The sequence below is a fragment of the Benincasa hispida genome, chromosome 9 (assembly GCF_009727055.1).
Source record: "Benincasa hispida cultivar B227 chromosome 9, ASM972705v1, whole genome shotgun sequence".
NCBI lineage: Eukaryota > Viridiplantae > Streptophyta > Magnoliopsida > Cucurbitales > Cucurbitaceae > Benincasa > Benincasa hispida.
In genome coordinates, this window is record NC_052357.1 from 88,453,167 (window position 1) to 88,525,255 (window position 72,089).

Sequence of the window (72,089 nt, forward strand, 5' to 3'; positions counted from 1 at the left end):
GATAAAGTTTCTTCATAGTCCGCTCCCTCAACCTGGGTATAACCCTTTGCACTAATCTAACCTTAAAGGTTTGTACCTTCCCATCTACACCTCTTTTCCTCTTGTATATCCATTTACAACCTATAGGTTTTATCTTATCAGGTTAATCTACAAAATCCTAGAAAAAATTGAAGTACATAGACTCCATTTCTTGATTCAAGGCTTTAATCCACTCATCTTTGTCAACATTGTTTATTGCTTGTTTATAGGATAATGGATCCTCTCTGTCATCATCTGGTATGATAACTTAGGCTTCAGTTAAACCCATGTAACGTGTAGGTTAGTTCACAACCCTCCCACTATGTCGAGGCACTCTCAACTCTTGAGAAGGATGTACCTGACCTGATGTGCCTTCATCAACAACTCTTGTTGATGTACTAGCAATGTCATCAAATCTTGTTGACTTTTCAGTAGAATCATTGAAAAATTCATTTAACACAAATTTGCTTCGTGGTTTATATTCTCTTATGTGGTCTTCCTCCAAGAAAGTAGCATTTGTTTATACAAATACTTTATTCTCAGTTGGATCATAGAAGATACCATCTTTTGTCATTTTGGGGTAACCTACAAATAGACATACTTTTGAACGAGCTTCTAACTTCTTTAGATTAGTACTCAGCATATATGTTGGACAACCCCAAATTCTGAAGTGTTGTAAACTAACTTTACAATCTTTCCAAATTTCAGAAGTCATTTTAGAAACACTTTTAGATGGAATTGCGTTCAAAATGTAAACTGTAGTTTGTACTGCATATCCCCAAAAAGAATCTAGCAATAGAGCATAGCTCAACATTGACCGAACTATGTTCAACAAGGTTTTGTTTCTCATTTCTGATACACTATTTTGTTGAGGTATACTAGGTGCTGAAAATTAGAATGTAATTCCATGTTCTATCAAATAGTCTTGGAATCTCAAATTCATATACTCTCCACCTCGACTTAATCGAAGTGTCTTTATTTTTTTACCATACAACAACTTCAGTCTTATACTCCTTGAACTTTTCTAGAGCTTCATACTTATGTTGCATTAGGTAAAGATAACCATACCTAGAATAATCATCTATGAAAGAGATTACATATTCAAATCCTCCCCTGGCTTTAACATTCATCAGATCACAAAGCTCTGAATGTATAAGCTCCAGGATTTCTTTGGCTCTATAACCTTTTCCAGTAAAAGGTATTTTAGTCATTTTCCTTCAAAGATGATTCACATACTGGCAAAGTATCAATTTCTAACTCACTTAGAATTCTGCTCTTTACAAATCTCTCAATCCTCTTGAGATTAATGTAACCTAAATGTAGATGCCAAAGGTAGGTATCATTTTCAGGAGAAACTCTTTGTCTTTTAATCAATGAAGTTGTTTTGAACAGTTCAGTATTCACAAGTGATTTATATGCTAACGGCTTTAATACATATAAGTTACTTTCTAAACTAGTTGAACATATCTCAAATCCATTTTTGCTTTATTACCAAGAAATGATACATTGAAAGAATGTTCAACCAGGCAAGACACTGAAATAAGATTCCTCTTAATCTTAGGAACCAAATAAATGTTATCCAATAACAAATAGCAATTCTTGCTAAATATAACCTTACACTTCTTATAACAATAGCTGAGACAACCTCCCCGTCCCTACTTTCATTATTATTTCTCCAGCCTCTAACTATTTTCAGGATCCAAATTTTTTAAATGAAGAACAAACATGGTTAGTGGCACCCGAATCAAATATCCATGTAGAATCATCATTCTCTAATAAGCGGGTTTCCAAAACAAGCAAATCAGATTTACCTATTTTGGACTTGTTCTTTTCAATCAAGGACTTTTCTATGACAATTTCATTCATTTAAAAAAGATAGATGTTCCCTTTTCCAATCTTGCATTATGAAGGAGCTTGAGCACCTCATGTGAAGACTCCATCATCTCGTGAGCAGTCTACAGAGACTCAAGCATCTTAGTCAAGTCATTTAGTATGCTTGCCAAGATATGGATTGGGGCTTGATGATTAGCTTTTATCCACTTGCCATAAGCTTTACAAACATTTCGTTCGGCATTTGGACCAGGGGTTTGAGGATACTTCTCATACAAGACGATTTCTAGATCATTTACCATTAATTTTGTATTAATTTTTTCAAGTCGTAAAATGATTAGCAGTTATTAATTCGGAAGTTGATAAGGAAATTGTTGATTTTGACATATTTTCTTAAACCAAATAGATTCATTTATATTAGAAAGCTTGTTTAACTCTTAAACAAATCCAATCAAGTTTTAGCTAAATTATAATGAACTTTAATCATTTATTTTACAATGATACTTTGGTGATTTAAAATAAAAGTTACCGTAGGGCAATCAGTTACTCCTTCACTGAATTGAGACATTCTTAACCAAATATTGCACCAGAATAACTCTTATTCCTATAATATTTGATTACCATTTATTTCGTCAAAATTTCATTAATGGCCTTAATGAATTTTTGTAAGTGTAAGCCATCATTTTGGTAATTATAATCTTTGCCCTAACAAGAATGTCGTAGGGAATATTGAGTAACAAAATCATAACCCTATCTTTTTCAAGAGTTAACCCTAATATCGACCCATGTAGACACCATCCGTAAAGGGACACATCAAGGTTCCTCGAGGCCAAGCATGAATCTCATGATATCAATAAATGATGGAGACTGCGAGATGTGTTGACACACGTCCCTCTCCCACCTACTATAAATATTTTCTCTAATTCACCTTGACATTGATCCATGCAAACACCATCTATAGGGGAACGCATCAAGGCGTCTCGAGGCCAAGCATGAATCTCACGACGTAAATTACCTGAGAACATAAGAGAATCAGACATATCACATATATCGTCATCTCCCACTAAGTATTTTAAAACCTAGGGTTTATTACTTAGGTAAGTCCGTCTAAACAATTTATCTAAGTTCATTGTTAAATTGGCCCAATATAACTCTTATATTGGATAGTTTAACAATATATGACTCTTGTTTATTAGACACTTTAATAAACCTAATCATGTATTGCATGTTTATAAAATATTTGTCTAATTCACCTTCCAAGTCAGTTCCCAGGTAGAGGTGTTCCGTTTCCGTTAGCTTAAATACTCCAACCTTAGACAAAGGTCCCTTATAGATAATTATTTTACAAATTTAATATTTTATTATTTTCAATTTAATCCTATTAAAACAGAAAATAAAAAATTAACCTATTTCTAATCATATTATAAATACTTTAACATATTTCTAGATGAATTAATTTTAAATCATTTAAAATTAACTAAAACCTATGTTTGCATGCAACTTTTGATTATAGATTTTAATCTAATTCACTAAACCTAAAACAATTATATTACTAAGTAATATCATGTTGAATGCAATTTTATTTTCATTATAATGTAAGACTTATATTAAACAATAATGAAAATAAGAGCTCATCATATATATATAACAATTATATTAAAGTCTAATGCATGAATATGCTTAACTATACATGCAATCATATAATATAACATTTATATTGAATATGATGCATGAGCATGCAACTATACAATATAACATTTATATTAAATATGATGCATGATAAATGTTTATCCTAAGGTGAGATTTTAAAAAACTATATGGCATACAATATGCAACATATAATTTAATCCTACATCAAATGTTAAATTAAATAAATAGCTAAGATAGACCAAATTTTGGCACCCCTAAAAATGAATTAAAATAATAAAATTACACCAAAAAACGAAAATACAACAAAAACGGCTCCAAAAACGGCCTTGAGGATCTAACCTATGATTTGAAAACCGCTGGCATGCACACATTTGATGCTTCGAGAATTGCAACGCTCTAACCAAGCATCACAATGCTGGTTTGGAGGTTGTCGCAGCGTCGCAACACTGTAGCCAAGCGTCGCAACATTAAGATTTTTGTGCTTTAACGTAAAGGATAGTGTTGCAACACTGTACCTTTATAATCCATATCTCTGCTTCGAACTTTGTCCATCTTGCTCCATTCTTGCTTTCCTTCTCCAGCAACTCGTGCCAAAGCTCCAAAACACGAACTTACAGACTCGATAGTGATTAAATGCCCAAAAAACAACTAGCTTTTACTACTTTAATAGAACTAAAATAGTAAATCTAGTTGCAAAATTTGAAACATCTATTCAGCAATTCCTAGTATTCAAAATGCAAAAAGTATCCACATATTCTCTCAATTTCACATCAAAATGAAAAATAAATTGTACGATTTGGCTTTGATACCAATTGAAGTAATTAAATTCTTCATGGAAACATGTGAACGTCGTACAATTTGAAATTCAATTTGAAATACGTGAAATACAGAGAAGGAAAAACAGTACAGTACAATTTAATAAGCATGTTGCAGAGATTTAGAAAAAACTTCATGAGAAACTTACTCTTGAAGACTCTTCTTCACGGTGATTCCTCTCCAAGTCTCGTACAATCTCGAACTTGATCTCACTCGAACAAACGAACCCAAACCTTCTCCTGGATCTCGAACTATCATGAACTATGAACACCACCAAGAAGTATACCTTGTTATTCCCAGGAAATAAGGAATATAGGAACTGTAGGCTCCAAAATGTTTTTGGCAAAGGGAATGAGTACTGAGAGAAATTGACGTTCTTACCTTGTTTTCCTTTCATGTTCTTACCAAAACCTCTCATCTTACTATATTCTCAATATAGATAGGAGTTACACTAAATTTCATCTACGTGAAGAATAACTCCCATGTAATGGAGATTTATTAATTTTGTAATAATATAATATAAAATTCTATTATGATAACAAACTATATAATATATTAATTAACTAACTTAATTAATCAATCATATTATATGCATTTTAATCATATTAAAATGCACATCTCTCACACAACCTATAGTTTTAATATGAATTATATTCACATTAAATTTGAACCTATAGTATTTATACAAATTTTATTTATATAAATAATGTTTGAATCTCATTCAAATATTTATCTATCGTATATAGTTTTAATTATAAATCATATTTACAATTAACTATATATTATAATGTATCAATATACAATATACATTATATTAATCATATTAATATACTTAATAACTTAAACATCTATAAATAATTAGTGAGCTAACAAGGGGAACTTATGGACCTACAAATTAGAAGCTCCAACGATACGAGATTAATTAATTAAACTCTTTAATTAGATTAATCAACTTTCATTAACTTTCTTTCACTCCAATAAAGACAGACAACTACATTTTTCACACTATAGATATATTTCTGTGTCCACGAATTTAACCAATTAATAGTAAATTGACCCTTCACGAATCGTTCATAACTACAACTATGTCAAATTACCATTTTACCCTTGTAGTTACATCTAAAATAGGAAGAACTCGAAGATTCCACCTCTGGAAAGCGCCTACTCCTTAAGTTATACTAATCTCTCTAATGAACTATTAATTACAGTCCAACTATAAAATAAACCTCTCTTTGGCCAGTGAGAGGGTGAAGTACCTCATCGTTCAAAACCTAGAATCAGTTTTTAAGGGAGTATTTACCTACCCTATGACCGAGAAGGAGTCAATTTCATATTGTGTAGCTATGTTTCCAAATCTCTACTCGAACGAATCCCCAAAATGATAGGCATATAGAGTTAGCGAATCAGGTCACTCTCACCCATACAAATCAAATGATTGCCCTCATAGACAGGAGTTCACAGCTCACTCAGGATTAAGGTCAAGTTACCTATGGTCATCCTAGTGAAATATAAGTCTTTTCAAGTAACGGCCTTATAAAGAAAGACTAATCATGTCGCGGTCCAATTTAATACAAAGTCTTTGTATAGGATATTCTCACTCACATATCTCCCTATGAACAAGTAGGATCAAATCGTTCGTAACACTTAACAACTATTTTAACTAATTACAAAGTGGGTTGTATATGTAGCGTCACCAAGATAAGGCACCCAACATTATCCATATACTATAAATCATTTAGATTATCACTTAAATATGATTCATTTGTATGTCAACCACATACATGTTTAAGTTACATTATATAACCTCGGATCTTATTTATTGGATTGAGTTACACAATTCTAAATGTCAAATAAAATAACTCCTTGTTTTAGTAAATAAATGAATATCGTCATTTATATGTTACAAATCACGAGATTTAGGGTAAAATGCCCAACACTCATTGCTCAAGAAAGAAAGTCTACAAAAGAGGAAAAAACAAGAGAATTGTGTATTAGCTCAATTGCAAAATGTATGGCTAGGATCTCTTAGTACACAAAACTAGTGGGCATGCGAGAGACTAACCTAGAAAGGGTTTGTACACAAAGCCAAACAGAAAACTCTTGATTTTGTATCCTATGGGACTAAAAGCAAGGTACAAAAAAAAAAAAGAAATGCCCTAAATATCATCATGAAGAGTGATGATGGGCAGAAATGCACGTCATGATAGGCCTTTTATTTAGAATTATGAGGGCTGTTAAGTAGAATATGCGGCAATTATGTTAAGAATTCATGAGAAAATGAGTTTGCGTCGATTGGCATTAAGAATCTTGGCTAACCCACTATTATGCGTTATTATGCGTTCAATTGTCTATCTTTGTAGCTAACGCAGAAAGCGGATGCATACGCGAAAGCCAGGCTATCACAAAGACGACCGCATGTGGGGAATCTCTTCATCGCAGAGGTGAACGCATATGTTCGATGCATGGATGTTGCGGTCATCACAAAGAAGTTGCGGCCGTCAAGTGAATACGGTCATCACAGAGAGATTGCGGCTACATAACGATAACCATAATAGAAGGGTGATTGCAAGGTTGGTGGAATGCAAGCATGAACGCATACATTGGGATTATCAAAAAGGTGATGTTGACATTCTACCTACCATGCCGTTAGCAGCAGAGATTCAGAAAAGAACCATCGTGCCACGAGTGTCAGATTCAAAGTAGGTCCATTAATGTTGTCGGTGATCCAGCTCTATAAATAGAAGTCGTTGAGCAGAATTTCAAATCATCTAAGGTTTTTCGCCTGAGGCTCCCTGCCTTAGGGTAGATCCTTGTGATCCAGACCAAAGTGTGAGAAGATAGCTTGAGCGTTCTTCATTTCCTTCATCCATTCTGAGTGACGGTCGGAGCCTTCACTGAAGTTAGAGCTCTAGAGAGTCTGCTCCACCGCCCATCCATGGCACCACCGGCAGCCTTGACACACATCTGCTAGAAGCAAGACATTGCTTCCAGCTGGTCCTTCCATTTCTCTTATTTCCTTGTATTGTATTACATTTTGGCTTAAGGAATTGATACATTTTGTGATCAATGTATTTCTATATTTCCTTCGATTCTATCTCCATCTTCATTTACTTAGTATCCTTTACTTTCATTGTATCACTGAGTAAGATTGCTAGAGTATCGCATACTTAATCATGTGGATTAGGGATATGAAGCATGTAACAAACCAACGGGAGGTGTGCATTGTGCGAGTGTTGTGAGAAAACCTTATTTGCTTAGTGTGAAGCTCTAGCAATGCTTGTCTATAAGAGGATGCAATACTTGTCTATGAGTGGAATCAGCAGCAACTAACTGCCCGGGAAAGTAAGTAGTTGATCGCATTAAGCAATGTAAGCAAGTATTCATTATGGATAGGAATAATCTTACGTCAGCCAGGTTTATGCGATTACCTTGTCTTATGAGCGCATCATTCATCATTTAGACATACTTGAGAGAGTAGTCTAAAAGCCAAATCTAAGTCTCGGGAGAGCGAATTGGATCGCATAAGCAAGAATGGGGAACTTAGAGATAAGTTTCGTTTGCTACTACACAGCGTATGCACCCTTTAAGTAGGATATAGTGGTATGCGGTCATATAGAGGCTTAGAAATAGGCTTCTCGACACTATCGCATATACATCGCATGCGTCTACGTCAAGTGTGTATAGCATAATCGCATAGCTTGCATTGGCTGGGGTTGCCCTTGCGGTCAACCTTAGTGTTGCAGTGAAGACATCCTCGCCTTTTCATTTATTTTTTTCCATGCTTTTTACTACGCATCAACAGTTGTCGTGTCTCTACCTCTCAGTCACACTTCACCGCTTAATCTGTTAGTTAGGAGTAGAAGTAGTGTATAACTTATCACCTTCATCATTATTTTATTTTATTTGCCACATACACATTACCGCATAACATTTAACTACAAGTCCTTGAGTTCGACCTCGGATCATCGGAGAAACTTGCGTCCTCATTGTACTTGCGAGAGCGCAAGAAAACTTTTGATAGGAATGCATGGTCATTTCATATAAGATTAACGCATATATTTTATTCCAACGCATGACCACCGACGCATGAGAACAAACGCATAACTTAAGAAATGCATCGCATATATTGCGTTCCCTTAATTTTAGTCATCAAGTTTTTGGCATCGTTGCCGGGGACTTGGCAGCTAATGGTTTATTGAGTTTTGTGTTTTTGCAGGCAACCTTTTTACCTTGGGAGTATTGTAGCTTGTGCGACCGATGTACCGAAAATAGTATTGGCCCCAAGATAGAAGAATAATCAGTCGCATAAGCTGAAGGTAATTCTAAGCACATGGTGGCCAACATGCGCCCAACAATTGCCGAAAGTTCCAATGGTTAGGGCGAGCCTCTTGACCTAAGCAGTTGAGAGCAATCTCCTACATGGAAAACTTCTTGCGGTGACATCACTTCAATTTCTCCAGGGACGTCTTCTACTCTATCTTTACCTTGCTTTCTTAGTTTAGTTTATTTTGATTGTTATTTTGGATATTCAGCTGCTTCCTTGGATTTGGTACGTTTGCTCCTTGTAGGTGCAACAATAATTCTCCTCGGTGCACAGTACAACGAAAGAATTCCCTCCATCCTTCAATGCAGTGCTTCGATCGCATGAAGTCTAAAGCATGGTCGCAAGTGTATTCTACTCAAGGTCCTTTTCTTGTTATCTTTTATGCATTATCCTTTTGAAATTCTCTTTGTCCGATTCCCTTCCTTTGCGATGCATCTATGATGGTATGTATAATTCACTACATCCGCTAATTAGCATCGCAATGCTCTCCTTACTTTTAATAGCTTCTTCAAAATTTGACAATCTAAGCTTTATTATGTGCAAACCTCTGTTCAAACATTTGTTACCACATTTCTGTTGAATTTGTATTTAGCTTTGCGGTGAGAGCACTGCCAACCTCTAAGTTTGGGGGTGGCAGCGGTCCCAAAAAAAGGCATTCACTACATTACGATTCTATAAAAATAAATGGTTGAGAATAACAAGCCAAAACGAAGAGCGTAACCTAGTTCAACGCCGCATTCTAATAAGAAATCACAAAGCTTTGAATTGTTTTGAACGAACGAATTCTTAAAAGCTAAACACAAAGTTGCGGGGAATGAGTAAAAAGTTTTTGAGTAGAGGCTTGCCGGATTTAAGCTTAGAAAAGATCTCTTTGAAGAATTAGTCAAAGTGGAGGAGAATGTTGCGGTCATGGTCAGAGGTATGAGTAAATTATATTCTGAGAGATTGGTCATCATAAAGGAAAGTCAAAAGGTGAATGTTGAATTTCTTGAGTATGAAGCATTCTTGAGGACAAGCATGATTCTAAGTTTGGGGGCGTGATGACGGACAGAAATGCATGCCATTATAGGCCTTTTATTTAGAATTATGAGGGCTGTTAAGTAGAATATGCGGCGATTATGTTAGGAATTCATGAGAAAACGAGTTTGCATCGATCGACATTAAGAATCTCAGCTAACCCACTATTATGTGTTATTATGCGTTCAATTATCTATCTTTGTAGCTAATGCAAGAAGCGGACGCATACGTGGAAGCCAGGCTATCGCAAAGATGACCGAATGCAAGGAATCTTTCCGTCGCAAAGGCGAACTTATACGTTCGACGCATGGATGTTGCAGCCATCAACCGCATGTGTCCACCGCATAGAAGTTGCGGCCGTCAAGCGAATGCGGTCATCGCAGAGAAATTGCAGCCATCAAGCGAATGCAGTCATCACAGAGAGATTGCGGCTACATAACGATAACCATAATAGAAGGGTGATCGCAAGGTTGGTGAAATGCAAGCATGAACGCATACATTGGGATTGTTAAAAGGTGATGTTGACATTCCACCTACCACACCATTAGCAGCAGAGATTCAGAAAAGGACCATCATGTCGTGAGTGTCAGATTCAGAGCAGATCTATTAATAACGTCGGTGATCTAACTCTATAAACAGAAACCATTGAGCATAATTTCAAATCATCCAAGGTTTTTCACCTGAGGCTTACCACCTTAGGGTGGATCCTTGTGATCCAAACCAAAGCGTGAGAAGATAGCTTGAGAGTTCTTCATCTTCTTCATCCATTCCGAGTGACGACCGAAGCCTTCGCCGGAGTTAGAGCTCAAGAGAGTCTACTCCACCGCCTATCCATGGCACCACCGGCAGCCTTGACACACATCTGCTGGAAGCAAGACATTGCTTCCAACTGGTCCTTCCATTTCTCTTATTTCCTTGTATTGTATTACATTCTGGCTTAATACATTTTGTGATCAATGCATTTCTATATTTCCTTCGATTCCATCTCCATCATCATTTACTTAGTATCCTTTACTTTCATTGCATCACTGAGTAAGATTGCTAGAGTATCGCATACTTAATCATGTGGATTAGGGATATGAAGTATGTAGCAAACCACCGGGAGGTGTGCATTGCGCGAGTGTTGTGAGAAAACATTATTTGTTTAGTGTGAAGTTGTAGCAACGCTTGTCTATAAGCGGACACAATGCTTGTCTATGAGTAGAATTAACAGCAACTAACTACCCAGGAGGGTAAGTAGTTGATCGCATTAAGCAATGTAAGCAAGTGTTCACTAGGGATAGGAATAATCTTACGTCAGCCAGGTTTATGCGATTACCTTGTCTTATGAGTGCATCATTCATCATTTAGGCATACTTAGGAGAGTAGTCTAAAAACCAAATCTAAGTCTCAAGAGAACGGATTGGATCGCATAAGCAAGAATGGGGAACTTAGAGTTAAGCTTCTTTTGCTACTACACAGCGTATGCACCCCTTAAGTAGGATATGATGGTATGCGGTCATATAGAGGCTTAGAAATAGGCTTCTCGACACTATCGCATATACATCACATGCGTCTACGTCAAGTGTGTATAGCATAATCGCATAGCTTGCATTGGCTGGGGTTGCCTTTGCAATTAAGCTTAGTGTTGCAGTGAAGACATCCTCGCCTTTTCGTCTATTTTTTTTCCATGCTTTTTACTACACGTCAATAGTTATCATGTCTCTACCTCTCAGTAACACTAACAAAAACAACTCCTAACATAAAAGAAAATAATCCTAACTGTTGGATTTAGTATCTTGAATCTCGTGGATCTTGTAGTTTGTAATTTGCAAATACAAATTATTTGTTTAATAAAATAAGATGTATTTTATTTGACATTTAGATAGCATTAACTCAATCCAATAAACTAAGATCTGCGGTTATTTAAATGTAACTTGAACAGTATGTGGCAGACATATAAGTGGATCATGTTCAAGTAATAACCTAAAAAGTCTGCAGTATATGGATAAGGTTAGGTGCTTTATTCTGGTAACACTGTGGATACAGCCCATTTTGCAACTATTACATGAGTTGTAAGTGTTACAAACAATATGATCCATATTGTTCATGTGGAGACATATGAGTGGGGATATCATATATAAAGAGTTTATATAAGACCAGACTGTGAAATGATTGGTCTCTCTGTATCACACCGTTGTTTGTAGAGACGAACATTTCACTAGGTTACCATAGGTGACTTAACCTTAATTCTCAGTGAGTTGTGAACTCCTGTTTAGGAGGACAATGTTTTGATCTGTATGGGTGAGAGTGGTTTGGTTCGCTAACTCAGTATTCCTACTATTTTGGTGATTTGTCCGAGTAGGGAGCTGGGAACACAGCTATACAAGATGAAATTCACTCATTCCCCTAGATAGGGAAAATGGATAAATTGCAACCTTAATATTTGATTTCGGGTCTTATACAATGAGGTTTCACCCTCTCATTGGCCTAAGAAGGGTTAGTTTATAGTTGGACTATGGGTTAGTGTTTCATTAGAGGAATCAGTGGTATTTAAGGAATTAGATGTAACTACAAAGGTAAAATGGTAATTTGACACAACTATATTTGTGAGCAATTTGTGAAGGGCCAATTACTGTTAATTGGTTATATCTTTGGATATAGAAATATATCTATAGTGCGAAGAGAGCAGATGTGGGTCTTTAGTGGAGTGCAACAGTTAATGAATGTTGATTAATCTAATTAAAGAGTTTAGTTGATTAATCTCGTATTATTGGAGATTCTAATCTGTAGGTCCATAAGATCCCCTTTGTAGCTCACTAAGAATTAAAACAAAGAATAATTATTTTTGGAATAATTTGAATTGTTCAAATTATTTATGAGAATTGAAGTTATTAATTATATGATTAATATAATGTAAGATATATATTTATACATTATAATATATAGTTAATTATAAATATGATTTATAATTAAAACTATACAATATATAAGAGATAAATATCTGAATGGATTCAAATATTATTTATACAAATATGATTTGTATAAAAACTATAGATTAAAATTTAATGTGAATATGATTCATATTAAAACTATACGTTATAAAAGATAGTTACATTATAATATGATTATAATGCATATTATATGGTTTTTCAATCCGTTAATGTTGCCAGTTAGATTGATGCGATGAAATGCCTTACGACATGCTCTTCAATATGAATATTTCTTAATCTAGATGCATTGTTTTCTCTAATGAAATCCAAGTATAAATCTAACTAGAGTATGCCTCGTTGTGATCTGAGTGTCAAACTCAGGGACATGTGATTAAAATGTGCGATAAGATTTTGCTCGATCTTGATGCAGTGTTTTGATTATAAAGTAGGTGATGAAAATGTATTTATCTAACTATCCTATTTAATCTAGGCGATGGGATGGATGGATAGATGCGATGATAATTATAATTCAAAATAAAGCAGTGTGCGACAAGAATGGATGAGATAACAATAGATGAACCGGATTGAGAAAGATTCATCAACATTTTCTAGATTCATCAACATTTTCTAAGCAATGCATGAGTTATGCGTTCATGCCAGAAACTCAAATTAACGAACTTCACCTCTCGGGTTTTTATGCCAAACTATCCTATCTCTAGGATGCATGCGATGAGTTTTGATTGGGAATGAATATCTTTATGTCTAAAGTTACCTTTTTCCTTGTTAAATTGGTTTCACAATCGCTTTCTTTTCTCAAGACATTGACTGTTCTATACTTAGACCAATCCCTCGATTTATTCTTAGCAATTCAATAAGCACATGTTAGAACAAAATGAACACCTACTTATGCATGATTTAGTAAAAAAAATGTTAGCTACTCTCCCTCAACCCATGGATAATTTAGCTACACGTGCTTATGGAAGAAGATAGATATGGGTGAAATATGGAAGGAATTGTATTCATATTAAGAATAGTATTTTTCAATCACTATACTTAATACAAATATAAAGGAACAAAAGATGCAATAAATCAAAGAGAAGTGAAGAAATCAAGTCGTACATGACAATCTCTTGCTCCCTAAGGCTCTTAGTGGTGGCTACTTTATGCTGACTGTAATGATCTAGAGGAGATCCCTCTTCTTTTTCAGACAATTATCGAGCCCTCACTCAAAATGCTCACAAGAAAATCTTGGAGGAACGGTGGTTATGGAGGGTTAGGACGGAGTTCTAACAAAGCTTCCTCTGTCTTGATGAATGAAGTTGTCTTCAACTTCTTTGATGGGTTATTTATAAGCGTAAAACAGTGAAGGTCATCGCCTCTTTCTAATGATGCATTGTTGTGGCGCTTGCTACGCATAAAAGATCCACTGGCTATGCAATGAACATATCATATCGGCCACCAACTTGCTTTGTTGACTTGATTTCCATCGCTCACGCATTTGTCATTTTCTGCTTGTCATGTTTTGCTTCATCGCGTGGTATTATGTGTTGCAAAGTTGGTGTCCAACTTATGCATTTTTTTACTGCGGCTTGTTTTGCTTTCTTTTTCATTCATCCTGCGTCCAAAAATGATATATTTCATATTCTTTCAAGGATTTTTAATTTTGTAATCTCATGATCGTAAAGTATAATTATTCATGTGGATTCTTTGTCAAGCTTACACATTTTCCTTTGATTTTTCTTAATTATTTTCAATAAAAAAATTAGAATAACTTATATTTCTATAAGTTATCAATTAACTAACCATATAATATAAATATTATATTATTAATATTTTAATAATATAATTATAACTGCCCTGTCAAGGGAGTTACTCCACATAACGTGAGAAGAAGTTATTGTAAATCTCAAATCTCCCTCCCTCATTCTTCTTCTTGATCTTCCTTTCGAAAAACATAGTAGAAGAGAAACACACTTGAAAAAGTAAAATATCCCTAAAAAATTTCCAAGAACTCTCTCCTGTAAAAATTTCCTATACCAAAAGTTTTTTAGCCCACACATCCAATTCCTTGTTTCCAGAGAATAACAAGGTGATTGAGTGGTTGTTCTCAAAATTGGATTGTTGCCTATTTTGTTCAAGTACAAAAGCATTGGGGTTCGTGATCATGAGAGAGGAATTTCGTGAAGAGGTTTTCCGTCAAGGGTAAGTTCTCTTTTCCTCAAATTCTCAATTGAAAGCATGTTTAGTTCTTAAACGTTTATCCTAACAAGTTTACTTCTCTTTATTTCACTGTTTATCAAATTGAATTTCGAATTGTACAACGTTCACAAGCTTCTACCAGGAATTCAAAGATTTCTTCACTTACATTCTAGAAAGAACTAAAAACCAAACAAAATAAATTGAGTTCTGAGTCATAAAGGGAAGAGCGATAGAAGGAACATGATATTCCCTTACAGAGCTGGAGTATCATCATCAACTTCAGGGCCTCATTCTTCATCGACAAGATCTTGAAAGATGTAATCGAGGAAAGGAGGGACTGCCAGATAATACTCGGGATGAGCACAACAAAGAAATGTTCTAAGAGTCGTGTCGCGATCTTTAGCATACTGCCAATATGCTTGAGTTTGCCTCATGAACCTCTCCTATTAGGCACATATCGCAACAATTGAGGCATTAGTATCATACAGTTGCTAGAGAGTTGTTGTTGTAGCATTACCTATTGCTGTGGCAACAGCAAACACAGAGGCAGAACCAAGGGGAACATCTCTTTGATTGGGTGGAGGATGAACTAATTCTAGAGCCTTTTGCACAAAGTCTGAAGGCTGTGTCATAAGGGTTACCCTCAGTAGGAGGCTACACAAAACTCTCTGATGGGGTTGCCTTGGTCGAGGGGGAGGAAACTGTGGATGGCGATCTTATTGCCTTGTCATTCTGAGCTGCCTTATTCTCATGTAGCCTTCTAATCAAACTCTTATCAATCACGGGCTTGACCCTACAAACCTTCTCTGATGCATCGATCACCACCCTGGTCCGCTCACACAACTTACGGATCAATGAGGGGAAGAATAATCGCCCTCTTATTCTCAAGCTACACTCGATCGTCTCCTGGTTTATGATGCCTCCCAAATTGATGGGGAGCTGCATATTGATATTGTAAATGAACATTACACGATCCATGGAGACGGTGATGTCATGGGTAGTGGGCATGACACAATGTTTGAGAAAGTAGAGCCAAATGGATAGGGGCTTCGTGATGTCCAGCGGCCGCATGGAATGGCACGCAGTCGATGAGACTACCCATTCAGTCCCAGGCACTCCAACTCTGGTTAGCGCATCCTATATTTGTGCCTCTATCGGTGCGTACATTCTTATGAAGCTCTCCTCTTCATGATCATTATGCAAGAAGTAAATAACATTGATGACAAGCATCGAAAAGTCCACCTGTACCCCCCAATATGGAGATACATGTCTTTCGCTGCATCTCTCTGTAGAACTCCCTTACTAGGTGTTGCTAGGGGAATAGGCTACTCGCACAAAGAATCCCACCTAAAATAAGCAATTTATTAAGTGATGTATCACGGGAACACTCCACCCTTTGCCGCGAACCCGGTTTCCTAAAGAACTTTTCTCTTCTTGAGCTCTTTCATTCTTCTTTCTCATTTTCCTACGTTTTCCACTTCATGTTCTTCCTCCTCCTTATCATTGGATGATGAAAGAATGATCCGCGCAACAAGTTTCTTCCTTTACCGATTTACTGTCATGTTTTCACCTCCCTCGACCTTTCTCTTAATCAAAGAACGTGTAACTCTTTTTGGTGCTTCTTGTTTTGAAGTCTCCTTGGTAGAGCTTACAACATCTTCTTTCTCCACTTTGTTTTCCTCCTCTGTAGGTTCCTTCAAAGGCGTTTGTTTTCTAACTTCATAAGTGAAGAGGTCATCAAACTCCTCCTCCTCTACTACATGGCTCTTCCCTCTCTTTGCTGAAAAAGGTGTCGCGGTGGCATCAAATTCATTAGGTTACTCAAGATCTGCAACTTTGGTTTCTTGTTGTGGCAGGACTGATGCAGCCGCATCAGAGTCCTGCTGGTGCATCTCCTACTCCTTCCCTCCATGGTGACTTCCCTCATCTTGAGTTGACTTCTCTATTGTTTCCATCCGAGCTTCTTCTTCTTTCCTTTTTCTCTTCTCCTCATCTTCACTGAAGCCCTCTCTCAGCGTCTTCGTACCTCAAATTTTTTCGGTAATAAATTCTTCATTCCTTCACTATCCAAGCCACTCGCCTCATCACTCTACCCCATGCATCTTTAGAAAATGGATTGTCGGATGAAGAGTCGTTTTCTTGCAAGTTAGACGATGAAAAAGGAGACTGTACCTTGTGTTGTCGAAACGGGGATCTTCGACTACGATTCTTCCTTGGCTTCTTTTTCGATGGCTCTTCTTCAATGGGCATTCATCGACCTAATCTCTTCCCACCATTCTCACGAGCGATCACGAGGTCCTTGAAAGCCTTGCATGTCCAATCAGGCTGAGGGTTTTTCTTTTTTTCTCTCTCTTTTTCAGCCGTCTGAGCACTATAATGCTCCGTTTTCTTCCTAAGATGCTCGGATGAAGATGAAACAGACAGATAGGGGAATTTTCTCGGAAGTTCGTTGCGCAACTCCCCCTTTCGGAGTGAATTCCTTAAATGCTCAATGAACCCGATTCTGTATGAATGTTTGACCACCTAGTAGCGATCGACCCTTTGAGGATGAACTAGGAGTCAATTTCATTATGGAGAGGGGAAAGGTTTGAGGTAAAATCTTGAGATTTGCCAAAAAGGTAGATTTCCTAAATGGGTTCAATCGCCAGCGGGTTTTGGGAGAGAAATTGAATTCTTCTCAAGGTAAGTCAAAAAGCAGTGTAAATTCATTAAGGGTAGGCCAACCTACACTATTTGTAGGTAGATTTGGCCCACTGAGCTGAAGTGACATTACCAAACCCCAATTTTCGCTGATGCGGGCACATTACTTTTCTCCCTTTTTTTTTATTTGCACACTCAAATGGAAATTTTAAGAAGTTCATTCAATTAAATAAAACTCCCATGTAGGTTTTCAAGTCGAGATGTTCCCTACGGTCTTAAATACTTCTTCTTCCTTAGACAAAACTAGCTTAGACAGAGTTTATTTATGGAAGTAGATAAAAACTCAGAACCCTTTTTATAATGACAAAATATAAAAAAAAAAAACGTGCATGTACATTGGGCCCATACTCATTCCAATTCAACAAGAAAAACTAAAGCTTCCCATTTGTTTTTCATCTCTCCATGATACACTTTCACTATTTGCCCATTGACTTTGAAGATGTGGAATTTTTTCACAACTTTGGCATCAATTGAAGCGATTGCTACAGCTTTAATCTGTTGGGTTGATCCCCTAAATCTCGTAGGGTTCTATATTTTGTAAATATTATTGAACAAACTCATTGTGTATTTAATAAAATATATGATATTTTATTCAAAATCATTGTCTATTTAATCAAATATGTGATATTTTAGTTGCATTAACTACAAACCAATAAACTAACATCTAAGGTTATTCTTGTAACTTAAACATGTATGTAGAGACATACGGGTGGATCATGTTTAAGTAATAATCTAACTGGTCTGTAGTAGATGAATAAGGCTGGGTATCTTATCCTGGTTACTATGAGGATAGCTTACTTTGTAGGTGTTACAATTGTTGTAAACTGCTACAAATATCTGATCATGATCATTCAAATAGCTACAGAGGGATCAGTGGTACTTAAGAAGTTAAATGTAACTACAGGGGCAAAACGATAATTTTAGCCTAGCTATACTTACGAGTAATTTGTGAAGGGTCATCGTACTATTGATTGGTTATATCCAATGGACACAGAAAGGGTCATCGTACTAATGATTGGTTATATCCAATGGACACAGAAATATAACAGTAGTACAAAGAGTGCAATTGTCGGTCTTTGGTGGAGTGCTCGACAATTAACGGATGGTGAATAATTTAATTAAAGAGTTTAATTAATTATTCATGTACCGTTTGAGCTTCGAATTACAGGTCCATAAGGTCTCCTTGGTGGCTTAATAAGATTAATTGAGGATCAGTTTTTGGATTGATTTTAATTATTTAAATTAGTAAAGGTATTTAATTATATATGATATAATTAAGTTGTTTTAATTATATGTGATATAATTATTATAATGTATTTGATACATTATAGCTTTAGTGAGAGGAAATAAATATTTTAATAAGATTCAATTATAAATTCTATGAATTGGGTTCATACTTGTTAAGTTTAATATAAATGTGATTTAGACTAAATGTCATATAAGAGAGAAAAGAAACTATAGGTTATATTGTATATAATACAATATTAAAACTATAGGTTATGTGTTATATTTGATACAACATATAATTTAATATTTATATTATATGATAAATTAGTTATATATATATATATATATATATTAAATGTTATTTTTTAAAATAAAATTAAGGAAGGGAGTTACAACTCCCTTTCCTCTCTTTTCTCTCCACCCACGTAAGTGGGTGGTTGATATATTTGGCATATTAAAAAAGAGTTTTTCTTCTTCTTACTTGATAAAGTCGATTTTGACATAATGAGAAAAACAGAAGAGTTATGTGTGAGTTTGAGTTGTTGATGAACATTCTCAAACCTTCCTCCTTACCACCAAAATTCCCTCACATTCTAAAATAGTCAGAGCCCACCACTCCTGGGTTCTCTATATGAGAATACCGAAGAAGTCTTTATGGTCATGTTCTTATCTTGATCGAGGCTCTCTTGAAGATCGTCTTTAAGGTGTTCAAGGCTTGTTCAAGGGATTCTTGAAGAAAGATCTTCAAAGGTAAGGTTTTTAAAACCTTTTTGATAGCATGCTGTAATTTATATATAAATGTATATCTTGTTTCTTGTTTTACTGTAAATCTCACATTCAACGAAAAAATGAAATTTAGGACGATCTTGCTTCCGCTTACGGTTCCCTTCAGAATGAGTTCCTTCATAATCCACTTTGACACCTAAGCCATCACCAGCAAATGTAAGAATTTCCAAAAGATTTCGGAAATGGCCCCATGATGTCTCTTCCCAAAAAAAAAAAAAAAAAGGAAAATCCCACTTCAAGAACATAATTCATCGACATCTCACTTTGAGCTGACATATTCCCTATTCTCTGGCAATAGTAACACTGTTGAGCGAACTGATGATCCTTAAACAACATAGGCCAGGAATACCCACATTGCAGCAATTTGATAGCTATTTTTTTACCTGCAAAATGACCTTTGTAAGGAGCTTTTGACATGCCTCCAGAATAATGGATACCTCTTCTTCTACAATGCAACGTCTCCAGATTTGGTTGGTCCTAGTTTGAATAGATAAGGATCATCTCAATAGTACTGCTCGAGATCGTGAAAGAATTTTTTCAACATTTGGCTTGGCTTCTGGTGGGACAATTCTAGCTGCTAGATAGTTATCATAGTCCGCATACCACAGAACATTGTCAATCGCTAACAATTTCCCATCAATGAAAACATTTCGAACTCCATCTGATGCATCTACACATTTCTCTTCAGTCTTGACAAGTGATCAATGACTTGATTCTCTATCCCATTTTATCTACTATTTCCAAGTCAAACTCCTGTAGGAGCAGTGTCCATCTGATTAGTCTTGGTTTGGCGTCCTTCCTTGTGAGTAAATACTTTAATGTTGAATGGTCAGTATGACTGATGGCTTTGGTCCCTAGCAAATAGGACCTAATTTTTCAAAAACAAATACTATTGCTAACAACTCCTTCTCTGTGGTAGTGGGATTTTCCTAGGCTTCATTCATTTTTTACTTGCATAGTAAACTGGATGAATGATTTTGTCCCTTTTCTACGCCAACACTGTCCCAATCACATAGTCACTTGCATCACACATCTGCTTGAACGGTAACGATCAATGAAGTCTACCTTGATAGCCATTATTGTCAATGTTTCTTTCAACTGCTCAAATTCTTATTCACACTCCTTATCAAACACAAATGGCCTATCAAGTTTCAACAATCTACATAAGGTTCTTGAGATCTGTGAGAAGTTTTTATGAATCTTCTATAAAAGCCAGCATGTCCTAGGAAGCTTTCACATTTTTTACTAACATGGGAGTATCGAGCTTAGAGATAAGCTCAGCCTTAGTTTTATCCACTTTTAGTTCTTGTTTGGATATCTTGTGCCCCAAGAAAATTCCTTCTGTCACCATAAAGTGACATTTTTCCCAGTTAAGTACTAGATTCGTTTCCTCACAATGCTTCAACACTTGCTCCAAATTATCCCGACATATTTAAAATGATTCTCCATGCAAAGAAAAATCGTCCATGAATACTTCAACAGTTCACTCCCCAAGGTCTGAAAATATTGCCATCATACACCGTTGAAATGTGGTTGGAGCATCGCACAAGCGAAATGACATTCGCCTGAAGGCGAAGGTGCCATAGAGGCATGTGAACGTTGTTTTGCTTTAATCTTCTGATACTATTGTAATTTGGTTATAATTTGAGTATCCATCAAGGAAACAATAATACTTCTTTCCTACCAACCTATTCAGCATTTGACCAATGAATGGTAATGAGAAGTGATCCTTCTTTGTGGCTTTGTTTAATTTGCGATAACCCACGAAAACACGCCACCCAGTCACTATTCTCATTGGGATCGGTTCATTTTTCTCATTGGTTACCACAGTCATGCCCCTTTTCTTGGGCACATATTGAACAGGATTGACCCATGAATTGTCGACAATATGATGGATTACTCTGGTATCTAACCATTTTATGATCTCTTTGCACACAACATCTTTCATATTTAGGTTCAATCATTTTTTATTCTCAATAGAGTTCATTGTTCCTTCTTCTAGATTGATAAGGTGCATTCAGAATGCAAGGCTAATTCCCTTAATGTCAGTAATGGCCCAACTAATCGCTTTCTTGTGCCTTCCTAGGATCTTCAGCAACAATTATTCATTCTGTTTTGTCAATTTAACAATAATGATTACCGACAGTGTGTTATTTTGACCTAGATATGCATATTTTAAGTGTGTTGGTAATGGCTTCAATTCGAGCTCTAGAGGTTCATTATTGATGGCTTCAATGGCCTTGACACTTCGTGATCTACCTTATGCTTGTTGTTTCTACTACCGTAGCAGCTTGTTCTATTGTATCTTCATGTTCTTCTGGTCCTCCTTCCTAATTTTTATTAAGCAACAAATCCTGCAGATTTGAAAACAAAGCATCAATAGCTTTAACAAAGGAACACATATCCATATCACAAAAAAAAATAAAAATAAAAATATTGTGTTTAACACGTTAAATGTAATCTTCTGATCTTGACTTTCATGGTCAATTCTCCCTTTTGTACGTCAATTAGAGTTCTTTCTGACGCTAAAAATGGTCATCCCAGAATTATTGCTACCTTTTTATCTGCTTCACAATCTAAAATTATGAACTCTACAGGGAACACAAACTTATCAACCTTTACCAAAACATCTTCAATCTTCCCTACTGGCTTAGTAGTGGATTTGTCGGCTAACTAAAGAGTTACAGTTGTTAGTTTTACTTTCTCAATCCCTAACTGTGCAAACACTGAATACGACATTAGATTAATGCTTGATTCCATATTGTATAGTGCTCTACCTAGACTTTTTCCTCCAATATAACATGGGTGGTAAGGTCGAGTTTACCGTCGTCCGTAAACCCTTGCTATATAAATAAAATTTATAAATCACTGAACGAATTACTTATACTAACTGGTAGTACAAGTGGCAAGTCTGGGGTCGAACCTCAAGGAAGTGGGGAAGATTAGTTCATCGAAGCGCGTTTTCAGTTAAAGTGATAAATTGGAGGGGGGGTTAATTGAAGGTTCATGAAAATAAAATGCGAGAAAATAAAAGATAGAAATTCAATTAAAGGAAACGACCTAGCTTAGGGGAATTGGATTTGACCAATATAATTCTTGTTCATCGAGTTGTTTAAATATAATTTTAGTTTCTTGATTATGCCTAGCCCAATTGATTGGAATCCCAATCAATGGTCCTAATTACCTTAATCAACATGCATAGAGAATGAATCCGCTCCATACAAATTAACGAATCGCAATAAGTTCTTGGGATAACGCTAGGATGAATGTTCGACTTCCAACGTCTAATCAAACATTCAATACGATTTCTCTCTAGGTTGATAGGAGTAACACTGTTCTTTTTAGGCAACATATCTCAGGCCTAATGAATTGCAAGCCTAACTAACCTATTGCTTCCAATGGGATTAACCTATAATTTCATGTCACATATTACAAGCCAATCTCCAAGAATTAGAATCACACAACAAAATCATTAGTTGTCAATTAATAATAAAATCATGAAATTCATAAAACACAAAATTCAGATTGAAACCCATAAACAAGAACAAAAAGATTACATTCAAACAAAACTCCCAAAAACTACATTGTTCCAAAATCCCCTAAACTAGAAAATAGCTAGAACTTACCTTCCCATGGAGATGGAGAAGACAAATCTCGACATCATTCCATTAGTTACATGAGATGGGGAGAAGAAGTGAGAAAAATATAAGTGGAGAGGTGAGAAAAGAAGATAATCGACATAAGAACCGATTATGGGTTGATTCCCTGCCCTAAATCGAAAAAACGACATTATATAACAGTCGTCGCATTGTTGCAATGCTGCACAAATAAAAAAACTAAAGCGTTGCAACGCTACTCTACTCTCTAGCAACAAGTAGCTATTGCCTTGTAGCGTTGCGACACTCCGTCCAGGGGCATTTTCGTCCTTTCACGTCCTTTTGAAGTCCGGTTGCTCAAATTAGCTTCTAATTGATCCAAATTAATCCTGAATAGTTCGTAACGACTGATTCTGCCTCTAAAACACTCAATACCTACAAAACCATCAAATAAAATATTAAACATAGTAACGACCTAGAATTAAGAAGAAGAAAATAGCACATTTTTAGTGCTATCAATGGAATGGTGAAGCTTCTCGAGTCTTTTAGCTTTGGGAGAATCTTGCTATTAGCCAAGGCACTGCAACACTCAGTTAGCGCAATCGATTCATACTCAGACAGCTTGTGCTTCTTGAACAAGATGTCTTTTAAAAATTTCACGTAGTTGGGCATTTCCTCTAATGCATCAACTATTGGAATGGTGATACGAAGTTGTTTTAAAATGTCCAAGAATTTCTTGAATTGTGTATCATGGTTCGCCTTTTTCAGTCTCTAAGGAAAAGGTATAGATGGTTTGTATGGTTGAACTGCATTCTTCTCCTTTGCCACTATTGGCAACTCGTCTTCATCTTTCTTTTTGTCTTTTTCATCCATCTTTTTCTTCTCTTCAGCTACTAGGGGCATCTTCTCCTAAGATTTAACATTTTTTTTATTCTTTCTCACTGCTTTATTCTAACTCTCCAGGAATTTTCAGTCCTTCATATTCTAGCCCGCTTCTGAGGGTGACTGCCTTGCAGTGTTCTTTTCCATTTGACTTAGAAGCTTCTGTGCTACTAGGTAGTGTCTCTAGAGGTCTACTCTGGATTTCCTTGGCTAGCTGTCCCATTTGCATCTCTAAGTTACGAAGAGTGACATCTTTTTTTTCCATATATTCTTTTAGTAAATCTACAATTGCAGGGCTCTTCTCAAGGGGAGGTATTGGTGTCTGTGCTCGCGACTGTTGCCACGACACTTAAGGGAATCATGGTGGAGTTGTCCTTATCTGCTGTTGAGATATGGTTGCACTGTTGTTAGATTTTTCTCATGCAAAATTCGGGTGTGACCTCCATCCTAGTTGTAGGTGTTGGAATAATGATCCTAGTGCTCTTGAGCCTTTTGGTAACCTACATAGCACGTTAAATGAGGGTTATATATACATTCACTAGATAAATGGTTTGCATTAAAAATTCACAGGTTTGAGTTTAAGGTTTAGTTTGAAAAGTTGCCACTTTTTGTGGTCCCATCATAAAATTCTACATCATATTTTTTATGGTTGTCAGTTGTTGGCTCATGGATGCAAGCATATCCACTTCTCATATTTCAGCAACAATTTTTGTGGTTGAAGTGTGTTCTCCATCACCCCAATTTTTATTGTTATTCGCAATCATATCCATGATCTCTTGAGCTTCGTTTACGGACTTTTTAAGCAAATATTCTCCCACAGATGCACTTTCAACAGTCTTTGAAGCTTGGTTCAGCCCATTGTAGAATTGCTCCATCATGATGCATGTGAGAAGTCTATAATGTGGACATTTTATCACCAACTTCTAATCTAATCCACACTCCATCGATCAGATGGAAATTGTATGGATGCAATGATGTATTCTCTATTTTGCCGTTCTTGTTAAGCGAGAAATATTTTCCTAGAAACTTATCCACAAGGTTGTCCAATGTGGTAATGTAGTTGGGGGTAATGAATTGAGCCACGCTTCCGCATCTTCCTGCAAAGAATAAGGAAATAGCTTGTCTTAATGCATCATCAAAAACACGTCTCACTCTAAAAGAACGGCAGATTCTCATGAAGTGTTTTAAATATTTATAGGGATCTTCATTAGGTAGCCCGACAAATTTTCCAAATGAGTTTAGCATTTAGAACATCAAAGGCTTCATCTAAAATGTGGGCATATCAATTGGTGGATCTAGAATGCCAGTGTCTAAGGTTTGAAATGCAGGAGCTACATAGTCTCTAATGGATTTGTCTCTATCTTCCGTAATGAAGATAGGATTCTGGGCATCAGGTTGTTGTGCTGGGCATTGGTCACCATTCTATTATCCACCGTTCATGGGAGGAATAGGAGGGTCGTCTAGAAGGTGGGTCTATTTGAATTTTTCGCACGAACGCGGGTTCCGCAAAACTCTCTTAGGCGCTTAACTTCTTCTCCTCTTGACGTTTTTGCCTTTATTCTTGTCTCCAGCACGAAATGTCCTTTCTATTTCAGGATCTGGTTGAAAAAGACAAGACCTTATTCTCATGCACCGACTTCTCCTTGTAAAACAAATAACAATACAAATGAGTTAGATTTTTCCTAAAACCGAGTCAATACGGTCGCATTTATCAGTCATAATCAACAATAAATTAAAAATTTTGCTAATCTCCAGCAATGTTGTCGAAAACTTAATCGACCTAATGTATGAGAGGCAAAATATTTTAGATAAAAATGGTCTAAGTGTAAGCATACACTATCGAAGAAGTAATAATCCTAGAGTATTTTAAGTATCGAACCCATAGGACTAGCAGTAGTTTTAATTTGATTAAGACTGTAAATTTAATGCAAATAAAGGTAACCAGAGTGAATTGTGTTGCAATGAACAAGAAATCAAATAAAAACAATAACAATGGTAATCGAACAGGGCTAACAATGCTTCAACCTTTTGGACTCTATGTCAAAAGTGATGCGACTGCATCACACTAGGACAATGAAATATGCATGGACAGAAATCTAAACCTATTCGTTCTTGTGTCAAGTTCCTTTATGAGTTTTAAGCCTATTCTTAGGCTCTTGGTCCCATATCCCTTTGTGAGATCTGCTTACACTCTAGCCTTTGGGTTGTTAAAAAAGTAGCCAATTTAATTTACCAATACTAACTTTAAATTCAATAAAGAGAATGCATAAATCAAGTTGATGTGAAGTGCTACAATACTTAAGTCATCAAGACCGTAGGGCATCCATATTGTTGAAACCCTAAAGGAATTTAGCTCATGATAAATGACAAAATAAACATCTTTATTAAATCAAGAATCATCGATACAATATAGTTCAATTGGTGGAAGGATAGAAAAATAAAATAGTTAACAAGAATTAAATGGAAAATAAAGTTGGAAAAGTACAACTCAAAAGAACTTAGACAAATTCTTAAATTCCAAGACTTTCTCTAGGATGATTCCCCATTTTTCAAGGTGAAATTGTGCCTCAACACACACTTCCATAGGAAGAGATATCCTGGAGCCGTTACGCCTTACAGGAACTTTCATTCTTAAGGCTACCGCCTTGAAACGTTATGAAGAAATCCAATGGGCTGCTAAAAATGACAGATTTTGTGAAGGTGATGATTGGGGAAACGATGGAGAGTTGTATGTCGTGAAATGAAGAACCTCAATTCCTTTTATAGGCATAAAAATAGTTGGGGAAGATCAAATTTCAAGCTCTGAATGATTTTCAGATGAAATTGGAGCGCCTCAATTGATCAGAATGCGAAAATTGAAATTGCTATTACGGGTCGAAATCTGAAATTTTAGGGTCCACTGATGCAGGCGCATCACTTTTGCTGCGAGTGCATCAGATGTAAAATTTGTAGAAATAGCCCCAAAACCAGTAAAAAATCAACAGATCAGTTCCAAAACAGCAGATAATAATGTTTAACCTCAATTAGCTCTAGTGAACTCAATTTAACAATTTAGGACTAAAACTAAAGGCAAATTCATGCATGAACCCGTTTTTTCATAGTAAAAGTGTCCAAATAAAAGCCATTTCATGGCATGAATCACTAGCACTTAGTCCAAACTTTATATTTCCAATCAGGAAAAAAAGCCTTATATATTGCGTTAGCGTCAATCTTATCATCAAACCATTCATCCAATGTTATTTATGAAATTACCTAAATTGAAATCAATAATGTACTCAATATCGATTTGATGCCTCAAAATATAAAATATAGACACATAACTTTGGCTCGCATTTTAATTTCTAAATGCCCTTGCAAAATGGAAACTTTAGTGCTCAAGGATATGTTCTTACCTTCAAAATAGTCATAACATCTTTAAAACTTGATAGAATGTTCAAAAAATTATCTGAAACTACAAACAAAATAATCTTAAGGATTAGAAATGTAAGCTTTTACTTCCCAGGCTGCCAATAAAGATCAGCCAAAATTATGATCTACAATCAAGAGATTCAAAGTGTTATAACTCAATCTAAATCACTTTAATGTAGCCCCATTAGAAATTAGGGCATTCTTATCACATATTCTTACCCATAAGGATCCCATAAGGACTTAAAATCTTGCTGGAACTTATTTAATAAGCTTAATCCTACATATTTGAAACTAACAATAAGTGAATAAGTCAAAAGCAAGTGGCTCAAAATCAAACCTTGTCTAAAGAAGAGAAAACGTTGATGAAAATATTAAATAAATAAAAATGGACAGGGAGGTTGGGAAAAAATTTTCTATACTAGCTACAGGTGTTCAGGTAACCCGACCAACTCGTGGTTTGGGTTGGGTTAGATTTTATTTTGGGTTGGGTTGGATTGGGTTAAAAATGTTAAAAAATATTAAATTCGGGTTGGGTCTCGGGTTACCCCTTTATGGGTTCGGGTCACCCGACTCAACCCGAATTATAATATTATTATATAGATATATATATATAGTAAAAAACATGTGTCATATATTTATAAATAAAAAAAAAAAACGATGACTCAACCCAAAAATTGGGTTGGGTTAGGTTGACCGAACTAATAGGGTTCATATTAGCCAACCCGAATTTCTGGGTTGGTCCACAAAAATCTTCCAACTCGGCCCAACCCGGACTATGTACACCCTTAATACTAACCTCGTCACTCAGACGGCTAACAAACAATATTTTAACAAAACAATATTATTAGTTAAGTTTTCGAGAATAGCTAACAAACAATATTTTAACAAAACTAATTCCCGATCAATTACCTAAACAAAAATCACCTACCAACTATTATTAGTTAGGAGGTGTTTGATAAAATGGGTATGAGTTAATGGGTTGGGTGGGTATTTATTCGTTTTTACCCACTCAAAACTCTCCTTTTTTTATCCCCTCAAAACTCAAAATTAACCGTAAAAATCAATATATTTTCATTTCTTTCTCTCTTCCCTCATCTTTGACGTTTTGATCTAGATTTTTTTTTTTTATCGTCAAACCTATGGGTTATTAAAACCCATTTTTTACCCAATCAAAACTCCTTTTTTTATCCCTCAAAACTAACCCTAAAAATCAGTATATTTTTATTTCTTTTTCTCTTCTCTCATCTTTGTCGTTTGGATCCAGATCTGATTTTTTTTTTTTATCGGCAAACCTTTGGATTCTATTTTCATTTCTTTCTCTCTTCCCTCACCGTTTGGATCCCCAAATATACTATCCATATTATATATAAATATAGTTATGTGAAATAATAAAGTTAAGTTAGCAAGATTCAATATATATACATACAATATACAATATACCAATTAATTGAGCATCAATATGAAATATATTTTGTTGGTATATTTTATCGATTGAAGAGAATTAGAATTATTACAGTTTTTTAAAAGAATATATGAAAAACAATATATTATGTTCTACAAATTGAGAAAAAAAAATTGAGATTGTCCAGTTTATGTCATAAATGATTTGAGAAAATACGTGTATATTTAAAAATTAATCAACAATAGCAAAGCATAAAACTAAAAAATAAAAGAATGAAATAAAAAAAACAAACAAAAAAATAGAACTAATCTCATTCACAAAAAAATTGTATCAGATCCTCTAACTCAACTCAACTCTGCACAATAAATACAGACAATAATTACCAACTCAACTCAACTCTGTATACAAACACAAACAATTTAACTCTCCAGATAATTTAACTCTCCAAATAATAATTACCAATTCAACTCAACTCAACTCTCTACTTTTATCACATACCAAACACACCATTAAAGGTTTAATCGATACCACTCTAAAGTTTAGGAGGATAAATTGATATTTTTCCTAATAATAAGTAGAATTAAACCGAAGTACGACAAGTTGGCTTACTAATTTATTTTCTCTTTTTTTAATGATTTAAAAGGAAGGGCACAAAATTGGACTTTAGTGGGAAATTTCATGGCCCTAAATAGGAGTAAGGCCCACGATGACCCATATTTTTCACGTGTGTCCGTATCCATATGTACAAATTAAATAGCGGTTTCTAAGTAAATGAATCAGGACGCGATCTTATATGCATAAATTCTCACAATTTAGCGGTTGTATCCATCTAAACCTTAAATTAAGAATTATATCAATTTAAATACTAAATTTTAGGAATTGTATCAAATTTAATTTTGAACTTTGAGAGTTATATGAATTTAAACCTCAAACTAATAATTGTATCAATTTAGACCCTAAACTTGCATAATTGTATTAATTTAAACCTAAAAATTTCATAAATATATCAATTCAAAGCTTGAATTTTCATAACTGTATCCAAATAAAACATAAGGAAGAGTTTAAGTTGATATAATTATGAAAGTTCAGGTTTAAATTGATACAGTTATAAAAGTTCAATGTCTAAATTGATACAATTTTCAGGTTAGGGTTTAAATTGATACCAAACCCAAAGTTTACGGGTGTAAATGATATTTGCCCTAAATATTAAAGGTTGAAACTTTCCATGGTGTTTGGAGCTCTAAGTTAGTTATTATAGTTAGTTGTTATTATATTTGGTGGATTACAATAGTCATTATTTGAGGTGCAAACTATTTTAGCTTGAGTTATAATAATTTTTGTTTTGGGTAAAATCTATTTTTGTTCATGGTAGGAAATAGTGAACACTATAGTAAACAAGAAAATAAAGGATGAGTGACAGATGGTCAATATTATAGCAAAAATGATTTATAAATAATATTTATAATTTTAGGTTATAAATAATTATACACACCACTCTTATAGTTGGTGCTCCCACCAATTTCTAGTTCGTGTGTCAAACAGCCTCTCAATATTTTCAAATCTATTTAGTAAGTAATATATAAACATTCTTATATAATATGAAAATTACTATACTAAGTTTTCAGTTTTGACATATTTGAAATAAAATGAAGGGAAAAATACTTTTTTAGTCCTTAAGTTTTTGTCTAATTTCTATTTGGTCTCTATATTTCAAAATGTTATACACTCGCTCTTTAAATTTTGGATTTGGTTTCAATTTAGTCCATAAATTTCAAAATGTTACAATTTTGCTCTCGACAATTGAGTTTTATTTCAATTTGGTATCTAGATTTCAGAATTTACATTTTTTACCTCGATTTTTCACTAAATCCTCATTTTCCGTCTTTAATGTTATTGTATATTAATAAATTTAAAATAATTAATTAAATTATAATTAATCAAGTTTCACTATTTTTCATCACTTTTAAAATTAGATTTAAAATTTCACTTCATAATTATTTTAAATTAATTAATAGATATTGACGTCAATGATTGAAAATGAGTGTTAATGGAAAATCGAGTTTAAAAATGTAAAATTTTGAATCCTAAGAACTAAATTTAAATGAAAGTCAAATTTCAAAAGTAAAATTGTAACATTTTGAAATTTGTGGACTAAATTGAAGCGAAAATCAAAACTTAATAACTTAATGTATAAATTGAAACTTAGGACCAAGTATGAACTAGACAAGGGTAAGGATCAGAAAAGTTTTCCTTAAAATTAAAATGAATGATTGATGTAAAATTTAATTTTAAAAAATTGGCAACATTTAATATAAATTAGTTGAACAAAAATCATTTCATCCGTCAAGGCAATATTTAGGACCCGTTTAGTTCATGAGAATGAGAGGTAAGAATGAAAAATAATATTTTATCACCGTGTTTATTACAAGTTTTCAACCCGAATGAGAATATCTTATCTTATTCTAAGGCATTTCATATTCTTATCCAATGAGGTTTTTTATAACTACCCAAATACAACGGTTTTCTTCATTTACAATGGTTTTTCTCTCTCTTACTTTTCATCTTTCCATTTAATTTATTTTACTTTTTTCTTGAAATTGTTTAACATGTTTAACTCTTATAAATATGTTTAAATTAATTTATAATTGACATAGATAATTAATTTTATTAATAATAATGTTAATATATTAATTTATTCTATTATTATGAATTAATATGAATAACCATAATTATATTTGCTTAAATCTCTTTTTATTGGTACTATATATTGACATCATAAATTATCCATTAAAATTATAAACTCATCTGTAAAAAAGTATTAATTAATTATCTAATAACAAAACAATCTTATAGTTTTTAAACAATCTTGTACACTTGTACTTATAGTTTTAATCTATAATTATAGTTATTTTTTAAAATTAAAACATTATTTGATTATTTAAAATCAATTAGTTTATATTAACTTCTTTTGTATATATATATAAGGGTTATAATTGACATTAAATAATTAGCTAATTAACTCTTCAATTAACAAAACTGCAAAAAAAAAAAAAAAAGAAGATATTTAATTAATTACCAATATTTTTTAATAAAAAATTTATAACATAAATGTGTAATATTAAAAAAATTAATGGATAATAAATATACTAAACTGGAGGGGTGGGTGGGTAAATTTAATCAAATTTTAATGGCACAATATTGATTTAATAATTTGATGTAATAAAAATAAATTAACAAACAAAAATTGATTATTTAAACTAATCTTTAAGTAATTTTATATTTTATAATTGCATAAGAAAGGTATACAACATTCTTAAACATTCTATTCACATCCTCGTACATAACCAAACACAATCGTATTTAATTCTCAGATATCTTATTTTCAGACATCTTATTCTCATGCATTCTTTATTCTTAAACTTAAACCAAACGATTCCTTAAGGAAATAACGTGTTTGATATTTTTCGCTGTTAATGTTTTTTTAAATACCTTAAACTTCCCAAATTTGCATACCATACTTAAATAGTAGTTAAATATTGTAAATCTCATTGGACAACATGAAACATCTAAATTTAAAAGAAAGCTACATATTAATTAGATATTAGAAAATTATACAACATATAAAAATAAATATATATTTTAGTGATTGGTTTTCTCAAAAATATATATATATTAGTGATAAGCAACACATAGTTTTCTTATGATAATTGAATTAATAAAGCAACCGTCCAAATAAATTGTTTGCTCTATCACGCCTCTCTAGCCATAGCTTATGATATACATCATGATACCTTATCACCAAACCAATAATGTTTATTTTTTTAATACAATAATGTTATTTATTATATTTTTTAGTCAACTGATATAATAATAATAATAATAATAATAATAATAATAATAATAATAATAATAGCAAGTCCCACAAACACAACATAATTGGACTTAATTTATCATTTTACCTTATTAAATAATGAGGTAGGTATATGTTTTGTCTCACTTGAAAGTCCACAAAAATCATTAAATAACTATAATTATTGTCCACTGAGCTTACGTATTTAACCCTATATACTAAATATATAAGCTTACGTATTATCTTTGACTTTGGGTTTACTATTCAAAGATACATTTTTGCTAATTCTAACATATTACGTAAACTTAGGCTTAAAAAAAAAAAAATCAAATGCGTGTATCTAAACTATGTTTTCAAACAATTTTAATTTTTTAATTTAAGCCTAATATAATTAAATTGATGAAGGTAAAAAAGTCAGAGATATCAAATGTCTCGAACATATTGTTGAGTTGAAAAAAGTTACATTTTATACAAAAATATCCTTATATTTTATGATAGATTTCAATTACATCATTAAATATTTATTTTTTCACTCTTGAACTTTATTACAAAAATACCTTTATTTTTTTTTAAAAAAAAAATCACTCGAATAGAGGATAAAAATTAATGTGACAATCTTTTTTTAAAAAAATTGATGTGACAACTGATCTACAAATTTAAAAGTATGCTTGATATTATTTACAACTTTTTAAGAAGATTAAGATTGTTGTTGTCATTTATTTCATCTTAAAAGATAACGTCAAGTTCAATTGTATAATCACTTTTCACACATCAACTATCATTCAATTAATATGAATGATGTTGTAATTGATGTAGCGTATGTTTTAAAATTTTCACATTAGTCATCATATCAAGTTCCATCTTATTTTAATGAAAAAAAAACTCTCCAAAAATATTATTGGAACAAAATCTAAAGTATAACTTCTTAAAAATCTATGAGTATATATAATTGAACCTTGTCATAAAATTGAAGGGCCATTTTTGTATAAAATACTTTGTATACTTGAAAAAATCAACCTTGATATATTAATACATATTATTATCAAATTTACTATTTTAAATTTTTAGATTTGAATTCAGTATATTTTTAGTCTTTGAAGTTTCAAGGGTGACATATATATTGATCCTTGATTTTTATATTTAACTTTTAATTAGTCATTAAAGTTTGATATTGCTCTATAAATAGTCACATAGGATCGAAGAATTAATAGTTAGTTGGCTTAACTAGATGATAGTGTGATAATTATCGCATCTTGACCAGACTTGTTAATATGTATATTTTAAATGAGATTGACTTTTCTTTTATACAAATAAACTAGTCAAAACACAAAGTTCAAATTTTACAAACCAAAATAATTAGAAATCAAATTCAAATTTTAAAACCAAAATATGTTACTTTGAACCTCAATAATAATGTAGAAATTATATTCAAACCCTAGAGATCAGAAGTATAAATCTTACACATTCACAACCTAAAATAAAAAACAAAACTCAAATCTTCATAACAAAAATATATATTAAAATAAATATAACTCAACTGACATACGGATGTATTAGTAACTAAGAGACATGCCGTGTAAATTCTCTAAACTCTATTATAATAAAATAGGTTGTTAAAAAAAATGATATATATATATAGATACACATTTTATTCATGTTATTTTAACAAATGCTAGAAGTGGGGAGATTCAATTTGAACTCAAAGAAAGTCTTTTTTTTTTATTTGAAAAATCAATGATTTTTTGCCAACTATTTAAACTATGAAAATGAAACCTATCTCATATTTGATTGTCATAAATTTATTTTTTTAAAATATTAAGTCAACATTTTGAAAATTAGAACTTCTTTTTTTAGGAAAAGGGAAAATTAGTCAAGACTCAAAGAGAGAGTGAAGGAGAAGTTTTTGGTGAATTGGCATCTTTTGTGTCAAATTCGAATATTCTTTCAAGTGAGAGACAATTTTGGGCATTTAGAAAATTTGGAACACACCTTTTTTTCTTTTTCTTTTTTTTTTTCTCTTTTTGGAATAAATTTAAGAAATATGGATTCCAAGTCAACATGTCGTACAAGCCACGTGTCTTGTTTTCACTCCAGCCGAAAGATTATTTTAGATGATTTGACTATTTTACCCCCACTTTTAAATTGCATAGGACAAAGGTAAGACGTTTTCTCTCCATTTTTTCTAGAAACTTTTCATCCAAAATTACGTTATTGTCCATGAAATTTTGATAAGTACAGTTTCCTGCATTTGCAATAAGCACATTCTCTTATTTACTTCTGAAATAAATCTTCATCTCTTTTCATATTATATATATATATATATATATATTTTACAAATTCTAGTAATTTCAAGTAGTAAAATATTTTTATTTGATTAGGTCAAAAAAAACCAACAAGAAACAACATTGGCATTGTTTATCGGTAACTGACATATATTTATCCTTCTAAAGTTGAAGATTCAAATTCTCTAATCCCACTAGTTGCACTTAAAAAAAAATCCATGACCAATAAATCATTTCTTCTGCAGTATCGACAAAATGTTTGAAAAGAATATGTGAACAAAAACATAGGTAAATCGATTTAAGCGTATTACATCGATTGATAAATCAGATGGTAGAAGCCTTCCAACTTTTCTTTCCATGATGAACTTAAAGGTGTTTGGAAAAAAAAAATTATTAAAAAATAAATATGAGGTAGTAGAATTCAAATTGTACGGTCTTGATTTTTAAACATCGCTATCAACTCAACTCCTCAATTCTCACTATGAATATCTTAGTTTATATCACATCGTTATTAATTCTCACACCAAAAGCTTTTTGAGTTCAATTATTAAAAATTTTTGGATCACTCATGTTTAATAATAAAATGATAAAGTATCTCCCTTTGTATGGTTGTTATTGGTCACCAACTTTTGATGTAAGGATTTAATATTATTTAATGAAGTTTAAATAAAAGCATGTGGGAGCAAATATTAAAATGAAAGTGATGGATTCAATGAACATGGTCTACAAAATCAAATTCAACTAGCCCTTCCTCCATTTGTCTTGGGACAGTTACATTCCCCAATTGATTTTTTTTTTTTTTTTTTTTCAATATATATTTAAAAAATATGTGGTGGTGGAGGAAAAAGAAGAAGAAGAAGTTATGCCATACTTTTTAAGAATGACCAAAACCAAATTTGATATGAAATGCTTCTAAGCCAAATAAAGGTACAAGATATGGTAATTACATAAATAATTTTGTTTAAAAAAATAAATATTCAAAATAAATATAGTGAAAGTTTAGCACTAACAAAATTGTTCTATAGTATGTCAGATGCAAATAAAACTGCTAAAATCAGTATAATTCAATTGGCATAAATTTCGAATTTAGCAATTCGATTCCTCCATCCTACATACTGTGCAAAAGAAAAAAAAATGACGAAACTATTCTCGAAGATTACTGTTCTACAATTATAGGAGTAATATTATTTTTTAAATATAAATATTTTGAAAATTGAGGACGAAGAAAATTGTTTTATAGTCATTAACAAAAACTATGAATGAAAAATTTAAGCAGCAATATTAAGATGAAATGTCATGATTTTGATTAATTAAAATACTATTTTGATCTCTATACTTTAAATTTTTATTCTATTTTGATTATTATATTTTCAAATAAATCTTAAAATTGGCCCATGTAGATTGTTTATTGTTGATTTTTTTTCCCAAAAACTTTAGACTATTGTCAAGTAACATTTTATTTATAAATTGTGAAAATAAATTATTATTATTATATGATCAATTTAGACAAAAATTTGACTAAATTTAAAGTTGATTGAATGTAAAAGACTAATTTTTTTTTTTTAAAAAAAACAATTAAAATTTCATACACTAAATAGAATAATAGAAGTCAAAACTACATTAACGCAAGTAGTATTTTATTTTATTTTTAATTTTAAGGATCCAAGTTCCCAATTTTAGTCAAAATTCACGAAAGTGGAAAGTTTCCTTTTTTTTTTTTTTTTTTTCTTTTTTCTTTTTTAAATATTTTACATTGAAAAGTAGGCGTAATTAGTGCCTCAATCATTGTTTTGTTTATTAAAGTTGACTAAAAACAATCATTGCGGGGTTAAGCATGCGTATTATATATTTATTTATATTTCATTGAACAAAAATCAAGGAAAAATAAATATATATCAATTAATTAATCGAGAGTTAAAATCTCCCTACTTTTTTTTTTGAACCTCCATACTATACATTTAATTATACAAACAATTATAATAATAAATTAATCATGCTACTAAAATTGATGCTGACACTCACATCGCATGAGACCTTAATTCAATCATTTATATTTTTATATATACGTTGAAATATATATATANTATATATATATTTGCCTATTATTACAAATTATAGAAATCATCCCTAAAATATGGTGGTAGTTGTAATTATAAAAATTGAGTTCTCAAATTCATACAAGTGTTAAAATTTGATCGAACTTACATTACCATAGAAATTATAACAATTGTACAAGTTTTAAGGTTCAGTTTTTATTATTTGGGAGTTTAATTTCTACGACTATTGTGAATTCGAAGGAATAATTTTAACAATTGTATAAGTTTGAGAGCCAAATTTTTATAATTGAAAATTTGAAAGTGTAATTGCAACTACCACCATAATTTAGAGGTGATTTTTGTAATTTTCCTTAAAAAATATAATATTTCATATACAATGTTTTAAAGAATATTTTCCCAGATAGAGAAAATGTCAAACTATTTATAAAAATAGCAATATATATATATATATATATATTTTGATAGATACTGATAGACTTCTATCAACGTCTATCACATAGTATCAATGATAGACTTATATCAGTTTCTATCACTAATAGACATTGATAGACTTCTATTAGTTTCTATCAAAGAAAATTAAAATTTATTATTTTATGTATCCTTATTTTTCTATTTTTGGAAATCCTCCATGTTTTAATAAATTATTCCAAGTAACATTTCCACTAACATAGACTAGACACATTGAAACTTTTTTTAAATCCTACTAAAAAGACCATAATTTTCTTAACATAATTTTATATCATTATTATCCAATATTCACATGGTGTCCTTTTCAAATTAGAAAATTAGAAAAAATTTGAAACTCTCTAAAAAGTCTTGAAAGGGGAAAAAGAAGATTCCAAATTTGTTTTGTTTTGTATATAAATTTTAGAATATTATGGGATTCTCTAATTCAAAAGATAACCTATCAACTTCCCTTTTGATGGTGTAATTTAGGAATAAATGCATATGCTGAAATTTTGGGAATTCCATCATCCTTGGACTACAAGCTGCTCTTGCAGCATCTTCTCAAAGCATATCCAATCCTAGAGAGAGGTTTTGAAAAATAATAATAATAATTTGTAAAGAATAATGAAGAAAAGTATATAAAATCAACTAATTTTATGAACAACAAAGCTTATATAGATTCTTTTTTTTTTTTAAAAAAAACCCTACTTCAATGACCAAAGAAATTTAACATATACTTTGTTTGATTTGTATCTTTAATTTGAATAACCATTTTAATCACTATTGCTATTTTGCCATTAATTTTTATCCACATAATACCCACCCTGTCTAATACATATGGTTTTTTTTTTTTTTTTTAAGAAAAATAAAGTTGGTAAATATGTTTGTGATACATTGATACATATATTTATATTTGAAGTGCAATTATCGGTATGTAAAATAATTGTCAATCTAACCATAACTCCATAGATAAAGACATCAATTACTGTTTTAAAGATCGATGGTTTGATCCCTTAATTTAAAAATTTATTTTAACAAAAAAAAAAAATAATAAATATTGATATCGAAATTCTTTTGTACATACATATTGATATATCAAATAAAACATCAATTTCTATAAATATTCATGTAAATTAAATCATTTATAAAATAATTAAATTAATAATTAAGCTCTTTTCACCCTAATTTAGTTTAGATCTTATTATTAATATTTATTTTTATATTGGTGATTAATTAATGATATATCAAAATATTGATGAATAACTTAATCATTACATGTATTTTCAAATGTCTAAAAATCTCTAGTATTAGATTTAGTTTATTATTGACTCCCCCCACCACAAGAAAAAAAAACTAGTATTCCCTTTACAAATTTTGAAAATATATTTTTTAAATTTAAACTATAGAAATCAAAAATATATTTTAATTGAAAACGGTCACAGGACGAGGAGCTCAAGAATGACTTTTTCGTTCATGTCCCAATTTCACATCATCCCGACAAAATTCTCAAATTAATTTTGTAGAAATTCACGAGAATCATATTCCTCCTTGGAAGTTGTCCCATTTAATTTTTTTTTAATATATAAAAGAACTCAATTAAATTACATAAGTTATATGGAAAAGTTTTAATTATACGTCAACTTTCACTAAAAAATTTCATCTAACTGGTTAATTAATTTGTTTGAAGAAAAAAATACTTAAATCACATAATAGAACAAAACAATTACCATTACACATTAAATTATCCATATATAATTCATACAATGGACCATTAAATAATAAATCTTGAAATTTAAATACAATATATCTAATTACACTAAAAAAAAAAATAATAATAAATTAAAAAAGAGTCAAATGGAACGGAAGGAGGTAAATACATTCTTCATGTCCGTCCTCGTTTAGGTTAAAGGAAAATTTTCTCTTACCCCAACTTCCTCTTCGTAGAGGTAAAAGGAACAGCCCTAATTTATTTATTTATTTTTGAAATATCCCTAATTAAATAATACCTTTTCTCCCAAATAGAAAATAGAAAAGCTGACAACTAATTAAAAAAAAGCAGATTAAAAAGGGAAAAAGAAAAAGAAAAAGAGAAGTGCTTTTGGAGAAAGAGAGGTAAAGACGAGACGAGAGAGAGAGAGAGAGCGGTAAAGTCGTTGATAGGGACTTTGGCGATGCTTCTTTCTTCATTATTTTTCCGATTCCTATTTGGATTTTATCATCGTTGAACATCCAATGTGAGGAGCCTCATTGCTCTACTCTATATAAACCTCTCCAACCACTGCCTTTCCATCTCAGAATCTCTCCCAATTCCCCTTTTCTTCTCTTTTCATTTCCTCCTCTTATTTGCCTCTGTTCTTCAGGTACGCCTTTCTCCACCTATACCTTTTCCCCATTACCCATTTGGGTATTTGTTGATTTTCTGTTTTCCACTCCCAATTTTGGGCCTTTTTCCAGGTAGAAACCTGTGGGTTCTTTCCATTTACTCGTTTCTCGTACTGGGTTTTGGATTTGGTTTCAGAATTCTTGTTGTTTTAGGCTCCATTTTTGTCGATCGTCTTTGAAATTCCCTTCCCTTCCCCTGTTTTCTGGATTTACTTTGGGGGGTTTTGATTTGATAGTTTTGTGGGTGCCTAATGGTTTTTCTGTTTCTTTTCTTTTGTTTTAGGTGGTGATTTCAGACGGAAATTTAGTGTGAAATATGGCTAACCGGAATCTGGAAAAGATGGCATCAATTGATGCGCAGCTTCGGCTTTTAGTACCAGCCAGATTGAGTGAGGATGATAAATTGGTGGAGTACGATGCGTTGTTACTGGATCGGTTCCTTGACATTCTCCAGGATTTACATGGAGAGGATCTGAAGGAAACTGTAAGTTAGAACCACTGGGAATTTGAATTTGATTTCGAAGGAAGGATGAACAATATTTTTGTTTCGTTTCACTCTCTTTGTGGAATATAATAACCTTTTTGTGTGATTAGAAAAGTAATGGATCTTTTTATTAATAGAATAAGTTATGGCCATGACTTAAAACTTGATGTCATTTGATAGTTGTAAGATTGATAGAACATCCTTGAAGTTTAATGAGTCCCATTGTCATAATTTTGGTTTGTTTTCTTTACTGGGTGTGTAAATAGCATATAGTATGGATGTATTTACCAATTAAAACTTCTTTTCTTTCTGTTTGACATTGCTGAAGTGTGAATCTAGTACATCATCAGAAAGGAAAGAAGAAACATGCTTCCAACTGCTTGCTACTTACATTCATATTATTTGAAATCGGTCACGATCGTTACTTCCATGGGACCAATAGCTAGTGACTGTTTGACTTTTTTTGTTTTTGATGATAGGTGCAAGAGTGCTATGAACTTTCTGCCGAATATGAAGGGAAGCACAATCCAAAGAAACTCGAAGAGCTTGGAAATGTGCTGACTAGTTTAGATCCAGGGGACTCTATTGTCATTGCCAAATCTTTCTCCCATATGCTTAACTTGGCTAACTTGGCCGAGGAGGTTCAGATTGCTTACCGTCGAAGGATCAAGCTGAAGAAGGGAGATTTTGCTGATGAGAACTCTGCAACCACTGAATCTGACATTGAGGAAACTCTGAAGAAGCTTGTGGGGGAACTGAAAAAGTCCCCTCAAGAAGTTTTTGATGCCTTGAAGAACCAGACTGTTGATTTGGTCTTAACTGCTCATCCTACTCAATCAGTTCGTAGATCTTTGCTTCAAAAGCATGCAAGGTTGACTTTTGAGCTACTGTTGATTGTTTTTATGCTTATTTTTATATTTACTTTTCAAATGTCCTAACTAATTAGTACTCTAACCATGCAGGATAAGGGATTGTTTAGTCCAGTTGTACGCCAAAGACATTACTCCTGATGACAAGCAAGAGCTCGATGAGGCACTTCAGAGAGAGGTGAAATTTGCACCCCTAGTATCTGTCATCTGATGTTCCTCTGACTCAAAATATATATATATAAAAAAAAAAATCAAATGTCTGAGTTTGCAGACTGTTGATTTTCGCTTTCTTGTTTTTTTTTTTATGAAAAATTATAGCAGTTGTTGAAAGTGAAACAAAGTTGAGATAGATGGGCATGCTCCATTTATTGTCTATTATTGTCATGTGTTCATTGTGAATATCAAAATGCATGTTTCTAGAAATAATAACTGAAAGATGTATGCTGTTGAACATTTTAGTGCAATGTGACATGATACACTCAATGGAACTGGATACATTGGCTTATATTGTAGACATTTTATTGCAGTCATTTGATTTTGACAACAATGGACGTTTCCTTTTCTTTTTTTAGATTCAAGCTGCATTTCGTACCGATGAAATCCGTAGAACTCCTCCTACCCCACAAGATGAAATGAGGGCAGGAATGAGCTACTTCCATGAGACAATTTGGAAGGGTGTTCCTAAATTTCTGCGCCGTGTCGATACTGCTTTGAAAAACATAGGGATTGATGAGCGTGTTCCTTACAATGCACCACTAATTCAGTTTTCATCTTGGATGGGTGGTGACCGTGATGGTACAAAATCTTTTTCTTTTGCCGTAATGTAAATGCAAAGCATTGAATTTCGTTAGACTATGAAAGTGGAATAATATATCCTCTCTCTCCACACTGATGGTACTTCAGGAAATTGTAACTGTCTTCTTAATTTTTAACTTTGCCTTAATTGGTCTACAGGTAATCCTAGGGTGACGCCTGAGGTTACAAGGGATGTCTGTCTTCTTGCTAGAATGATGGCTGCTAACCTGTACTACTCACAGATCGAGGATCTCATGTTTGAGGTATTTACACCTGCAGCAATATGCAAATTTGGGGAACCTTTCCCATTTGATTAATAGACAATGTTTAATTTACTACTTGAGCAATTAGCATCAACTAATTAATGGACCATACTCATAATATTTGTCTGCCTGCAGTTGTCTATGTGGCGTTGCAGCAATGAGCTTCGTGAGCGTGCAGACATGCTTCATAATTCATCGAGGCGGGTTGCAAAACACTATATAGGTAATCAATCAATCATGACTTATGTTTAAATTAGAAGAAAAAACGTTTGTGGATGCACTTAGTTTTGTTGCTTAATTTATTTCATAGAGGAAATCTTAAGTTTGGTGATAATGAATAAAAATTTTCTTTTTCTTTGGATAGAATTTTGGAAGCAAATTCCTGCCAGTGAACCCTATCGAGTGATTCTGGGTGATGTAAGGGACAAGCTTTATCAGACGCGTGAACGATCTCGCCATTTGTTAGCTAATGGATATTCTGACATCCCAGAGGATGGGACTTTTACAAATGTTGAGCAGGTTACCTCTTCTTCCTGGATCATTAAAAGTCTTTTTCTTTTCTTTTCTTTTTCTTTTTGAAAAAGAATTATTTGGGGTACAACGATCATTTCATTGGAAGTATTGGACATTCTTACCGCTGAACTGCTAAGGCAGAATACCGAGTTCTACAATTGGCTTGAATAAAAATGGAGAATAATTATAAAACATTTTAGATAATAATTTTTTGGGACTAGTCAAACTATAAAGTAATGAACATCTGACCCACAAACTCTTGTAGCAATATTTTTTTGGATGATGTATTTCAGTTTCACCAATATGATAGGACTCTGAATAAAGGTTGCAACTTTATTACTTTAGAAATAGCTTCCTTTTGTTGTTGTTTTTAAAGAGCTTTTGAGCGAGGAAAGTAAAGTGGGGAACAATAAAGAAAAGAGATATTTTGTTGTAAAAGTCTGTCTTGCTTTGCTAATGGAATTAATTTTAAAGAAAACTAGAAAGTTCATGTTATGATTTAGTTATTTCGCTAAATTATACTCCTTTCTTAGCTTTCTGTGAGATAAACTGTTTTGTTTATGATTAATTTCCCAACTTTTTGCAGTTCTTGGAGCCTCTTGAACTATGCTACAGATCCCTCTGTTCTTGTGGTGACCGTGCAATTGCTGATGGCACCCTTCTTGATTTTTTGAGGCAAGTGTCCACTTTTGGCTTGTCACTTGTAAGACTTGACATCAGGCAAGAGTCCGATCGTCACACCGATGTCTTGGATGCCATTACTCAGCATTTGAATATTGGTTCCTACAAAGAATGGTCTGAGGAACAGCGACAAGAATGGCTTTTATCTGAACTCAGTGGCAAACGTCCTCTTTTTGGTCCTGATCTTCCTAAAACAGAAGAAATATCTGATGTTTTGAACACGTTCCATGTCATAGCTGAACTTCCTTCTGATAACTTTGGTGCATATATCATTTCCATGGCCACTGCTCCATCTGATGTTTTGGCAGTTGAGCTCTTGCAACGTGAGTGCCATGTTAGCCAACCACTGAGAGTTGTTCCCCTGTTTGAGAAGCTTGCAGATTTGGAGGCTGCACCAGCAGCCCTTGCTCGCCTCTTCTCAATAGATTGGTACAGAAATCAGATTAATGGAAAGCAAGAAGTCATGATTGGCTACTCGGATTCTGGCAAAGATGCTGGACGGTTCTCTGCAGCCTGGCAGTTGTACAAGGCTCAAGAGGAGCTTATAAATGTCGCAAAGCAGTATGGTGTGAAGCTAACTATGTTTCATGGTCGTGGTGGCACTGTTGGAAGAGGAGGTGGACCCACTCATCTTGCTATTTTGTCCCAACCACCTGAGACAGTTCACGGTTCACTCCGTGTAACGGTACAGGGGGAAGTTATCGAGCAGTCGTTTGGAGAGGAGCACTTGTGTTTTAGAACGCTCCAACGTTTCACTGCTGCAACTCTTGAGCATGGAATGCACCCTCCAGTTTCACCAAAACCTGAATGGCGTGAACTGATGGATGAAATGGCTGTTGTTGCTACAGAAGAATACCGTTCCATTGTCTTCAAAGAACCACGATTTGTCGAATATTTCCGCCTTGTAGGATTTCTTTTGCTGACTCCCGTAATTTCATTCTTGAAATCTGCACTGACTATGAGCTATTCTTAACTTGATATTTTGTACTTGTGATTTTAGGCAACACCAGAGCTGGAGTATGGCAGGATGAATATTGGAAGCCGTCCATCAAAACGGAAGCCAAGTGGTGGTATTGAGTCACTCCGTGCAATCCCATGGATCTTTGCATGGACACAGACGAGATTCCATCTACCAGTTTGGTTAGGTTTCGGAGCAGCATTCAAGCATATTATTCAAAAGAATGTTAAAAACCTTCAAATGCTGCAGGAGATGTATAATGAATGGCCCTTCTTTAGGGTCACCATCGATTTGGTTGAAATGGTGTTCGCTAAAGGAGACCCTGGGATTGCAGCTTTGTACGACAAGCTCTTAGTCTCGGAGGACCTCTGGTCGTTCGGAGAGCGCTTGAGAGCCAACTTTGAAGAAACAAAGAGCCTTTTGCTGCAGGTAAAATTTGAACATTGTCCATTCAATCAAATACCACATAAGGTCTTTCATTCAATCATAGTTTGATACAATTTTTTTGTCCTTGTACTTTGTAGATTGCTGGACACAGTGATCTTCTTGAAGGGGATCCTTACTTGAAGCAAAGACTTCGTCTTCGTGATTCATACATCACAACTCTGAATGTGTGCCAAGCCTATACAATGAAACGAATCCGCGATCCAAACTACCACGTGAAAGTCCGTCCACACATTTCAAGGGAAATAATGGAAGCCAGCAAACCAGCAGACGAACTCGTTAATCTAAACCCGCAAAGCGAGTACGCACCTGGGCTAGAGGACACCCTGATCTTGACCATGAAGGGTATTGCTGCTGGAATGCAGAACACTGGTTAAACAGAGAGCATTATATAATATATAAGCCCTTTGTTTTTGCTTTTTGCTGGTGGTTTCTCCCAACATATAAATTGCCAAGAAAGAAAAAGCTACTCATAATTTATGCATCAGAAGTGGATGTTGTTTAAGTGATTCCAGCTTTTGGTGTGAAGAGATGTTGAGTGACTGTGACTGACTGCTGCGTTGCTGCATGATTAAAAAAACTACTGTGCCCCAAATACTAGAGTGGCCAGTGAATTATGTTGTTACTTTACAAGGCGTTTGAACTTTAAATAATTGCATTAATGCAGTGAAGAGTCCTGTTATATTATCTTTTTTTTTTTTTTTTTTTTTTTTTTTATCACTTCTCTAAAGTCCACATCGTTTTGCCATTTTATGTCAGTGTAAGGCTTAAACATCTAACTGTGCTATAAAATAAGAGGTTTAGTTGCATTTTCTATTCTCTATTTTTCTTTATGAAGGAAAACCAACCTAAGAAGTGTGTTGCATTTAATCTTTCAATGATTGCCAATCTTCTCATTAGCATGGGGAATATTTAGTCATTTGTTAGGTTCTATGTACTAACAATAAACTTATGAGATGTGGATACTTCCATTTTATATATATATATATGTTTAATATACAATGATGTAAACTTGTTTCTTTCTTAATTTTGACAATCTCTCAAAAAACTTTTATTTAAAGAGTAGATATGACTCTTTAACGCCTTAAAGGCTTAAATGGATGAAAGAAAATTATAGGTAAATTACAAAAATCACTCTTGAAATATGGTAGTAATTGCTAATTACACCATCAAACTTTCAATTACAAAAATTAAGCTCTTAAACTTTTATAAATATTAAAATTGAACCCCCAAGCTTACAAAAGGTGTAGAACTTGGATCTCTAAATGATAAAAATTGAACTCAAACTTATAGAATTGTTACCATTTTTACAATTATGTAAGTTTGATGGTCATTTTTAACACTTACATAAGTTTGAGGATTCAATGTTTTGTTTACAATTGAAAGTTTAAGAATATAATAACAACTAACATCATACTTTAAGATGGTTTTTGCAATTTGTCCAAAGTATTAAAATTATGGTTGAGAAATGATTGACTCGATTAGGCTAATAAGTTTTTGAACAAATGGGATGTCCAAAAGATTTATCAAAATCTAGTTGATAATAAATAGCTCACATGAATGTAGTTCAATTGAATAAGATCAATCAAGAGCTTCAACCTTAATAATAATAATATATAAATAAAATAAAAAATATTAAGTTATAAATTTAGTCTATATTAATTCGAAAAAAATTTAGAATTTAGTCCTTCTAATTTATTTCATAAATAGTCTCGATAGTTTGACGAAATTCTATCAAACTACATGGATCAAAATTCTAATTATAATTTAGAGGAACTCAAATCTTATTTTTCTAAATCATGGGACCAATTTTACAATTTAGCATAAAATAAAATTGTCGAGAGGGAAAGAAAGGAACGTTCTAAGTCGAGACTTCGATGGGAAGCAAAGCACTCGACTTTTGAACAGCACAAAGACCAGTCTCTCCGATTTGCCTACACACACCCATCCGAGAAAAAGAGAATGGCTCTAGAGATGCGGCAGAGGCGCCCCTACACCTCCGACCCTCCGCCGTCCATGGCGGCTTCTTCTTCCTATTCTAAATCCGATAAGCCAGGCCGATCGACCACCACTGAAAGCGAAGACAAAGGACTTGGGTGGTTCTTCCCACTCTTTGCTCTGGGGCTACTCCGCTACATGAGTGCCACATCCAACATCATCCACGACTGCGATGAGGTTTTCAATTATTGGGAACCTCTCCATTTCCTTCTCTACAAATCTGGCTTCCAAACTTGGGAATACAGGTTCTTACTCGAAATTCTCCCACATTCATGCTTGGATAACATAGGAAATGTTAATTTCTCTTTGTATTGCGGTTCGTTGATTGGATTTCCTTGAGCTTGAAATCCCGGTTATTGTAGTTTGTGTACTACATCCCCCTTTTCTGGTGTTTACAGCTATCTTACACTGTTGTTGCATTGGGTTTCTTTGTTACCCCCGTCGTTCTCTTAGTTTTCAGACTCTTAGTTCGATTCTGTGTTGTTGGGTCCCAGTGGCTTGAGTTGGATAACACACCATATAGCAATATTTTTTTTTCCTCTTTTGGTAGATCAAAGTAATGAATTACTTTAAGCAACGATATGTTAATCAAGGAATTAAGAGAAGACAATTGTGACATGATTTGATGGAGTAAGTTTGGTGCTAATGGTCTTGGAGTTTAAAATCCTAACTGAATGTGTGAATTAGGTTACTGGCCTTTTATGGATATTCTATTTGCAAGACATGAACACATGCACGTGCGCACACACACAAGTTGTATGACTTCCTATATGATCAAGTAGATCATTCATCAAATGATGAATACTTTGTTATCGTTCTTGGCTTTCATTTGAAGATGGGTCCAACTTTGTCTGAGCTGCTATTTGGAGTTAGACATCAGATTTTAATGTACATAGAGAAAGAGTAGTAAGAATTAGCATTTACATGAGGTTGATTACTTTCAAGTTTCAACAAGATCTTGTTTAATTTGTATATTCGCTGAAACTGCGCTCTCTTGCAGTTCCCAGTTTGCGCTTCGGTCATATTTATACATTGTTCTCCATGAATTAGTGGGCAGACCAGCTGCGTGGCTGTTTTCTGAGGATAAAGTAAAGGGCCATCCTTTCTCAGTTTTTATTGTTATTTTCTCAATAGCTTAAACGTAGATCCAGATATGTCCATGGTTTTAATCTCTCTTTAAATTGCAGGTGAGAGTATTCTTTGCTGTGAGACTTTTCCTTGGTTTTCTATCTGTTGTTACAGAAACAGTTCTTGTTGTAGCACTCTCTAGGAAGTTTGGGAAGCGCCTTGCCACTTATACTCTTGCGATGTTGTGCTTGACCAGTGGTTGTTTCTTTGCTAGCACCAGTGAGTGGCCTTTTTTCCCCTGTATCTCCTACGTAAATTATTTATTGTGCAACTTCTACATGGAAGACCATTTTAATCTCTTTTTTTAGTTATTAAGTAATTTTTATTTAATCTGGAATTGCCTCATCATTCGTCATTGTTGCCTCATTTTCCAGGCTTCTTGCCTAGTTCATTCTCCATGTATGCAGTATCTTTGTCATCTGGGTTATTTCTACTTGAGAAACCTGCTCTAGCGGTTGCTGTTGCTGCTGCTGGTGTAATTCTTGGCTGGCCATTTTCAATCTTGGTTTTCCTTCCAGTCACAGTTTACTCTTTACGCAGAAAATTCAAAGAGGCGTTTCTTGCAGGGGCACTAACATCGATAGCTCTTCTTGTATGTCTTCTCAAGTAATTTTACTGTGTTGTTTATGATCTTTTTGTTTAATGGAAGCTTTTATCAAGAGAAAGAGGATAAGGTATTCTATTTACAAAAGATTACAAAATAGAATTTTAAATCCAATAAGGAACAAATCAAACTTCTTGATTTGATACTAGCTTCTTCCTATCTCCTCCATTTTCTTAAACTGATTCCAGCTAAAGATGCCAAAATTCCTTGAAAAATGTGGGGAATCCCCATTAAAGATAGAGATGAGGATGGGGACTGCCAACTGGGGTATTTTCATTCATTTCTAGGGATGTAGAAAAGAAATGCATTCCTCCTGGTCCCAACCCTACTTCTGTCTCAATTAGCAACATGGAGGATGGTGAGATGCCGGCTGATGTGGTAGACAAAACTTTGACCATAGTCAGTTTAGAAAACCTTTTCCAGTGTATTGAGGAAGGATTAAAACCCTTTTGATAACACCCTTGCTTAGCTTAGCCAGATCTGGCCGCCTTAAATGCTTGGGCCAAATCAGTCCAATCTAGCCTTCTAAAAGTCAACCTCGACCATTGTTGGACCCTAGATGAAATGTTTTCCCTCCATTCCTGAGTATGAATTTTTAGCTTGATGGTGTTCCCAAAGAAACACCCTTGCAAGAAGAAAAGTATAGAGAATTACTATACCGCAAGTGGATCCCATTGATTTCTGGAGGATTTCTTTCTTACTGCTCAATCTTGATACAATTTTCTTCCTATTAAAGAAAATAATAAACTTTGGCTTAAAAACTACTTCCCAATTATAGTTGTCAATCCTTTACTCCTAACTTTTCCATTAAAAATTCACTTTTACTATTGAAAATAAGTTTTCTACTGTGAAAATGGAAAGTAAATAACAAATGTAGATTCTGTGACAGATTGAACCAGCTTTTGAAAACCTCTTTTTTCTGTTGCTCTTTAGTTCATATAAAATGTGTCATGAACTTGCTAAAAGCTCCTATGGTTTGGCTTGTAGGTCTTCTCGCTGCTTGTTGACTATTATTATTATAAAAGGTGGACATCATCTGTGCTAAATTTGCTGATATATAACGTCTTGGGAGGTGGTGAAAGCCACTTGTATGGAACCGAAGGACCATTGTTTTATCTCAGAAATGGATTTAACAACTTCAATGTTTGTTTCGTTCTTGCCTTACTTTTTCTGGGAATTTTAAAAATTTCAAGGAAAAAGTATGTGCCAGACTTGCTCGTGGTGATCTCACCTATTTATATTTGGCTGGCATTCATGTCATTGCAGCCACACAAGGAGGAAAGGTTTGATACTTTTACAACAATATTGTATATCTTCCCTGAAATTATATTTTTAAAAGAAAAATATTTTAGTTTGTTCTCTTATAAGTTACTATATATGGTGTCTAGAAACCCAAAAGATGATTATTTTGAATACAACTTTTTGTGCTTGGAACTTCTGGGTTGAAGTTCTGTAAAGATTTGCCCTTTTGATTTTATATTGGGGATGTAAGATAGATGGTGCTGGCTATTGTGCTCTTTTTTATTTGATTGCTCTAAATCTATAGAATTTGAAGGCTTCATCTAGCCTTCCTAATCATCATTCTCTGTTGAAACACCCTCTGATATTTGAAATTACTGGTGGCATTTTTCACCTGATATTTACATTGCTGCTGCAGATTCCTTTATCCAATATATCCTCTTATTTGTGTTGCTGCTTCAGCCGTCATCGAGTGCTTTCCAGATTTTTTCAGAGATAGATACAATTCATATGATAATTCTGTACTTGTTGTGGTGAGTATCTACCGTCCCTGCTGTTTTCTGAATTTATTATGATAATAATTTCCTCTATTTAGCTAGTTAATTTGCTTTGCAGATGGCAAAAGTTCTTAGACCCCTTGTTCTTGGCCTTATTCTTTGCGCATCCCATGCTCGTACATTTTCATTGATTAATGGTTACTCTGCTCCTCTGGAGGTTTACAAGGTCTTGGCTCACCGTGACGATATAGCAACAGGTTAGATATTGGGAAACTGGAAATAGGTGTGCATGAGGTTTGTGTCCATAGATAAAGATTTTGATAGAACCCAAATATATTGAAATCTAATAGGTAACCAAACTACGAGATAAACCAAGTAATTCAAGGTAAGGGAGATCACCCTCAAGCCCTAATTCACTTACAAAATATTGCCCAACTTTCTCATTCCCCTCCCCCTGTATTTATAACCAAGGGATATAACAAATTCCCTAGCTAATTACTAATATACCCTTAATACTCTAATAAAATCCTAATACCATCCCTATCATCTCTTCCTTTCTACATCATTAAATTCACCCTGCATATCACTTCTTTCAGGTTCCACAATTTGTGTTGGAAGCGAGTGGCATCGCTTTCCATCATCATTTTTCATTCCCGATTATGTGCAAGAAGTAAGATGGATCAACGATGGGTTCCGAGGTCTTCTTCCTTTCCCGTTTAATTCTACCCTGGGAGGGACTGCAGCCGCTCCACCATACTTCAACAACAAGAATATAGCATCAGATGAGCAATATGTACCATCTCCAGTTCTATAATTTTTCACTCTTACTATGCATGTTCTTTTACTGATTCCTTTTTCTTTCCGTGATGATATATCATGTAATGAACTTTATAGCTCCAAGATCTCGATGCGTGCACTTTCCTTGTTGAGCTTCAACTCGAAAGACCGTATGCTTCTCGTGGAAGTGACACATCGAAGTGGGAGGTAAAAGTCTGTTCTCTCTTTCCATTCTACTTCCAATGTAGGATTTTACTGAGACATTTTTACTTGCAGGCTGTTGCAGCATGGCCTTACCTAGACAGGGAGTTCTCACCGCCGTTTTATCGATCATTTTTCATTCCATACTTCTGGCAGAATAAGAATGCTTTTGGAATGTACAAGCTGCTTGGGAGAATAACAAAGTAATTCACAATATCTTAGGAGCTTGGCCTTGGTCATTCTGTAACTTTGGACACAAAATTAGCTTATAAGTGAGTTTGCTGAGAATTTTCCATCGTGATCTTCATCCCTCACGCCCCCAAAATTCAGAAAAACAGTGTCACCCAACAATTAATTCTTTGGGATTGTAGAGGTGATTTATTGAGCAGTAGAATTTTGATTTTTTTTTTAGTCCGGCAATGTAAGTAGATTTCGAATATCTAACTCTCAAGATAGATGTGTAATATCTCTAAATAGTTGAGGTATACTTAGATTAGCGTAATCTTACATTGTTTTGTTTCTATATTACTTTTCTCTGACATCTAATAACCCCACATTACCTCTAATAACAATTATTTAAAATGATTTATTTTGGCATTTTAAGTGGTCTAAAATTGACTTTTTTGTTTTAAAAGGTTGATATTTTACCATTAGACCTTGACAAAATAAATTGATTTTCACTGAGGCCTGAATTTCATTCATAAATAAGCGTGGGCCGCTTTTAGGGATTGTTAATCTCAATTGTGTTAAATAAAGTATGAACAAGTGTTTGGAATGAAAAACAATGAGATCAAAAAATGACCATTCTACGAAATCAAACACAAATAGACTCTTATTAATGTCTACTAGTGAGAGAACTTCTATTAATTTTTAACATTAATAGACTTCTATAAAAAAAATTAAAATTTTGTTATTTTATGTAAGTAGTTTTCAACTCTTTCTAGTATCAACACATTTTTAGAATAAAAATCAACTAACTTAACCAAATACAAATTGTGGGTAAAAATTAAATTCTTTTTCTTAAAAAAGTCATTATTTTTTTTAAAAAAATAAAACATCTAATATGTCATATATTTTATTTATTTATTTATTGGGTAATTATATGTAGACATGAACAAGAGTTTTGTTGTTTGACGAAGCAAACTATGATTTTGAATTTTCAAGTGGATCAAAAGTTATATTAACAAATAACTATAAGGAATAAATGGTTTATTTTAATCTAAAGTTTGGAGATCGAACAAAAAAAAGTTAAAAATTTGGGGGGTTTCAACCTTTGAAATTTCACAAAGTAAAATCAACATATAAAAAGTTGGATACCCAAATAGATATAAAATTGAATAGAATTTTATGACTGGGGAACCGTTACTTAGAATTATTATAAAATAAAAAAAAAATCAAATCAAATCAAATAGAGCAAAGATCTATTTGTAACCACATTCAAAATCCATAGATCTATTGATACAAAATTTAAACTTTGCAAACTCATTAGACACCATTAAAAGGAAACAAGAAAACTTAAAAAGAGACAAAATCGGAAAAGTTTAGGAACCAACTATACACATTAAAATTTAACTAAGTAGACACAAACAACAAAGTTTAGAGTTCAGATCCTAATCTTATAATTTAAGTTTCAAAAAATTTGAAGACTTACAAGAACCCATGTTGCTTTATCTTAGCAGACAAATATCCACAAAGGAAATAGTAAAAAGCAATTTCTGTTCAAGTTGGGAGAGAAAGAGAGAAGGGAGAGAGAGAGAACTTTTTATTTGATCTACGAATCTTACAGCTTGGAGAACCTGGAGAGCAGTTTAATTTGGATTACCTGCATGCAGGAATCTCTGAAGAAATGACAGCTTAAACATTCGGTATATAGCAGGAAGATTATTCTTCTAAACGTGACTATTATTAACATGCAAATTTGAATCTAGAAAAGCCCTTCTAGCAGGAATTGACCCTCCTCTAAACCCTAGCTTTCTGAGGATTCTAGTTTTTCTGCCACAGAAATCCTTTACATTATCATACAGAATGGTGTAGTTAGAGCTGCTTATGTTCCTTGAATAGCATTGTATATCATCATGATATCTGTAATCTTGCTGTGTACTTCCCAACCCACTTGTCACCAAATGGCCTTTCACAACCATTAACCCCTGCCCATTTTGAAGATTCTTAAGAGAGCTCGTAAATGATCCAAATCCATCTGTTTTCTTCTCATTGAATCCCAATGTCAAGTTGGCTATAGATTGGTAAGTTCCATTTCCTTCATCTATGGTGTTTGAGTACATGTAAAGAGGAAAAGTTTTGAGAGATTTGAATGAATAAACATGAGAAGATTCCTGCTTGGCATAAACACTACCGTTGAATTGAATCTCCTGGGTCACAGTTTGGCTGCTCCCATTATTTCCCATCACCATCGAATTACTATAACTAAGATCTTGATTTGATTGAGTATTGATGATTCCAAAAGAGGATTTCACCCATCCAGTTGATGATACTGATCTAGTTACCTTTGTCAAGAATGTTCCATCTGGACCTGTAAAGTTCAAATCCACGGAAATGAAAGGGGGCGAGACGATATGATCCAAAAGCTTTCCTTCAGTTTTTGCAGAGTTATCATCCAACCAAAGATGAAGGTTTGCATTGATGTACCATACATTCAAGGCATGGGTGACACTGAACCCACAGTTGTGAACCTTTCCATCTAACAAATGGCCTAAAAATGGTGTGAGTTCTATGTCATAAGAGGGTAAATTGAAGGATCCGATTCCAGAAATTGGTCTCCAAAGAAGGGGATTCACACCTCCCGTATAGATAACAGTAAAAGGCCAAACAGCACCAACAATCTCACCATCAAGACTGACTAAAACCTCCCTAAAAGGTCCATTTCCAGGTGTATCAGTAAGATTGTTTGCAATAATGTAATCATTTGGAAGATTTGAATACCAAAACTCATCATTCTCATGAAAAGACACATAAACCTCCAACACAGCCCTGTAAACATTTTGGGGAATTTCAAATTCCTTCGACTGAACATCAGTTGAATTCTGAACTTCAAACCATAATCCATCATTCAGTGGCAAATTCCGGGAAATGGGTAAAATTAAATCAGCTCTAGAATCAGAATCATAAGCAGACCCTAATTTCTCAGAAGACACTCCAGTATCAGCTTCAGGATAAAAGTGGACATGAATCTTCACATGGTATATCCCAGTATAAGTCTTATCAACAAGATTACCCAAATAAACAGCCAGAGTTTGATTCTTCGAAAGTAACGAATCATACCTCGTAATGTCCTTCTGAACCGTCCAAACGATCCCCGTAGCCCTAGGCTCCGCCGTGCAACTCCGGAGAATCTCAACCCCACCAAGCCAAACGCCGAAGATTCGATCAAATTGCCTCCCTTGACAAGTGGCCGTCCATTCAAGCACAATCTTCGAGAATTTAGTAAACGAGCAATGAGAAGGAGGGGTGTAATCTGCCAGAACGGGAGATTTTCCATAAGTGAAGGCGAAATCGTGCTGAAGAACGAGGAGAGAGCATGGTTTGGCCTTAGGCGTTTCGATGGGTTTGGTCACTTCGAAGAAAACTGTCGGTGGAGTAGTGTAGTCGGCGGTTGTTGTGAGGCCGGAGTCGGAGAGGAGATCGGAGTGGCGGAGCCTGATTTTGTGAAGATTGGCATTGGAATGAAAGGGAAGGAGGAGGAAGATGAGAGAAATGAGAAGGACAAGGAGAGATGAAAGAGAAGAAGAAGAAGAAGAAGAAGAAGCCATTAATGGCGGCGCAGTGAAGATTGTTACTCTTGCAATAGATTTTCAATTGAATGAAATCCAACCGAAGGATGCTGAATTTAGAAGACTGTTTTGCTATCCCCATTGCAACAAATTTCGAGTGCAGGTGGGATTTCCAACAATTCACTAAATTAAATTCAAAATAAACTATTTTAAAATTATTCAAAACTACTTTTAAAAATGTAACCAAAACCCATGCAAATTTTGAAAAGGGTTTTTAGTTAGTTCTTTATGTAATTTTATTAATAGCTAACCATTTTTCTAAAAAAATGAAATATGTAGTCTTAGCTTCATTGATCACCATAAAAACTACATTAATTTTTTTTCTTAGAAGAAAAAAACTATATTGATTTCCTGATCATTTGAATTCAAAATAACATTGTGGGTAAAAAGAATAATTAACCATTGATTAAACTCTTAATCGTGATTACCATAAAATTAGGAACCTAAGCCTTTTAAAACCATTCTCAAAATGCACGGGCAAATGAATCAACTCTAGGATTGTAGTTGATTTACATTCTCATAGTTGGAGGGATAAGACCTGTGGATTCAATGAAAACATAGTTATTTCTTATTTTTAGATATGTATTTGGTAGCAAATTCATAACCGAATTCTAGTTTAAATAATTTTTTATACGTTTAGTAGATGATTGAGAATATAATTCTTAATTTAAATAATTTTCTCAATGTATTATTAATTTATCTATGAACATATTTTATTTTTATTTTGTATAATTATTATTTTTTCATATTATATAATTTATAATACATTACATAATATATTTTTTTATTTTTTTAAAAAAAGTGAATTGAGTTTATAATATGATCTAGTGTAGTTCTAAGTATTTTTTTTATTTAATATAATTTAAAAGGTCAGGACTTACACTTTAGATCATATGATCCGAATCAAAATTGTCTACCAAACACATATGTGCAGAATTTAAAACATAAAATCGAATCTGGATTTTGTACCAAGGAGGCCTTAATTTTCCTATTTGATTGTGTTGGTTGGTTGGGGTAGATTTCACTCAGTAATTATATAATTTTTTATTAGTTGGTTTTTCTTAAAAAAGAAAAAAAGAAAAGATATACTTTCCCTTCACTTCCAATTTTGCCCCATTTATATTTTACCAACCCCACACGTGGCTTATTTCTCTTTCTTATAAATAGTTAGAAACAAGTTTATATTTATAATTAAATTGTAAAGGCAAAAACAAAAATAAAAACTATATTTTCAGAAAGAATTGCAAAACATGGTTAATTACTACTACAACATTTAATAATTGAAATTTTAAACTATATTTGAAAATTTGCAAAAGAAAAAAAAATACTTTTCTAATTAAGAAATCACATAATATGAATTATGACCAAGTTATATGCACAAATATATTTATTTAAAAATTATTTAAACTCACTTTCATGTCAATTATCATTGTGTTCACACGAGGTTTTCGGAGAAACGTGTTTCGTGGAGTTGAACTTGAGTTGGTGTTGATGTTGAAGTTGATTTGATGCAGTTCGATCTCTAGTAGTTGATCCTCTGATTCTCTCTCGTAGGTTTTCTAGGAGTGTAGCGAATTCTCCGGACTCTCTGAAGGTAGAAAATACTGACCGTGGAGCTTCTCTGCTCCTTGATGGGCTTCATGGGCTTGGGCCTGGCCTTGATTGGCCCATGGCCGGGCCTTTGGACCTAATTTAATTGGACTGAACCTAATCACTTGAGTTTAGAATTGGGCCAACGCCAAATTATAGTGTTAAATTGGTTGAAATTAATTTTCCTCAATAACCGTCTGCGACGCAAACACATAATTTGTCCTCGATTTCAATTTGAGACACATGTCAACTCTTAATTGGTCACAAATTTGACGATTTCAGAATTCCGTCGTTAATTTAGCGAATGACGTGGCGATCCGTGGTTGGTCTGAAATTTCTCCTCCAACAAATGCCCATTTTCGAGATTTGTGCACAGATGTGGGTGGATGGATCTTGACTTCGATACCCCCAACCTTTTATCTCTTGATTTGATTTAGAGAGATAATACTAGGAATGAAAAAAATGAAATTCAAATTTCATCCCTAATTTAATTTAATTTGGAGATAAAAACTTTAAAATTTGGTTTTAAGAAAGAAATTTGGAATATGGCCAAGGACAACTTTGAGTTTTGTCCCAATTTAATTTGATTTTGGAATAAACTCAGGAATCTCAAATTAAAAAGTAGAGGAATAAGTTTCATCCCCAATTTAATTTAATTCGGGGCTAAAATTTGATTAACAAAAGGTTCGGTGCATTGGCAAAAAAAATTTAGAAAATGAAGGAGAAAAAAAAATCAAAGTTAAGATTTGGATGGTAATTTTTTTTTAACTAATAAAATCTAGATTTTATAAAAATCTAAGATTTCCTGATTGGATTCTAGATTCAGTGGAGTCCGCTCAAAGCCTTCTAGGCAGTGAGAAAAAAAAAAAACTTCCCTCCTTTCTCCTTTTTTTCCTTTTTTTTTTTTTTTTTACTCTGAGCCGTCGAGCCGCCGTCCAGGAGCTGATCGATCTGTTGCCGAGCCAAGCCACGCGCAACAGCCCCCAATCCTTCACGCAGCCGTCGTGCCGAGTTGAGCCGCTTCGGTCCTTCTTTTTCACGTCTTCGCCCGATCGATGCAGCCACCACGCACGCCGAGCACCCTCGAGAAGCTCCCGTGCCGCCGAGCCGTCATTCGCCGTGTCTGCCTTCCCTCCAATGCCAGTTTCGTTCGAGGCCCGTTCACCGTCTGCCGTTGTCGCCTGCCATTCTGTCGTCCGTCCAATCATCGGCTGCGACTGCCACTGCTGGCCTTCGCCTGCCGCTGCTCGCGGGGCTTCACACGAGTCGTCGGCTGGAGGATGGCGGGGGGTTGGGGCTTTGTTTTCCTTTTTTTTCCTCTTTTCTTTTTGTTTTCTTTCTTTTCCCTTTTTATCTTTTTTTTCCCTCTCTTTTTTTCTTCAAGAAAATTTCGTGTTTTTTTTTCTTTCCCCTATTTTTTTTCTTTTTCCTTTTCTTCTTCTTCTTCTCTTTTTTTTTTTTTAAGAAAATTTTGTTTTTTTTTCCTTTCCTGTTTTTTTCTTTCCCTTCTTTTTTCTCTTTTTTTCCTTCATCTTTTATTTTATTATATATATATATATATATATTGATTTTTAATTATTATTATTATTATTATTATATTTTTTTTACTAACTTGCCCACTTGCTTTTTTTTTTACGGGAATTAGAACTATCAAGGATCTGTATTTTGTTGTTTCCTCTACTTCTTCATATCTTTTCACAAAAAGTGGGTTCTCTTTTTTCTTCTATATATATATAGATATATGTACATGTACATATATTAGCAGGGCATTCGACATGCGACTGTCAGCTCCGCCAGCACTCCGCCAGCACGATCTGACTCCTGCTAGACACGACCTCTATGTGGGTTGTAACATCCCGACTTTTAGGAAAATTTAAGTTAATTATCTAAAATTATTGAGTTTAAATTTCCCTTTCATTTGGAAAATTGAGATTGAATTGAAATAATTGAAAAATTTTTATTGATTAAATTGAATTTAATTGATTAGATATTCGAATTGATTATCTTGAAAATATTGAATTTTGCTTCCCTTTGATTTTGGATTTTAGGGCCAACTTAAAAAAAAAATTAAAAGAAATAATTAATTTCATGTGATTTTGAATTGATTTAAATATTTGAAAGAATTTAATTTGTATTGATAGATCTGTCCTTTAATTTTGGTTTTTGAAGCCTAAATTAATATAATTTGAAAAGTTAATTGATTTATAAATTTAATAGAATCTTTGGAGATTTTGGAGATATTGTGATAAAATATTTTATTTATCTTTTCAAAATTTGAAAGAAAAATAAAAGGATTGAGATTTTTTCGAAATTAAATGAGAGTGAAAAGATGCCAAAAATTGGGGAGAGAGCAATTCGATTTTTCAGCGGCATCTTTCACACAATTGTCGATTACCAGAGTTTGATCCGTTGGATCGTGCTCAAATTTGGTTCGTCTGTTTGAGACATATAGAGTTTTATTTTGAACGGTTGGATCATTGTTTGAAGCTTTGGTTTGTTCGTAATCACTGCTGAATAAAATCTGTAAAACTAGAAATTCCCCTTCTCTCTCACTCTCGCAAACCCTCCTCATGCAAGACCCTCACTACTAGTTGTGAGCCTAAACAATTTATGCCGTCCGACAGCAACACCTGCTGCCTATCTTGGTAGCCACGAGCCGATGTGCCATCAACCGTCATTGCGATCTTTGTCGAAATCTTGAGAAAAATCTTGGATTCCAGATTTGGAAGTTTTGAGGCATTGACCATCAAGCTAGAGACCATTTTTCGTTTTGCAAAAATTGTAAAGATCGGTTAAGTTTGTAAGTTGTTGGATGTTATTCTTTTGGATTGAGAAGTTAAATAGTGGAATTAAGTTATTGATTTTGGATTTTATTCTTGATCAGATTGGCTAATTGAATCAAGTTTTGGAATTTGTCTTGGACCAAGCCATAACCTTTAGGTTGATTCAAGTGTGCTAAAGAAGTTCTAAGGAGATTTTGTTTTGCGTTTTTTTACCAAAGTTGAGGCTAAGTGATACTATTACCGGTGTCTTCGTGCCAGGCGACCTAATTAGACTTATAAAGTTACTTAATGGACTCTGGAGCATGATTTTGTTTGTCATTATGTTTTGTTTGTTGCATGGCAGTTACAAGTATTATGAGCATGTTCAAAATTTCTAATCAGTACTGATATTATGTATGTGATACATGAATTAGACCAGTAGAGCGGTTTACTGTCTCGCCTTGACGCATGTTTTATTTTAGAAGACCTACGGTCTAGTTTTCATGGTTTGACGTGTGTGTGCCTACCGGGCCGCTAGACATGTGTGAACCGACAGGTTTTACGTTCATGTTATTATCATATTTGACGATGTGCCTACGGGCCGCTAGACATGTGTGAACCGACAGGTTTACGTTCATGTTATTATCATATTTGACGGTGTGCCTACGGGCCACTAGACATGCGTGAGTCGACAAGTTTACGTTCATGTTACTTTTATTTTCATGTTTCATGTTTTGACGGCGAGCTTACGGGCCGCTAGACATGCGTGAACCGACAGGTTTACGTTCATGTTATTATCATGTTTGACGGTGTGCCTACGGGCCGCTAGACATGCGTGAGTTGATGGGTTCACGTTCATGTAATTATCATGTTTGACGATGTGCCTACGAGCCGCTAGACATGTGTTTCAAGGCAAGATAGTACGTCTTTTGGTTTTTCTTTCATGAGCAGTTGTATGAGCCACAAGCTATCTTTCTTTGCTCGTGGATGCATAGTCTTATCCCGATAATGGGATCACTTACTGAGTATTTTATGCTCAACCTTTCTTAATTTATGTTTTTCAGGTAATGATAGGAACGGATTGACGGGTGACGAGAGGGACCTGTGATCGTGTCATATGGGACATGTAAATCGTTTCCGCTCAGTTTATGTTTCAAGCTATTTAAGAGTTTTTATTTGAAACTCGATGTTGGTCAAAATTTTATTTTTTTAAGTTATTTTTTTTCTCATTATTTTAGGGGCCCCGAACAAAGATTTTTCTTATTTGTTATTTATTTTAGAAATTTGTCTTTATGATTTTAATGAAAATTTATTTTCCTCAATGGACAAAATGTTTTGAATGTAAATGTGTAATTATGAGTAACGATCCTTATCAGAGTACTCAAAAGGTCGGGTCGTTACATGGGTGATTGTGTAGCCTGCACGAAATTCGCCAACAACGATCTGACTCGTGCTAGACACAACCCATATGTGGGTGACTGTGTAGCCTGTAGGAGTGATTCGCTAACAACGATTTAACTTCTGCTAGACACAACCCCTATGTAGGCTACTATGTAGCCTGCAGGGATGGTCGTCAGCTCCACCAACAGTGATATGACTCCTGTTAGACACAGTCCCTATGTGGGTGACTGTGTAGCCTACAAGGGTGGTTGTCAGCTCCGCCAACAACGATCTGACCCTTGCTAGACACAGCTCCCTGTTTTTTTTTCTTTGCATGTGGTATTTTATCTATTTATTTATGTGTGTGTGTGTGTATATATATATATATTGCAGAACAATTCTTAAGCTATGGTGTATTTCATGGAGCATCCCGAAGATAGGAATCAACCTCTTGAGAGTGGAATTATCCTTCCCGTGGGACAGGCGGTGTACGAAAATTTTATGAAATCTCAACCTCTCATAGACAGTTCTATTTTCCCAACTCGATGGTCTAAAGAGCGACCCGTAGGGCCCAATTCATCGTTGAATGTCTGGTTTCTAGAGTCTTCAATACATAACAAAGCTCCAAATGAAAATCTAGAGTCAACCTTGGGTCGCCGCATTATTAACAATAAGAAAGTTCGATGGGGTGCCTCGTTGAAGATTCATGGAGAATTCTTTTACATCTTCCATTATTGTGAATGGTTAGAGGTTGTAGTTTCTTATAACACAGTAATACTCAAGAGGGCTCGTTTGTTCGATGCCATTTTGGCTTCCTTATACACCTATGATCGCAATAGCGACATTGTTCGGGCTTTTTGTGAAGCATGGTGTCCTTCAACAAATACCCTCCATACTTCATCCAGAGAGATGTCTATTTCTTTATGGGACTTATGGAGATTAAAGGGTCTTCCCATCAGAGGTAGATTTTACGACGAAAGCATTCTTAGCTGTAAGGATCTCCTACGGCCGTCCGATGAAGAAGATTGTCCGAGGAGCTGCGAATACCTATTTTCTGCATACTACCACATTGCATCTCAACGAATATATCACTTTCGAATTCCTGTGAGTGCATGGATCTCTTTATGGCTTACGCGTCCCGAGGTGAAGTATCCAAAGCCACTGACATGCAAGTCAAAGAAAACTTTTCGTCCTCGCTCGACTCATAACTAGGATGGAGCCCCCATCTGACGTCCCGATTGGTCAAAGGAGGAATTTAATCTATTTCGCGGACTAGCCATTGCAGACGAATTCAAGGACAAGACTTATTTGGCTGCCCTTCTTTCCTAATGGTTGTGCATGTTCGTGTTCCCTGATAAGCAGTCCTGTCTTCGTCCGGAGGTTTTCAAGGTTGGCAGTCTTATGGCGGAAGGCTACATTTTTAGCCTTGCTGATCCTGTCTTGGCCAATATTTATAGTGGACTACACCAAATTCACACCACTTCTCCTTCTGTTGGTTATTCAAATGCATGTTTTCCTTTACATTATGTTCATGGATGGCTTGCAATTTACTTCAACACACACTACAAAGTTCCAACACTCGTTAGGGGTCATCTGATGGTTGAATTTTCTGGCGAAGGTGGAGCTAAATACTACACTAATTTTGAATCTCGTATACATCTTCATAAGGGAAAATACGTGTCCTGGCATGCGAGTCTTCATAAACATAATAAAGATAAGCTTCTGAGAGATGATGGAAAACTGACTTTTTGGCTTTCGTCATTTTTTGTGAGTATTCGCTCCTACTTTTTATATTCACAGTGCGGGTCTTCCATGGTCATTGAGGCTTATAATCCTTGTCGATTTAGTTGACAACTCGGATTCTATCAAGATGTTCCGTATGACCTGGATAGGGAAGCCCCGAAGCTAACTTCCCTAATGTACTGCGACATTGGATGATATGTGTCCATGACAATACTTCATCCCAAGTGCATCTTCCACTTCCTCGAAGGAGGGATATAACACTTAGTAGATAGTACCTCTTATCCCCTCACTAAATCTAAGGTTTCCAAAAGGGCTGACAATGATATAGGAGGTAAGCAGCTCCGCATACTTGGAACTATCCACTTCTGGGCATACTGAAGAAAGTCACAATAGTAATGAAGACCGTCGTTGGAAAAGATCTAAAAAGTCTGACAAATAGCCGATATGCAAAGAAGGATTCTTTGATGAAGTCCTAGGTGTTTCACAATTTTTTGACGTCACCGCTCTCGAGGTAACCGTTCAGGGTCTCTTTTTTTTTTTGTTATCATCTCTTTGCTATTATTTGTTTACTTAACTGCCATTGCTTCGCAGTCACCTTTAGACGATCAGATTCTAGACGTTGGAGAAACCTCAAAATCTTTCATGAGTTCTGATGGTTATGATTTTACGCTTGCCCATGTCGACAAATTTAAAGCACCATTGGACACCAGCGTGACTCCAACCCATCCTCTTGTGATTAATAAGTCGCCTGGGCAAGTAAGAAAAGCAATGTCCTTGGCTGCTCCTGAGGTCTCCAACTTTTGTGTTATCGATGTGATTTCTGATGTTCAGCGTCATGCTGTTTCGGCCATGTAGGAGACCATACATAAGAAAATCATGCGCACTTCTTTTGATAAAGTCCTTTACCTTGAGGATGAAACTCGCCAGAAATTCGATGCAATTTCTGACATTTGCAAGGCTAATCTTCCTCCTCTTAAAAAGCTTGCCAATGAGTATTTTCAGAAGGTAGAGAAGTTTAACCAATTCCAATCATCGTTTTCTTCCCAACTAAGTCAGGCAGATAAAAGTCGTCGATTGGAAGAGGACAAATTCAATTTAGAGAAGATGTTGTATGATGAAAGTAGCATACTTGCCCAGAAGAAGGGCCTTTTGGAGCGCAATTCTCATGCATTACAGGAAGAAATAGAGTTGTTAACCAAACTAGAGGCCATTAAAACTGAACATGCTGAGGTGTCTAAGCTGCTTCTTGAAAGCGATGAACTTTTAAAATAACACAAGCTCGAAGCCTCTAAAATGAGAGAGAATATAAATAATCTTGAAAGTACTCCTGCTCTTACTGAGAAAGATACCATAGCTTTGGAGATCCTCCATGGAATGCTGGAGGCCACGCAACAGGAACGGGAGAACTATAAATGGGTGCCCTGACTTGACATTGCTTGTCCCTTTTTTCTTTGCATACCTCAGTAGTTAGAGGCCTAAGAATTTTTTGTAATTCTTCTTTTGTTGCTAGATTTGCTTATCGTAGTGTCAAAATTTCTTATATGGAAGCAACCTTTTCCTTTTTTTCTTAATGACGCTCTCCGGTGCTTTGAAGCCTCCTTCACATTTTTGTTTTATTTATTTATCTATTTATTTATTTATTTATTATTATTATTATTATTTTACACTGGATTCATGTATACACACACATATATTTTTTATCACGTGATTGAACTTAAATTCCTTTAAGCTGCCTACGTACCTTTTATAATAACAGGGATCAAGTCATAACATAGTTCAAACGAATATATATATTTTGTGTATGATTGAACTTAAACTTCTTTAAGTTGCCTACGTACCCTTTATAATGACAAGGATCAAGTCATAACGTAGTTCGTACAAAAGTTTTTTTTTTTTCCTTACATTTGTTAAGTGTAAAATTTCTTGAGAAACTTGTCGTTGATTGGGCTGACTTTTAGCACGTCTTGATCAACTATCTTGTATCCTTCGTTTATGTATACTTCTTTGACAATGTAGGGCCCATCCCGTTTAGGTGTAAACTTATTCCCCGTATGTCTTGTCATGATAATTGGTCTCCTTACGACGAACACTAGATCACCGACTTGAAAGGACCGAGGCTTTACATGCTTATCGAAGGCTTTAGACATTCACATCTAGTAACATTCCAATGCTTGTTGAGCTTCTAATCATTTTTCATCCAGTGCTTCCAATTCTTGGAGCCGTAGTTTGGCATTGTCCTATGTAGTTAGCCCTTCTTTCACCGTCATTCTTAGTGATGGAATTTCTCTTTCCAAAAGAAGGAAAACTTCTACCCTATAAACGAAAGAGTACGGGGTGACTCCTGTAGGGGTACAGTGAGTGGTGCGATAAGCCCACAACGCTTCACCGATCTTCTCCTGCCAATCTCTCTTCGACTTGGAAACAATTTTCTTCAGCAGTTTACACAATATCTTGTTAAATGTCTCTGCCAACCCGTTTGTGGCGGCATTATACATGGATGACTTGTACTGCTTGAATTTGAATTTTTCACACAACCTGTCCATCAAACTATTTGAGAATTATCTCCCATTATCTGTCACGATCCGATGGGGAATGCTGTACTGATAAATGATATGAATGCGGATAAAATCCACCACATTTTCTTTCTTAGCTTCTTTTAGAGCGACAACCTCAACCCATTTTGAAAAGTAATCAGTGGCTGCGAGGATGTAGGAGTGCCCTGCTGACAACTTAGGTGTTATAGGGCCAACCAGATCAAGTCCCCATGCTTCGAAAGGCCACAAGGCTATGGTCGGATGCAGAGGCTCGGGCGGTTGATGAATGAAATTTACGTGATATTGACAGGCTTCAAACTTCTTTGCATAATCCATCGAGTCCTAGATCATCCCCGACCAATAGTAACTCATTCTTTTCAACTGGAATTGTAGCTTTGGTCCAACTTGATGCACGCTGCATACGCCTAAGTGTGCTTTCTCAAAAGCCTTTGCTGACTTCTCTTTACTGAGGCATCGAAGGAAAAGTTCTTCAAGGGATCGATGGTATATGACTCCTTTGTAGTAAATGAAATGTGCGGCCCTCCTTCGAACCTCGGTTTTATGGTGGGGGTCGTCCGGGAGCCTTCCATGCTCAAGGTAATCTATGATGGGTTTCCGCCACTCTTCCTCGTCGGTTAGGTAGATTGATATCACATTTGTTTTCCCACATGCAGTCCCGACCAGAGATACAACCCATCTTCAACAAAGCGATATATTAAGGGGCACATTATCCAGGACCGTTAAGGCAGTGGCTCGGTTTACCAAGGCATCCGCTTTCTTATTCTTCGTCCTCGGGACATGCTCCAATGTCACGCTTTCGAACTTTTCCATTAACTAGTGAGCATAAGTGAAGTAGGGTTTCAAGTCATCATGCTTCACCTCGTACTGGCATAAGAGTTGATTGATTATCAACTTTGAGTCACCGAAGATCTCTATACAAGCTACCCTAATCTCCAAGGCCATTTGGAGACCAATTATCAAGACTTGGAATTCAGCAACATTGTTCGAGCATAACTTGGCAAGTGCGAAGCTATAAGGTAGCATGTGCTTTTCTGGCAAAATGAGGACGATACCTGCCCCCACACCACTTCTCCATGCCGCACCATCAAAGAACATGACCCACAGCTCTGAGGTTTCTGTGAAGAGAATTTCATCATCGGGCAAGTCTTCACTTAACTCCCAATCTAATGGAACTGGGTGATTTGCCAAGAAGTAGGCCAATGTCTGCCCTTTAACTACCCTTTGTGGTACATAAACGATATCCTACTGTTGAAGCATGATTGCCCATTTGGCTAAACGTCCAGAGATAATTTTCCTGGACAGGACGTACTTGATGAGATCGGCTTTCGCAATTAAGTGGACTGTGAAGGCTTGCATGTAGTGCATCAACTTATCTATGGCGAAGAAGAGTGCCAGGCACATCTTCTCAATAGAGGAATAATTTATCTCGGGTCCGTTTAGGGTTCTACTTAAGTAATAGAGAGCGTGTTCTTTTCCCTTATCTCCTTTTTGTGCCAACAGTGCCCCCAGTGATCTCTTTTGCGCTGCAATGTACAGTATCAACGGCTTGCCCGCTACTACGGCTCCTAAGACATGAGGGTTGATCAGGTACTTCTTTATGCTATAGAAAGCATTCTGGCAGGCCTCATCCCATTCAAATTTCTCTCCCTTTCTCATCAGTCTTTGAAAGGGTTGACACCGCTCTGCCAGGTTAAAAATAAACCTCCGGATGTAGGCCAAACATCCCTACAAACTTCTCAACTCATGTAGATTCTTTGGTCTTGGCATCTTCTCGATGGCATCGATGTCTCACAATGAAGATCAGAAACCTTCTTGAAGTTATGTCGAACGTGCATTTAAGGGGGTTCATCTTACTGATACTTTCGCAAATGATTGAACACGGATCTTAGATCTTCCAAGTGGTCCTGTCATCGCTTGGTCTTGACCATAAGGTCATCCACATAGCACTCCACGTGTTTGTGCAACATATCGTCAAACGCCTTCTGCATGACACGTTGATAGGTAGCGTCGGCGTTCTTCAACCCGAAGGGCATTACCTTGTAGCAATATATCCCTTTTGAGGTTCGAAATGCCATCATTTCCTCGTCTGTGAGTGCCATTCGTATCTGGTTATACCCGGAAGATCCGTCCATGAAGGATAAGGCCTCATGTCTCGTTTTCACATCGACCATGATCTCTATGATGGGCAATGGAAAATCGTCTTTTGGCCATGCGCTATTTAGGTTGCGGAAGTCTACGCAAACACGAAGCTGTTCATTCTTTTTTCTAAACGGGACAATGTTGGCTATCCATGTTGGGTATTTAACTTCGCGAATGAACTCAGCTTCAATCAGCTTATTGACCTCAACCTCTATCTGGGGGATAAGTTATGGCTAAAAGCGTCACTGAGCCTGTTTAATGGGTCGACACCCCTGTTTGATCGCGAGATGGTGGACTGCTACCTTTGGATCTAGTCCTTGCATCTCTTTGTATGACCAAGTGAAAACATCCTTGTATTCCGTGAGCAAACTCACGTATTCGTCCTCTTCCCCTCCCGATAGGGATACACTGATGAAAGTCAGACGCGGCTCTTCTACTGTGCCCAGATTTACTTTTTTTAGCTCATCCATTATGGATTACCGTCCTCTAGACCTTGCAAAGCATCCTTCACTTCCTCTTCGGTCATACCTTCTTCGGATTCTTCGGTGATGGTGATGTGATGGCACGAAGTTTCGCCTTCCTCCTGCTCTAAATTTCCATTCTGAGGATTGGTGAAAACGACGTCGCACCTCTTTACTTTGGGCGAACCCTTACTTGTGTTTAGAGTAACGAAGGTCTTTCTCTTCATACGTGAGGGGACGGTATGACAAATGAGGCTTCATCACTTCTTGCCTCTCCTGATGGCTTCTGGTCTGATGACCCTTCAACATTTTTAAGGTCGATTCGTCGTCAGATGGACGCTCGAGGTATTGACCCTCTCTTTCTTATAGCCATTTTGGGGGTGTCAGTGCAGACTTTTCCCTTTCCCTTTGTCTCACTAGGGACATATTGGTCGAGGGGATCTTCAACCCTCTCGTGCTTTAGGCAATCAAAAATGGAAGCGCGGGGTTTTCTTTCGCTTTCCTTTGGAACTGCATCTAGTCTCTCGAAGGCTGATAGTCGCATCACCACCGGCGGTTGACAAATGATTTCCTTCTTTCCTTCATTCGGCAGAGCCAACCTTCGAAAGACTGAGCGTCAAGTAGCTCTGAGAATAGTATGTGGGCTTCCCCTTTCTGCTTTTGTCATGCTTAACCTCTCGAAGACCAAGGCGCGTGCGGTAGACGGTCTAATACGGTCGAAGGTTAAGGCTCTTTTATCTTTGCCCTCCTTTTCTCCTGTATCATCAACTTCTTCTGCAGTGATATGGTTGTTGTTGGCCACTTTCCCCTTCGCCTTTCTAATTATGCAGACTGGCTCTGATGGCTCATATTCGAGTCTCGCCCTTGACGTGGGTATAGCGTGTCCCTCTTGCAAAGCTTCTTTTGGGTCGACAAGAGTCAGGGTTGCTCATAAATCTTCAAACTCTTGAACTCAGTGTAAGTTGTGAAGTCATAGCCCGCCTTGGCCAACAACTTGTAAGCCTTGGGATCGAATCCTTCAGTTCGCCTCTCGGGCAGCTTTAACCCTGTCACTTTCGCCTCTGGCTAATGGACTTCCTGCTTCGTTATCGGCGTGAGGTGTGTGACGAAAATCTCCTTTAGAATTTCTATGTCGCCGACCTGCAAACGTTTTGAGCATTCCGTAAAAGGTGACTCACCCTTTTTTCGTCTCGACAAAGAGACATAGCGCAGAATCGAAGGTTTTGAGGCTTTTTTGCCCCTCACCAAGGGAGTTTCTCCAATGTCGAGAGATGTCCTACTCTCTTTTGAACTGGAGGCTTGTACCTTACTACCTGCCCCTTTCTCTATGTCTATTGGCGACCTCGATCGGGATCCACCTGCTTTCTTTGCTAGCAAGGTCTCTGTCGGCATAGTCTCACTGGAATTCTCGCTCTTTAGGTAAAAGTTTGCATCTACGAAGTGAGACTCGGCCTCGAAAAACGTATTAGAATCTGCTTCAACCTTCTTAATTCCATCTTGGTAAAACTTGAAACATTGATGCAATGTCGATGTAATCACACCATTCCCATGAATCCAAGGGCGTCCCAATAGTAGCTTGTAGGTGGCTTTGAGTCTATCACATGAAACGGCGCATCAGCCTTCAGATTGCCAATGAGGAGCTCTAAGCGTATCATGCCTATCGCCCTTTGGCTGCCTCGATTGAAATCCTGAATTACTAGTTTGTTGTTTGATAGCTCTTCCATGATTATGCCCAACTATTTTATAGTCGTCTTAGGCATTATATTGACAGCAGATCCGTTGTCGATGAGGATTCGACCCACTCTCTGTTCTCAAATGTATTCAGAGACGTACAAAGACCTATTATACAATTTGGATCCCAGTAGCAGATCTTCGTCTGAGAAGCCTATAGACTGTCTCTTATACACATCTAGATGTGTATAAGAGACAGGTCGATGAGGATTCGACCCACTCTCTGTTCTCAAATGTATCCAGAGACGTACAAAGGCCTATTATGCAATTTGGATCCCAGTAGCAGATCTTCGTCTGAGAAGCCTATGGATGTGCAACACGAGGCATAAGCACGTGCTGCGAAGGTCGATGCACCAGATGCGTTGGATTCTAACAGTGCCTCAATGAGGGTCGTCTTAGCTTCTTGCAGGAGCAAAAGCAGGTCGTCTATGTTGAATGGTGACGAACCATTTGGCTCTTCTGTCGATTTTAATGGGCCTGGAATGGTATCTTCTTCTTCCATGGTACTGACAACATGACATGCAGCAACCTCTGGCATCTCCTCTGAACCCCAATTGCATAAGTTCTTCGGGAGGAAATTTGCTAATGTCACATGTCGTCTGGGATGAGGAACATCCTCATCTCTCTCATCAACAGCCTTGGGCCTCCGAGCCTTCTTTCTACCCTTCTTTTTTTGTGTCTTGCTCCCTCTCTTATAGCTTCTATGAAGGCGCAACTCGTTTTGGGTAGAATTCAGTCTTTCCTTCTTACGACGTGCCACAAGGATCCAACCTTCGTTATCGTCATCGTCAACGCGTTCTGCTTTGTTTTGAGGATCTGTGGCTTAGACGTCTTGCTGAAACTGCACTACCACAGGTTCGAAGGTCCCAAACTGGACCGAGCTCTTCCTTTCTTCATAATATATGATTGGTGCCGACACGCTTGGAGTTATCGTCAACGCAGCATGATTCGTTTGGACCACCTCGTCTAGATCCAACTCTATTTTCCTCTTACGATCCAATCTGAGGATCAATTCCTTCAGTACAAAATATTTTTCGACTGGATGGCTAATGACCTTGTGATACTTGCAGTAGTTGGGATCATCCACTTTGCCAGATTATTCCGGTCATTTACATTCTGGTAGCTGGATAAGGTGGTTTTCTAGTAGTTTCTCAAGCATATTCGCAATGTCGGAGTTGGGGAGCGGGTAGACTTTTTTATGTCGCTCCTTTAGGGTTAGGTGATGTCTTTGCCTCCTTCGTCTTTCTTTTCTATCTTCTTCTCTTTCCCTTTCGAGGAGAACTTCAACAGGGTCGTATTAACGACCATTGATTCTTTTGTGGCATCTTTCACAATTTTCTCGGGGCCCTTCACTTTCTTCTTGTCTTTCTTCGATTCGTGGCTCAGGAAGTCCCTCGTTCCTCTGTTAGCGATACTTAGCTCCATATCATGGGTGCGGGTCATCAATTCTTCAAAGCTACGAGGCTTTATTCCTTGCAAGATATAGAGGAGTTCCTAGTGCATACCCTGCGTGCACATTTCTACAGCGAATAATTCGGTGAGTCGATCTTTGTAGTCCAGACTCAGAGCTCTACATCGGTTGTCAGCTCCACCATGCTGACGGTGCGTCTAGTGTTGTAGAAGCGATTCAAGAATTCTCTTTCAAGTTGCTCCTAGCTGTCAATCATCTCAGGCTCTAAGTCCGTGTACCAGTCAAAAGCGTTTCTTTGAGGGTTCTGACGAACTTCTTGACTAGTAGATCTCCCCTTGTTCCCGCATTTTCGCATGTTTCTACAAAGTGGGCGATGTGTTGCTTTGGGTTGACCTTTCCATCAAATTGCTGGAACTTTGGGGGTTGATACCCTGCAGGCATTCTCAAATTTTCGATCCTCTGGGTGTATGGCTTGGAATACATGAAGGAAGTTTAAGCCGACCCTTCATATTGAGCTCTTACGGAGGTCATGATCATGTCTTGCAGTTGTTGGACCGACAGAGAGGCCATCAAGACTGACTGTTGCAATTGGTTTTCTTGCAGTACGATCTTCCCCTTGTCAGTTGCTTTGATCGTGGGTGCTTGGCTTGATTCAGCAACCTCTCAAGACTGCATTTGTTCTCTCAGGGCAGTGATCTCATGGTCTCGCTCCTCGACGGCTTTCATCAGAAAGTTAATCTTCCTTTCCATTTCTGTCATGGTCGCTTCCGCCGTCACGTCTGCCATCATGTCAGAAATCACATTTGGTTGTGAATCTCTTTTTGGCTTGCTAGAGGCGAAAGTAGAGTTGTCAAACAGGGGATTTTCTTGATGACAACCCCGCCTTGTGAGGATTCCATCATTTGCCTCAAGATGTTGTGGGCGATGAGGGAGCTCTGCTTTTGTTTCTGCGTGACTTCTCTTGAGCGACTGCGGGTCGGTACCATGTAAGAGCCGTTTGTGGAGGAAGCTCTGGATGCCATCTTCTTAGGTGCCATTTGCCTTGTTTGGATGCTGGGAGAGAGATGAGAGGTAGAGAGGTCCCACTGGGCGTGCCAATTTGTTCACACGAGGTTTCTGAAGAAACGTGTTTTGTGGAGTTGAACTTGAGTTGGTGTTGATGTTGAAGTTGATTTGATGCGATGTGGTTCGATCTCTAGTACTTGATCCTCTAATTCTCTCTCGATTGGGTGAATGTGCTTGACTTAAAGAAGAAAAGCATCGAACGTTCTTGAAGTAGAAGTCTTGGAAGAG

General features: G+C 35.3%; 4 protein-coding genes across 5 annotated transcripts; 2 read left to right on the plus strand and 2 right to left on the minus strand.

Moving 5' to 3' along the window:
• The first annotated feature begins 39,604 nt into the window (after positions 1-39,604).
• On the plus strand, positions 39,605-45,608 carry LOC120085745 (phosphoenolpyruvate carboxylase, housekeeping isozyme). 2 transcript variants are annotated; one of them, XM_039041925.1, is made up of 11 exons: positions 39,605-39,763; positions 40,069-40,269; positions 40,749-41,140; positions 41,232-41,316; positions 41,711-41,933; positions 42,093-42,196; positions 42,332-42,419; positions 42,561-42,715; positions 43,296-44,294; positions 44,391-44,777; positions 44,873-45,608. In XM_039041925.1, the coding sequence occupies exons 2-11, from the start codon at positions 40,102-40,104 to the stop codon at positions 45,167-45,169; spliced, it is 2,898 nt and encodes a 965-aa protein (XP_038897853.1). In that variant the 5' UTR covers positions 39,605-39,763; positions 40,069-40,101; the 3' UTR covers positions 45,170-45,608. The 2 variants fall into 2 exon arrangements, with proteins under 2 accessions (XP_038897853.1, XP_038897854.1); XM_039041926.1 differs by having other exon boundaries at positions 39,705-39,857.
• A 1,025-nt stretch (positions 45,609-46,633) lies between these two features.
• Positions 46,634-51,738, plus strand: LOC120084470 (dol-P-Man:Man(6)GlcNAc(2)-PP-Dol alpha-1,2-mannosyltransferase). Its single transcript, XM_039040256.1, has 10 exons — positions 46,634-47,035; positions 47,791-47,878; positions 47,978-48,137; positions 48,293-48,510; positions 49,510-49,805; positions 50,180-50,294; positions 50,377-50,515; positions 50,855-51,051; positions 51,153-51,242; positions 51,312-51,738. The coding sequence occupies exons 1-10, from the start codon at positions 46,755-46,757 to the stop codon at positions 51,441-51,443; spliced, it is 1,716 nt and encodes a 571-aa protein (XP_038896184.1). The 5' UTR covers positions 46,634-46,754; the 3' UTR covers positions 51,444-51,738.
• Positions 51,739-52,968: 1,230 nt separating this feature from the next.
• LOC120087029 (peptide-N4-(N-acetyl-beta-glucosaminyl)asparagine amidase A) lies at positions 52,969-55,128 on the minus strand. The gene has a single exon (XM_039043876.1). It carries the CDS (start codon positions 55,001-55,003, stop codon positions 53,126-53,128), a length of 1,878 nt encoding a protein of 625 aa, XP_038899804.1. The 5' UTR covers positions 55,004-55,128; the 3' UTR covers positions 52,969-53,125.
• A 9,929-nt stretch (positions 55,129-65,057) lies between these two features.
• Positions 65,058-65,369, minus strand: LOC120084978. The gene has a single exon (XM_039040789.1). It carries the CDS (start codon positions 65,367-65,369, stop codon positions 65,058-65,060), a length of 312 nt encoding a protein of 103 aa, XP_038896717.1.
• Positions 65,370-72,089: the final 6,720 nt, after the last annotated feature.

What these genes read in the sequence shown, in the direction of transcription:
- LOC120085745 (XM_039041925.1), top strand. Translation starts at nt 40,102, where the DNA reads ATGGCTAACCGGAATCTGGAAAAGATGGCATCAATTGATGCGCAGCTT. An exon ending in GAGAGGATCTGAAGGAAACT is followed by an intron (nt 40,270 to 40,748) that starts GTAAGTTAGAAC and finishes TTTTGATGATAG; the next exon opens with GTGCAAGAGTGCTATGAACT. An exon ending in ATGAGGCACTTCAGAGAGAG is followed by an intron (nt 41,317 to 41,710) that starts GTGAAATTTGCA and finishes TTCTTTTTTTAG; the next exon opens with ATTCAAGCTGCATTTCGTAC.
- LOC120084470 (XM_039040256.1), top strand. Translation starts at nt 46,755, where the DNA reads ATGGCTCTAGAGATGCGGCAGAGGCGCCCCTACACCTCCGACCCTCCG. An exon ending in TTGTTTCTTTGCTAGCACCA is followed by an intron (nt 48,138 to 48,292) that starts GTGAGTGGCCTT and finishes CTCATTTTCCAG; the next exon opens with GCTTCTTGCCTAGTTCATTC. An exon ending in CCGTGACGATATAGCAACAG is followed by an intron (nt 50,516 to 50,854) that starts GTTAGATATTGG and finishes CACTTCTTTCAG; the next exon opens with GTTCCACAATTTGTGTTGGA.
- LOC120087029 (XM_039043876.1), bottom strand. Translation starts at nt 55,003, where the DNA reads ATGGCTTCTTCTTCTTCTTCTTCTTCTTCTCTTTCATCTCTCCTTGTC.
- LOC120084978 (XM_039040789.1), bottom strand. Translation starts at nt 65,369, where the DNA reads ATGGATTATGCAAAGAAGTTTGAAGCCTGTCAATATCACGTAAATTTC.